Source organism: Erythranthe guttata, chromosome 4 (genome assembly GCF_056151865.1).
Source record: "Erythranthe guttata isolate IM_541 chromosome 4, IM_541, whole genome shotgun sequence".
In the NCBI taxonomy this organism is placed as follows: Eukaryota; Viridiplantae; Streptophyta; class Magnoliopsida; order Lamiales; family Phrymaceae; genus Erythranthe; species Erythranthe guttata.
The window spans coordinates 13901969-13969249 of NC_142536.1; the positions used below are offsets into that span (position 1 = coordinate 13901969).

The 67281-nt window shown below is 34.9% G+C and overlaps 5 protein-coding genes and 2 long non-coding RNA genes across 12 annotated transcripts in view; 4 read left to right on the top strand and 3 right to left on the bottom strand.

The window, feature by feature from the left end:
- The window catches only part of LOC105973315 (putative late blight resistance protein homolog R1A-4), a gene marked incomplete at its 5' end in the record, with an annotated part of 2676 nt that extends 2264 nt beyond the window's left edge, over positions 1 to 412 (top strand). Inside the window, 1 exon segment of the mRNA XM_088817529.1 lies at positions 1 to 412. This exon segment is cut by the window's left edge and continues 1327 nt beyond it. Within this exon segment, the coding sequence (XP_088673655.1) occupies positions 1 to 323 (323 nt within the window).
- A 473-nt stretch (positions 413 to 885) lies between these two features.
- LOC105973314 (pentatricopeptide repeat-containing protein DOT4, chloroplastic) lies at positions 886 to 3216 on the top strand. The gene has a single exon (XM_012998336.2). The coding sequence runs from the start codon at positions 937 to 939 to the stop codon at positions 3115 to 3117; it is 2181 nt and encodes a 726-aa protein (XP_012853790.2). The 5' UTR covers positions 886 to 936; the 3' UTR covers positions 3118 to 3216.
- An 874-nt stretch (positions 3217 to 4090) lies between these two features.
- Positions 4091 to 5728, bottom strand: LOC105973398 (UDP-glycosyltransferase 91C1). Its single transcript, XM_088816938.1, has one exon. It carries the CDS (start codon positions 5705 to 5707, stop codon positions 4307 to 4309), a length of 1401 nt encoding a protein of 466 aa, XP_088673064.1. The 5' UTR covers positions 5708 to 5728; the 3' UTR covers positions 4091 to 4306.
- Positions 5729 to 36071: 30343 nt separating this feature from the next.
- On the top strand, positions 36072 to 37509 carry LOC105973411 (uncharacterized). The gene is made up of 2 exons (XM_012998432.2): positions 36072 to 36465; positions 36584 to 37509. The coding sequence occupies exons 1-2, from the start codon at positions 36288 to 36290 to the stop codon at positions 37507 to 37509; spliced, it is 1104 nt and encodes a 367-aa protein (XP_012853886.2). The 5' UTR covers positions 36072 to 36287.
- An 8239-nt stretch (positions 37510 to 45748) lies between these two features.
- LOC148771195 (uncharacterized) lies at positions 45749 to 47914 on the bottom strand. Of its 2 annotated transcripts, XR_016031046.1 has the most exons (4): positions 47699 to 47914; positions 46875 to 46920; positions 46454 to 46734; positions 45749 to 46330 (listed from the first exon to the last, which is right to left on the bottom strand). It is a non-coding gene; the product is annotated as an uncharacterized LOC148771195 (long non-coding RNA). The 2 variants fall into 2 exon arrangements; XR_016031045.1 differs by having other exon boundaries at positions 45749 to 46734; positions 47699 to 47872.
- A 3002-nt stretch (positions 47915 to 50916) lies between these two features.
- On the bottom strand, positions 50917 to 53066 carry LOC148771196 (uncharacterized). 5 transcript variants are annotated; one of them, XR_016031047.1, is made up of 5 exons: positions 52849 to 53066; positions 51979 to 52021; positions 51806 to 51836; positions 51550 to 51601; positions 50917 to 51414 (listed from the first exon to the last, which is right to left on the bottom strand). It is a non-coding gene; the product is annotated as an uncharacterized LOC148771196 (long non-coding RNA). The 5 variants fall into 5 exon arrangements; XR_016031050.1 differs by having other exon boundaries at positions 50917 to 51428; XR_016031049.1 differs by having other exon boundaries at positions 50917 to 51434.
- Positions 53067 to 58547: 5481 nt separating this feature from the next.
- On the top strand, positions 58548 to 59904 carry LOC105951050 (protein BONZAI 3-like). Its single transcript, XM_088817530.1, has 6 exons — positions 58548 to 58583; positions 58729 to 58875; positions 58978 to 59023; positions 59123 to 59199; positions 59298 to 59435; positions 59712 to 59904. Exons 1-6 carry the CDS (start codon positions 58548 to 58550, stop codon positions 59748 to 59750), a joined length of 483 nt encoding a protein of 160 aa, XP_088673656.1. The 3' UTR covers positions 59751 to 59904.
- Positions 59905 to 67281: the final 7377 nt, after the last annotated feature.

A 67281-nucleotide genomic window follows, 5' to 3' on the forward strand; every position in this document is an offset into this window, starting at 1 on the left:
GATGCTATGCCTTTCTAGGGGCGAAGTGGGAAACTCAAGACAAAGGATTTCCGTACCTTAAAGTTCTCGTAATTGAAGACTCTGATCTGATGCAATGGACGGTCGGGATTAAAGCATTTCCATGTCTTGAGCTCCTGACCGTGAAAAATTGCCATAAACTAGAAGGAATCCCTCGTGATTTTGCCGAATCGGATCGTCTAAGTATTGAGCTCGTTGATTGTAGCCGTTCGGCTTCGGCTTGTGTGAAGAGAATGCAAGAGGAACAACGGAACAAAGGAAGGGATTTCCTTAAAGTTTCTGTCACTTCTTCATGGGATACATGATGGGATATAATATTGGAGATTTAATTTTATTTCTTCAAAAGATGATTGTGAACTTGTTTTGCTTTGGTGTTTGTGTTTTGTGAAGTTATAGCTCTAAGTATTGTTGTGTATTATTACTCCTTTTGGTTTCAATGAGTGTCTCTTGCTTGTTTTCTAGGGGTGTGCTCGGCTCGGTTCGGTTCGGTTCGGTTCGGTTTTTGGATAAAATCGAACACGAACCAAGTATATCGTTATTTGTAAAATCAAAAACCATATATGTCCGTTTTTCATCGGTTCTGTTTCTTTCGATTTTGGTTTGATTTCGGTTTTTTTGGCTTCGGTTTCGGTTATTTTTCGATTCCAATAAATGAATGATAATAAAATTATTAAAACATATCAAAGAGTGATTGGTAATTTATTGAACTTTTAAAGTTGTGTCTGATCTTGGTTTGATAAATAGTTGTTAACAAATCAAGCTCGAACAAGTTTTTATTGAATCGTATTGAATTGAGTATCCAGTAGCTTAATTTGAATTTCATCCATAAGTGAATTTCAAATATTTATATATAAAAAAAATAAAAATTGCAAGTATGAAAATAAACCTCCGAAATTTAAATAATATGCAAAAACTCTCATGCGGCGGTTCATAGGTACAGGCGGCGATTTCCATTCATGGCCGTCGTTGATCGACTCTCTCTCCTCTCTCCTCAAGAAAACTCCGACCAACTCCCATCTACGCGACGCCACAAGATTACACGCTCTCCTCCTCGTCGGAGGTATCCTCAGCCCAAACGCCGCCGTATCTGCCCACGTCGGTTCCCGCCTGGTGGAAGTCTACGCTCATTTAGGCGATTTGAAACAAGCCTTGCTCGTATTCGGCAGAATCCATTGCACCCAAAACATCGCCTGTAATGCAATTCTCCGAGTGTATCTGGACTCATCTCAGTTTTCTCAAGCAATTCATTTCTTCAATCACTTGGTTTCCAAGCTGGGTTTTTTACCCGATAACTACACGTGCCCTCTTGTCTTAAAGGCTTGTTCTGGACTGTGTTCACTCGAAGATGGTAGAAAGGTGCTCGATTTGATCCGTTCCGCCGAGTTTCGTAACGACTTCAAGCCGAATGCCTACACGAAATGCGCTGCTATAGATATGTTTGCGAAATGCGGAAGCTTGAATGATGCCCGGAAGGTGTTCGATGATATGTCTGAGAGGGAAAGGGACTTGGCTTCTTGGACTGCTATAATATGTGGGACGATTCACATGGGGAAAGGGATTGAAGCGCTGTATTTGTTCAATACGATGAGACTTGAAGGCAAGCAGCCGGATTCAGTTGTTATGGCTGCTCTTCTTCCGGCTTGCGGACGATTAGAAGCGAGAAAAACGGGAATGTCTCTTCAAGGCTGTGCTCTGAAGAGTGGCTTCCTTCGCGATTTGTTCGTTTCTAATGCTCTCGTGGATATGTACTGTAAATTTGGGGATACCGATGAAGCTTATAGTGTGTTTTGTGGGATGCTTTGTAAAGATGATGTTTCTTGGAGAACGTTAATAGCTGGTTATTCGCAGAATTCTCAATATAAGAAGAGCTTGGAGCTCTACTTAGAGATGATAAACGTCGGTGTAAAACCTAGTGCGGTTGTTATAGCAAGTGTTCTTCCTGCAATCGGTAAGTTGAACTTGTCGGAACAGGGGAAAGTGATGCACGGCTTTGTCCTAAAACGAGGATTCGACTTTGATGTTGTCGTTGCAAGTGCGCTGATGGACATGTACTCGAATTGTGGCTTGATTTCCGAAACGGGAATTCTTTTAAGCTTATGGTTGGATTGGGACATCATGATTTGGAACTCAGCGATTTCAGGATATGCTATTAGCGAAAATCAAGATTCGGCTCTCGGCGCCTTTCGGCAGATGTGTAAATCTAGATTTAAACCGAATTCCGTCACTTTGTTGAGCATTATCCCGATATGTACAAAAACAGGGGCACTTAAACACGGCATGGAAGTTCATTGCCATGCGATTAGAAACGGGCTCGTAACATATGTTTCGGTCAGCAATTCTCTTATCGACATGTACTGTAAATGTGGATACCTTAGACTCGGACTAAAGCTCTTCGATCACATGAAGGAAAAAGATATCGTTTCTTACAACACACTTATTTCCGCGTATGGCTTCCACGGGTATGGAAACAAAGCATTACTCCTCTTCGACGAAATGAAATCTTTATCGATAACGCCTACTAAGTCAACTTTCATCGGACTTTTGTCTGCTTGTAGTCACGCGGGTCTAGTTAACAACGGTTGGTCCATTTACCGTTCGATGATTAACGATTATGGTATAAACCCTAATATGGAACACTATACATGCATGGTGGACATGCTTGGTAGAGCGGGGCTTATTACCGACGCGTGCAACTTCGTTAGAACGATGCCTGATGAACCGGATTGTAATGTACTAGGTTGTTTGCTTGCTGCTTGTCGGAATCACAACGTGGAGGGCCCGGCGGATCTTCTTGGTGACGAAATTCTACAAGATAAGTTTGGAGATTCGGGATACCATGTACTAATGTCCAATATATATGCGTCGGGTGAGAAATGGAAAGATGCTTCGAGGGCGAGATCGTTGATAAAGGAGAAGGGGTTGAGAAAAAAACCGGGGAATAGTTGGATACAGATAGGTAATTGTACTCATGTATTTGATGCTAGAGATACTTCACATTTAGACTTCTGTAAAATAGAAGAAGTCTTGGAGATGTTGTTTGCAGAGATGAAGGGGTGTTGTGTGGTTGATCCATGTCTCTCTCTCTCCGTTAACTTTTGATCATTTGTTTTTGGGTTAAATTACGAGAAATTCCCTGAACTAATGTCAATTTGCAAAAAAAGACCATCACGTGTTCGTAATTACCAAAAATCGCTTGAAGTTTGTTGTCGTCTTACATTGTCCCCTTAGGGGATTTTGTATAATTTTATGATTCCATGGAATATATTCCTAAAATATAGTATTTAACGGTTGGCGGGCAATTGTAGTAATTCTATTTCATGAGGGGGTAATTGTAATATTTTTTTGGTATAAAACATATTTCGTTTTATACTAGCACTTATGCACGAGTAGTTTTATTCTAATGTTAAATCATTTAAGAGGATGTTAATTGTGATTTTTGAGTACTACGGGTGTTTTTAAATTCTTTAATTATTTTGATTGTTCTACTTCCCCTCCGATATTTATTTCTCTTGTTCATATAGATTCCCGTAGTAGTTCTAAAATTATATTATTATTCGGGACACAGAAACAAAGTGAAATGACTAATATACCCTTACGACTTATAAAATTGGCATTTTGTGTTTCATATATTCTTTATTTTTTGATTGATCATTTTACCATCTTATTCTTACGTGTACACAATTTTTTTTCTTCTTCCGAAAACTCGAAAACCCGAAGGGTAAAATTAGTGATCATTTGACAACACTCAAACGCTTCCAGAAATGGTATCCCTTTACGATTTGAATTAATTTAAGTTAATGAAAGCCGAATAAGTAGTAACAAATAAAAAGAGCTAATACATCATTTTTATTAGGGAAAAAATATTGAACTTTATTAGGCAAAACATGCCAAATTATTCCAAGGAATATAATATCCTTCTACAAACACACACACAAAAAAACTAATCAAAGTTACATAATTTTATTAGCAATTATTATTATGGTGTGGATTCAGGTCCACAGTCTATAACAAGCTACGCAAAATAAAAATCAAACCAACATAGAACACACATATACCACTGTGTTGACTCAACCGGCTCAACATGGAAATCAAATGAAAATCAAACCAAAAAAGAACACACATATAACAATGTGCTGACTCAACCGACTCATGACTCAACCGACTCAACCGAGTGACTGTTCTTTCTTGGTTTGGATTTTCATTTTGCGTGGCGTGTTATTGTTTGTGGACCTGAATCCACAACATATTATAAGCTCGAAATAATTGCTGCAAGTGAAACAAGCTTTTACTAATTAAACACGCGGCTTTCACCTTTCAAAAACCGGACAAATTTGTCAATGTAAGCCCGATGAAGATTGCGATCCCCGAATATTTCGCGGCCGGCTTTTTGGCATCGTGCTCTCAGCTCAGTATCGGTAACCATCCCTTTCTTTAGGGCAGAAGCGACGTCGTTTCCGGTAAACGATCCATCTTCTGCATCCCTCTCGACTTCAACCCCCAAACCCTTCTCCACCATCAGCTTCGTGTTCAACGGCTGGTCGAACACAAACGGCAGAAGTACTAGCGCGTGCCCGTACTGCAGCGTTTCGATAATCGACCCCCACCCGCCGTGGAATAGGGACCCACCGATTGAAGGGTGGCCGAGTATCTCCCTCTGTGGGGCCCACCCCACGTGCACCACCCCTTGCTCAGCCGTACTCTGGAGGAACCCCGCCGGCAGCGCCTCGTCGTCTGGTTTCCTCATTGCCCATAAGAATGGTACGCCGGAAAGTTCGAGCCCGTGTGCAATCTCGAGGATTTGTTGTTTGTTGAGTTTAGTCTCACTCCCAAACCCTACGAACACCGCCGATCTCGGCTTCTGCCGGTCCAGCCAGTTGAAGATAGCGGTCTCCTGATGCGGCGGCGGTCGGTCCGGCGGCGTTTCCGGCGGGAGAAGACCCACCGGAATCACGGGCTTTCCAGTGAGCTTCGAGTATGTTCTCAGGTATTCGGGCTCGAACTCCGTGCACGTGCGTATGGACACGGCGGCGCTGGCTTGGAGTAGCCTCGTCAGCCGGTCGCCGTCGGCGATGCCGGAGGAGTTCACCTCGTACAATACGTGGTGCATAGCTTTAGCTTCGTGCTTGCTCAGAGCCACCTCCGACGGGAAATCGAACCAGTCCGGCGGAGCCGTGAAGTCCTCAGGCGACGGCCTTGCACTCCTCCGCCCCTCCCCGGAGAGAAACTCCGGTGACCAGAAGAAGGCCGCGGCGGCAGCGGCGAACACACAGTGGGAGATGATCGGGATGCTCAAATCCCGGGCAATGTCAACTATCCAGTACGGAAAGAAATCGACCACGATCCAGTTCGGCAACTTTTCCGCCATGAAATCCTTAATCGGTTGTCGGAGGTGGTCACTTGCGATCTTGAGATCATTCATTTTATCCATCGGAATATCGATGGTGGCTTCGGCATATTCCGGGAGGAGGCCGCCGGAATATTCGAGTGGGAGGGGCACGAAGTCTATGAGAGGTTTTAGGTTAGGTGGGATTTGGGGGAGTCGTTGGATGTTTCTTGGGGTAGAGAGAAAGGACACGTGGATGTTGGATTTAGCCAAGGCAATAGATAAATCCAAGAATGGAATCATGTGGCCAAATGCTAACCATGGTAGCATCACTACATGAACCTCCTCCTCTCTTTTCTCACTCATCTTTCCTTCTCTCTATAATTAATCTCTTCTTCCTGTGTTATATATGTAGACTTACATGCATGGTGATGCGTGTGTGTGTATATATATATATATATATATATATATATATATATATATATATGTATGTAGATGATGTGGCAGCGTTTTAGAGTTGCTTGGTGGCGGGGACGGCCTATTTTACTAACATATACTTAATGCTCATTATGATATATATTAATTATTTCATCTATGATACGTTACACCTCGTGTTTTGTATTGGGTAGTTTTGCACGTTGTAACAATTAACCATCTACTAAATACACATATAAATAGGTGTGTGTTATTATGTGTAGTTAATGATGTATAATCAATCACATAGGTGTGTGTTATTATGTGTAGTTAATGATGTATAATCAATCACATGGTGTATTTAGGGGTGAAAGTCGGATGGATCCGATCGAAATTAGCCTTTTCGGAAAATTTTCAAAAAAAATCGGAAGTACAAAATTAATTCCAATTTTCCAAAAATTTTGAAATCTAAAAATTCCTTCCAATTCCAAAAGGCCCGGAAATTTCAGAATTTCGGAAAAAAATTGGAAATCACATAAACTTTAAAATTTCAAAAATTAGCCTAAACTTTCTAAGGGTAAATTACAGCCACACGCCTGAGGTATGCTAAAATAACTTTAAAGTCCCTATCGATAATTACATTCATCCCTGAAACATAGTTAGAACTCTAAGGGCATCTTTGGTTGGGTGGTTTGGAATGATAGTTATGGATGGGATATGGTATACTGGGACTAAATTGTTGATTCACAGTGAGTAATCCATTATTTGGTTGGAGTTATGGGGAAAAAACTAATAATACCTGCACTAACAATATCATGTTTTGTTTGGGTAATAACACTGTTTTATATGGGTTTTTGAGGTAAATTACTGGTTTGCCCTTATAATACAATTTTTTAATTAATCGATTCTCATCTAGAAAAAAAAATTAATCGATTTTATCTCCTACCAAGACTTCTCCCTCTTCTTCCCCTTCTTTTTTAATTATCTCTGACCAAGAAAATTTATAGTCGAGAGAAAAGTTTAAAGAAAAGATGCCATAGTTTAAACAGAAAATCGAATATTTAAACAAGAAAAACTTTAATTCATCGAAAGAAAATAAGAAAAAATAAGAAAAAACTTCGAAAAAAGAAAAAAGAAAAACTTTGACGATGCTTTCAGGTGGCGCTCTGTTACGGTTCTTAAATCAAACACAAGATGTTCGAAGAAATTTCTACCTGTATCACCACTAATTTATGGATTTCACGAAACATAGCGACAGATAGAAATTTCTACTTGTCATTCCAGTAATCTTTATTTCTCGATGGAGGGTTTAATTTCTATGAGCGGCGAACGCCGGTTAAAACAGTATGTGCAATTGTAATAGGGGGTTATTGGGACAAACTTTTGAAACCAAAGTTTGGATCTTTAGTGACGTCATCTGTCACGAACCAAGCATTGTTGGATCTTCTCCATACTCGTTTTCAATTTCATGGTCATCTTCAAATGGGTCGACACGATTCCACAGTACAAGCATTCGTTGCAATCTTATTGGTTGATGATATGCATCCTCACAAAATAGAGGCACCTCAAAACTGCTCAAAATTTGCTCGAAAATATCGCCCGGAGAGATTTCTTATCGTCTCCAACTGTGTTGAACGCCCTCGTTAACAGCGACGGTCACTCGGGTGTGAATTCGCATGTTCTGAGCTGGCTGGTGATAGTTTACGCCAATTCGAAGAAGAATCCAGATGCACTCCAAGTGTTTGATCATATGCGCGTGTGTGGATATGCCCCATTTGCACGCTTGTACCGTGCTTCTTAATTCATTGGTCAAAGAGAGGCTGACTGATACTATGTGGAAAGTCTACAAGAAGATCACGAGAGTTGGGGTTGTTCCGAATTTACATGTCTACAATGTCTTGATGCACGCTTGTTCCAAGTCGGGGGATGTAGAGAAGGCCAATGAATTGTTGTTGAAGATGAAGATTATTCAATATTTATACCTATTAATTTCGTAATTATGGTATTCTGGAAGGATATTTTCGATATTTCACATAGGTTAAAGTATGAGATTGAGTATGTGATAATTAGTCAAGCCAATTTTGGCTGACTAACAATAATTCGATTGAGGGATTAAATCGGTGGGCCCCACTATCAAGGGTGGTAAAATCAACCAAACCAAACGTTGTACAAATCGGTACATCCCATCCCATCCCTTGTAATACCCCCAACCAAAGAGGCCCTAATGGGATAATGCATTGGATACGTTATTACTTTAGGATTCTAACGGACTATTATTTTTAGCTAGTGTTAGAGACAATATAGAGTTAGGGGGTGACATGGCTCCCGCAACATTTCTTCAATCACCCATAACTCTTTGTTGTCTCCACCGTTTCCTGAAACTAATAGTCCGTTAGAACTCTATCGAAATAACTTATCCAATGCATTATCCCATTAGAGTTTCTAACTATGTGTCAGGGGCGTGAGTGTAATTATTGATACCACAGGGACCTCAAAGTTATTTTAGCATATCTCAGAGGTGTGGGTGTAATTTACCCATTTTTAAAATATTCATAATTTTTAAAAAATAAGAACATCCACGTCGATAAAAGTAAAACTATTAACTACTAAATTTCAGTTTAAAAAAATAAACACAACATAATATCCAATAAAACTTCTAGCAACAATTCATTATGTTAAAATCCTAAAACAAAACTTATAAGTGTATTTTTTGGAAATTAAGTATTATATATTATTTATAGGTGTATTTTTCGGAAAAAAATCGAAAATTTTCGGAATTAAATCGGATCAAAAATCGAAAATTCCAAATTTATTTTATATAATTCCAATTCCAATCCAAAAGAATCAGAAAAATTCGGAAATCGGAATTTCGGAAGTCGGAATGAAAAAGTTGTTCCAAAATCGGAACTTTTCAAATCGGAACCGACAGAAGTTGGAAATTCGGTTCCAACTTGCACCCCTATGTGTATTTCATAGTATGTTGCATCTACTAGTACTTTTGACATTTAATGCCAATTGATTACATTTTGGATTAAATATAGTTTGCACCCTTAAAATTTATAGGGTTAATATAACACTTGCCCATAAAATTACAAATATGACACCCTCGGCTTTTGAGAGCCTACACCGGGTGAAATACACTGGGTAGATCTTTACAATTCATATACACACAAACACACACACATCCATATTGGTATGTGGAGATCAACGGTAAAAAATCACCCAGTGTAACTTTCACCGGATGTAAGATAGATAAAACCTGACACCCTCCTCCATTATGAATATATTAGAAAGTCTTTCACTTTGATGATGTGGAATTTTTCCTTCCCAAAATGAATTTTATCAATTAAATAAACAACAAATACTATAATAATTTTCTTTTGCAACAAATTTTCAAAATGTCAATTTTATTATTTCAACATTCTAATTTTACAAATGAATTTTTTGAATTGTAGTTTCATTTTTTACTCTATGTTCATTGTTAGTGAATAAAAACTTTAGTAATTACTTGGATTTGAACTTTAATTAGTTTATCTAGTTACGTTAATTTAGTATATCATATGCTAATACAAATAAAATTCATAGTTTTACTTCTGAGAATCACAAAATGCATTCAAGAGTTTATAAAAAGAATCACAACTTGAACACATAAAAATTTAAATATCTTTATTGTAAAAAATTAAATTGAAGTACCTGAAATAAATTTTCAAAATAAATAATTATTGTTAAAAAAACAAAGTTTGGATGTTTAAGTATTGAAAATTATATATTTTTCTCATGAATGTTTGACATATTTTTATTTTTTTAAATAATTGAAATTTTTATTTATATTAATTAGGATCTAAAATGCAATGGTAACCCATAAATCGATTAATATTTTGGGAAAATTAGCAAGAACCTCCTTATCTAGAAAATGTAGTTAAGGAAACATTCCCTCTAAAAAATAATTAGAAAAATCCCCTTAGCTAATATTTCACCGAAATGATATTTTTATAATTTCGAAACTACCCTTATTTGATTATAACTATTTTAACCATAATTATATATCATCTTTTCCAAACCCGATTTTTTCCTCTGACATTTCTATCGTTTCTCTTCTCAATATTCAAATTTCAGATCTCCCTCTCCCTCTCCGCCACGACCATGACCTAAATTACGAACAACTTCTAGAAATCCATTGTGAAGACTATGGGGATGACGCGATGGAGGATCTTGCGCTCGCGAATATCCCAAGTAGCGTTCCCTTACCCATAGTTTCTCGATTTTGCGTAGATTTCTTCTTCGTCCCCGCAGGTTATGGATTAATAATTTGATTTTGCTGCCTCTTTTTGGATATGGAGGTGGTCATGAAGAAAATTGTGTTTGGGTAGCTTTGTTTGGTGGTGGTTTTGCTTGGGTTGGTGGTGCCGATTGTAATTTACTTTATTTGTCATTAAATACCGTCAGAATATGGAAGTGTGGTGGTGATGGTGTGGTGTAGCGACGGCATGGTGATCGATGATAAGGAGAAAATCTAGGGTTTTTTTGTAGATCATGGAAAGGACAGCGCGAGTAGGGAAATTCGCGCAGGCTGGACCCTTAATCGACTATGTGTTTTTTCGGTAGTCGATTGAGTTAATCGACTATGCTTTGTTAGTCGATTAAAGTGTTAATCGATTGTCTTGGTAGTCGATTAAGATTACCTTATTTCATTTTTTTAATTCATTTTTGGATTTTTATGTATTGATTCCTATTTCTATAAATCAATTACAATTTATGTATATTATTTGATATGTACAAATAGTGTCGATTTTCATTTTTACATAGATGTGTTTTTTTTAGTAGTTAGTTTCTTAATCGACTATGCTTATATCTCATAGTCGATTAATGTACCTTATAAAGAAAAAAAAAGTTAAAAAATGAAAAAAAAAGGCTGATGAAGTGGCACTGACATAATTGGTGATAGTGTTGATGAGGTGGCAGGAGCATAATTGGATAAATGAGGGGCTGATTAGGAATTGAATTTTCTCAAATGGTGCAAAATATTTGGACCTCCTCCCTATTAAAAGAAGTATTAGGAGGATTATATCAAAGAACCCTAATATTAAGAGGTTTATATCAAAGAGCCTCTAATATTTTTAACAGTTATTCTATTTTATAAATTGATTTTTTGAAAGATTACTGAAAACATATACTCCCTCTATGCCAAGATATGTGTCGCTTTGGGTTATTGCGCACATATTAAGAAAATTAATAAATGTGCGTCGATTTTAAAGAAAAGTATATAGAATGACTAAAATATACATGTTATTAATGTTGTTTCCATTAATTTTCTGCCAATTAATGAATAGTAATAAGGGTAAAATTGAGAAAATAGTAATTAATGCATCATTGAAATTCTAAAGTTACAGATAATTTGAAATAAGAAAAATCCCCCAAAGTGACAGTTAATTTGGAACGAAGGGAGTAATTCCATATCCATCTTTATATAATGGCTAAAAAAACATTTTGGGAAGGACATCATAAAAAGTCGAAGTCTACTTATTAAATTCATTAAGTGAGAGGGTAAATATTACATTTATAATATCAAGGGCTAAATCGCTATACTTTAATGTTGCTAACTGTATTTTCACTATCCAATTTACTTGTTTACTTTCTCTAGATTTTTGATTGGGGAAGAAAAAATTAATCACTCAACCATTGAATTCAAAAATTAAATTTGGAACTTTGTGGGAGATGGCTGTTGGGGAGATGGTTGGTGGTGCCCTACATAAATAAGCGGGTAGGTATTGAATTTTTAAAGGGATTATTTGTCAAAATCCCATTATCACATAAGTGTAATTACAATGAACTCAAATTTATTTTTTATTTTTAAGATAAATCCAAAATATCTTTTATTAATAAAAGTTAATTAAGTATCACAATTATACCCTTACCTTATTATAACGTATCTTAGAATTTAATTCCTTGAAATCACGTTCTCAATCACACTCATAAATCCCACTGCACAAATCTTTTTATTTTCCTCTCTAGATTTTTTTTTCTTTTTTTTTTTTTTCTTTTTTCTATTCACCGTTGCATCTCTCCTTCCGTTCAACCCTTCTTTTCTCCCAATAGCCCCAACCCCAGCCTTCACCCGACGACACACCAGCACACCAGCCCCCCATCAGCGTCACCCCAGCCCCTCACCGGCGCCGCCCCAGCCCGCCACCGGCGCCGCCCCAACCCCCCACCTGATGCCGCCCCAGCCACCCCCCCCCCCCTATTTCGTCTCTCTTCACTGTCGTCGAACGATATCTATGCGATTGTAGAAAAAAGGTAAATTTTTTTTCCTGTCAATCATCTTTTCAATGGTTTTGGGGTTTGTGGGGAAGGTTTTTATTTGATAAAGATATTGTGAAAAGACTATTAATTCTTATAAATTAATTTTTTTTCTTATTCAAATTGATACAGTGACCCTTGTTATTGAAATTTGACAACAACTGTTGGTTGGAGCCGAATTTGGCGATTACCGGATTGGATGAGTGTCGTTTCTTTGGATCGGCGATCATGATTTATATTTATATGAACCTGTTTTTTTCATTTTATGTTTAACCACACAATAATTTTTATATATTATTAATGTGTTGGTGTGTGAGTGTGTTTTCTTGAACGTGTGTTAGTGTGTGTTTGCCGGAGGTGGCGGCGGGCGGTGGCGGAGGAGATTTGGAGGTGGTGGACGAAAGAAGTATGGATATCTAATGGACGAAAGAAGTATGAATTTTTTATAGTGGTTTTCAATAATTATGTACAGATTTTTGTAGTGGTTTTCAATATTTTACATGTACCACTATAAAAATATGTACAAAAATTATAGTGGTTTTCAATAATTACTGTACATATTTTTATATAACTGTATATACAGAGTGGTTTTTATGTTGACATAATTGTTATATATAGTGGTTTTCAAGTTTACATAATTGTTATACATAGTGGTTTTCATATTTATATTGTTGTTTATACATAGTGGTTTTCACATAGTGGATTATGTTAATGTAAAGTGGATTACGTTTTTTACAGTAATTTTACAATGGTTTTTGATAAATTTGTAGTAGTTTCCGAGGAGTATATAGTGGATTTAAATTTTTGTAACCCGTGTGGACAAAAAATTAAGTGGATTATTTCACTAATTTAATAGTGGTTTTCGATGAACATGTAGTGAATTACACTAATTTAATAGTGGGTTACACTAATTTAATAGTGGGATTACAATAATATTAAGGTGGATTATACTTATTTTATAGTAATTTTTACTTTATTTTCATAGTGACTTTCGATAAATTTAATGGTTTTCGATTGTTATGTAGTGATTTTTTTTATATAAAATATGAACGATTTAAAAAAACTGAAATAAAATTAAAAAAAATAAAAAAAAAAAATAAAAAAATAACAAAGTTTTGGTTTAAATTTCGAAATAAAAAAAACCTATTAAAAAAAGCAAAAAAAATCTGGAAAAACACTAAAATTAAATTTGGTGCGTGAGATAGGGAGAGAGAATATGGGGTGGGTGAGATAGTGGAGAGAAATAAGGGATTTGCATATTTAATTTTTTTTTAATGATTTTTCATAATAATATAATATGGTAACTTTGACTAATAGTAAATAGGGGCATTTTGGATAATTTGAATCAATTGGATTTATAGCAAATATCAATTAGAAAAAATGATTTATTAAGAAGTCAAAATTGAATGGAGGGATTTTGGCAAATAGCCCCTTTTTTAAAATTGCAATTTATATATAAAAGTTAATTGCACTATGGCCCCTAATGTATAGTCTATATACACTTATCCCTCAAATATTATTTATAATACATACCCCTCAAGCACCATTTAATATATATTTTAAATTTAAAAGAAACACTTATATCCTTCAAGTTTTCTCCTATTTTTATTTGGAAAAAGAAAATCCATTTAATTTATAAAAAAAATAATAAAATATTAAACCATTAAATCATATATATTTTTTTAAATAATATAAAAGTCTAATTATTGGAGCAAACAAAATTAAAAAGTAACAAAACATAAAATGAACTTTGTATCTATCCATAACCATAACTTACTCGAAATGATATCATTTTTCTTGTCTGGAACTATATGAAATATGTGATTCTTATACAAAAGACGTGCACCCTATTGTAAACCATGAACATTTATTTTCACAAAAGGACATATAGATTTGCTCAAATCAATTCAACCTATCCCAATTTTTATTTTTATTTTTATTTTCGGAATTACACACATTTTGTTAAACAAATTGTAATTATTGTGTTCAAACCAGAAAGTTTATGGAATTTTACTATAGAAACTAGTTTGAACTAGGGCTGGGACTGGGTTGGTTTTTATCCACCAACCGACCCATTACCGACCATATTTTTAGGCGGATAATCAAATTTTAACCGACCCATCGAATCGGGTCAAAAATTTCAACCAACCCATTTGTAATGGGTTGGTTGGTGGTTTCTAATATTATCAAAAGTTGGTTGACCGATAATTATCGGTCATCCAGTTATATTATTAAAATCTTACTAAAAATATAAAATAAAGGCCGTGTTTTCTTAAGTGAATATTGAATTATCAAAATAATTAGTATTTTAAATTTTAAAAACAATCAAAGGAAAAAAAATATTGACCTAAATCTTCCACCGGTTTTTTTATGCCGAAGCTTAAACAAAAATGCCATAAAACTCCACTAAAAATTTCTTGTGCATGTTTGAAATTACTTTGAATTTCCTAATTATATTTTTTCGTTAAATTGTTATTAATTATTTTGAACTGATAAATGATGATCGCACCGTAGCATCACGCAGAATATGAATATTTTTACTTAAAATTTGATTTTTTTTAAATGAACTAGGTGACGAATATAAACCATCAACCGACCCATTCCGGAACCAAATATTCGGTTGCCAACCATCAACCGACCCATAAAGGTTGGGTCGGTAACGGTTTTAGAATTTGAGCAAAAATGGTTTGACGAATGGGTCGGTTTTTAAGCTGGTAATCGACCGACCCAATCCAGTCCCAGCCCTAATTTGAACCCACGAATGTTTACTAGAGCATGAAACATGATTTAGGGGTAAACAACATAAACCCTTATGTGTTAAGGAAAATCTATACTAAACCCCCATGTGTTTCGTTTTTGTTTGCGTGAAAACCCTTTTTTTGTTAATAGTTAACGCCATTAATAATAGATTGTTTTTTTTTATGGAGCTATAGTTAACCCCCATGGTACATTTTTCTTACAACACATGGGGTTTAACGCAACACTAATTTAATCATTTAAAAAGCCGAACACTATTCAGTTATAATGTTAAATACAAAATATAATAGTTGGTGCGTTATGTTTTAAAAACTCATTTCTTTCGTTTTTCAAAATTCCAGTTTCTGTTGTAAATAATATGGAAAAGTGGGTCTTCCTATCCTAACACATGAGAGGTTGTAACCTCCATATTTCACTATTGATTCTCAACTTCCCACTACCCCATTATCCCCACACATTGTAGTGATTGTAACTCCTATGTAACTCCTTTGTAACTTCTGGTGGATTACACCTATATAAATGATAATCTCCCCTTCCCTAAATACCCACAATTTTCTCTCTACGGATCTTGTTTACTTGCCATGTATTCTCTCATTCTCTCTCTATTATTGTTATTTACATTCTTATGTATTTCCACAAACACAAACCAAAGAGCTAGATAAATAGGCCATTTTACAACACGTTATCAGCACGAAATGCTCGTCGTGATCGTGGAAAGACAATCGTTCGTGGGACTAGGATACTTGAAGAATTTGTGATTCAGGTGCTCGTGAAAAATGAACCATTTTTGGCACGTGGATGGTTGAAGAACTTGTGATTCGAGTTCGTTCCTGAAATGGTAATCTTGTTCAAAGAATACAATAAATTCTTCAACATTTGGGTTTAAGCGTTTCAAGTAAGCCGTAATCCCTTGCAATTTCGATTTCGTAAGAGATGCACTAGATCTATTTAATGGCATGAAATGCATGAAATACATATTTATCTTCAAGTTATTACTTTATTTATACCGTGGATAATTTCAAAATATGATGTGAATCGTAATTATTGGAATCATGCTTAATATGTTATAGTATGGTATATAAATATCACAATGATTGTTTTTTGGTATGTGGTGTAGCAAATTATTTTATGGTTAGCGACGATAAATGTGTGATTGTATATTGTCAAAGGATTATGATATCTTGCTGGTTTATTCCATGTTTCGAGGATTTGATATGAAATTGTATTATGAATGTTTTATCATAATATTTAGAATACAGTGGCACTAAGAAGTTTATGAATAAATATGCACTGTAGAATGAGGGGTGAATATATTTGATGATAAATGTGAAATTGTTTATGTTTCTTACTGAACGTGATTGTAGCCATATTAATAGAATTTTCTTTCTTGGTTGAATTTGTATTGCATGAATTGTTAGAAAATTTTGCTACAATAACTTGGTCATTTGATTTTAAGATGATCTAATGCACTGCTGATACTTGATAGCATTATGGATCTATTTAGTTAATTCATGAGTATCTACCGGAATAATTTCAGAAGTAGTTCGTGGAATTTATCTGAGATTGTACATGCTATATATATTGTTTATATTATTTAGCATGTTATATTTTATATATTTGACAATTTACAAAGTCTTAATTGCATGAATATTTTGGTCCATCTCTAATGGAGAATTCTATTTAATTGATCCATCTGCCATATGTAATTTTGTGATATGAAAATGGTTAAAAATATTTCGTTCGTCGTTATGGTTTATCGTATGTAATCCATGAATGTGTATGAACATGTGGTGTATGAATTATTAGACCAGAAGTTCTAATATGTGCAAAATATTCATGAGATTGTTTATGGAGGTTACATTCCCATAAAACAATAATACTCCTTATTGTATTTGATTTGAGATAAAACACATGAGCAAACTCAAGTTTATCCAACTTAATTTATTTGATGAAAGTTATATTAGTTGTAGAATGGATGTTAAGATCCATACGCTTAGTGATCAATTGAGAATGGTCGTTTTCGAGGATAATTTATTAAGTAAATCCTAGAAGGCTGAGATTATGTTTCTGATTACGAGATAATTAGATGAAGTCCTTCGTCTGGACTATTCATCAAACGAGGGTCCGCATAAAGAATGGGATACCCTGGCTAGTCGTTTTGATTACCAAAAGACAATACACTTGTCTGAAGCAAGGAACAAGTCAATTCATAAACGATTTATATATGAATTTTAAAATCCCAATAGAGCTCAAAAATCAGAACATACACATATGTTTTATATATGGTGGATCTAAGCATTGGTCGCGCACCTGAAGTGCGAAGAACGTTGGGGCTGGAGATACAAATAATAATACACCAGCATAGACTGAGTTGGTAGAGGTAAATGTTTTCAATGTATAGCGCATCACTCAGCTTCCATACTTGGGCACATCTGACCAAATAACCCATATTGGGATATGATTGAACTGGTGATTTCATGCATTATGTTTATTTTATTACTCGGGTTTATTAGTTTATTGAATTTCAATCATCTTACTTCATATGCTCATGTTATGAACTATATTCGTATTTTGATTATGTTTAGTTTATGCTCTGGATCATATATTTATGTCATTGTATGTTCTAAGTTAATTATTATGTTATTCAGTGGTGTTTGCTTGATGAATTTATTTAGTACCTGAAGTACTGAATATATGTGATTAAATTTATATAACTCTCTAGACATGACATATGGGGGTAAATGTTTGGTAGATAGTGCGGCAACACATACTATCCTGAGAGATAAGTCGTACTTTATTAATTACATGTCTATTTATAGCAAGACCTATTTGATAACTAAATGAGGCACATGTAGTTTTGATAGATGGTTATGGTGATGTCCACATTATGTATCTCATGGCACAATTTTGCCCATTAAAGTAGCTCATTTTTCTCCACGTTCCAGTAGAACGTTGTTAAAACTTTAAAGATATTTGAGCTAATGGTTATTATGTTGAAACCATTGAAGACAAGAAATCGAATAAATGTGCATCATCTCTAACATGTACGGCCAGAAGCGTATATTGGGAAAATTAGAGGAATTGTCGACCCGGTTATGCCAGAAGCATAAGTTGTCGATTGCTCGAAATTAAGTAATTTGATTATATGTCAGCATACGCACATACATATAATGATTCAATTCATTTCTTGGAGGTAATCCAAGGAGATATATGTGGACTATGTATCACCATTTTCAACTAAAATTTACAACCTTAGACATGCGATCTCTTACCCGCTCTAATTGCGGACTATCACTTTGATGAGACTGTCTTCCCGCCATTAGGGGGAGAAAAGAACGTTCACACTACCGTTCCTGAAGAACGGCGTAAAGTCGTGTGAGACGACCCCATGTCTCATCAAGATCCCCTACATCAGAGAATTGATACATAGATTAATAGATCATCCATACTAATGTTCCTGAAGAACGACGTGAAGCCGTGTGGGATGAAAATATAGATTTGCAAGTAATGTGCATCGTAACTTCCCGAAGAACGGCGTCAAGTCGTATGGGACGACTTAGAAATCCGAAAAGAACGTCCATACTAATGTTCCTACAGAAAAATATGAAGTCGTGTAGAACGAATAATGCTAGACCCATTCTCTGATTTGAAAAAGTGACGAGATCTCAAATAAGTCTGCAAGGATAGATGTTCTAGAAGGACAATTACGGGTAGACCATCAATCCATGCTAACTAGTCTTGCCTCCCTTCCTAGGAGAGGGGGAGCGCAATGGGACCAAAGGATTCTCACCCCCGGAAGTGGATGAATGCCCAACAATCGAATCCGGTTAGCACTAGTACAAATGTGATCCCACCTAATCCATCTCATAAAATAATCTCGGACTATGGATTCGTCCTGCAGACGAAGTCGGGGGACGCCTCGACATTAATATCCATTCCCGCGAATTGAAAAAACTCGGTTAGTTATTCATGCATGAATGAGATGTGGTATTGGGATGAAATGATCATCGATGAAAAACTTCTCTACACAGTAGCTACTGAACTTTTTATCGAGTGATGATATAAAACCTCGATCAATTGATAAGCGTAAACAAATGGATGACGGCCGAAATGAAAACAAAAACAATCCAAGATGAATTTGATTCCTTGATAAAATGAAGAGTGTAGAGTGTTAGAGTAGGTGACCAACAAGCCAACTTGTGGCTGTGGTCTTTCGTATTTATTATTGTAATAAACGAACTTTTATTCGTATTAATGATAAAACACATTGGCATTCTATATCTTTGTCCCTTTGTCACAAGCATAGATATAGTCCTTACAGTTATTACAAGTACTAGTAATTGATCGTTAGGATCGTGAGATATTTACTTAAGTATTATAACTGTTAAACGTGTTCCTAGTCGAAGGGTTACGCCACTAATGAGGATATCGGCCTTTCCCATTAAGACTAGCACTTAGTGTATGTGTACTGCATCTCATCAGTAAACGGTATTGTGATATCGGCATGCATAAGTGGGTGCTCGTAAGTTGACGAGTTCACTGAACTCCCTCACCCTAGAAATCTCTAAGTGGTTCCCAATAATCGAGTAGAGATATCTATGGTATAGTTGTACACCATTAGTCCTTATGACCTAGACATCACCGTGACTTCACTAGAGGACCAGCTGTATCGTGACCTGTCCCTGAGTTCCACCGAGGACCATCCCAAGGGCCAGTGTTCGTGCAGTCCGAAATCTAGTGGGAGGTCTGTGCATTGTAGTCGGGGATTCGATCGCTAGAAAAGTCTTGGATGTCCTGTGTGTTCTGAAAGTTTGTAATCATTCTAAGTCTCTGGCCAGAGCTGACTAAGTGATGATTAGAGAATTCGATTCTCTAAGTCATGCACGTAAGGATTACAACACTTAGAACGATCGCACCGTTATCGAACATATAAAGAGGTCTCGATGAACCAATGCCTCTAGTTCGATCGGGACATATGAATCGAAGGGACCGTACTGTACGTTAACTATATCTGAAGGTTCTTGCAGGCACTTCATTTGTATCTAGGGAATCATGACGCGTAGTTGCTAGACGCCAATCTTGATTCGTTGGGTGATTAAGGTGAAACGAGCTTCATCTTAATCGTAACTCGAAGGGGACGAGTTTTGACCACAAAGGGTTGTGGGCCCACGGCTAGCTTACACCTGAACCATCGAGGGTCACACTGCTCGTGCACATGAGATCTTTGAATAAACGGTCATAGATAAAATAGTTTATCTTTGCATGATTGGAAGTCAATATGATTGAGTCCAACATTCATAATTTGGAATTATGAATGAGAATAAGAAAAGGAAAAGAATAGGCGAACGTGTTAGTGAACTTTCTAAATCAGGAAGTTTCCAAATTTAGAAAGTCCACTGAACTAGGGTTTCCACTTTTGGAAAGTTGGAAAACAAGAGATGGCACTCGTAATGACGAGGAAGTTATAATGATTCCGAAAATGTAATCGTTGCAATTTTTCGGTCATTGAATTGAGAGAGACGAGCAAGTAAAGGAACTAACGAGCTTAAGCTGTTGGGCCCAGTCCAACTTAAGCCCGCTAGGGTTTTATGCAAGGGACTATAAATACATGATTTATAGACCTTGCACAAAAACAACCAACCCTAACCCTAGCGGCCGTCCACCTCTCTCTCTCGCCCCCTCTCCCGCGCGGCCACCTCCGCCGTTGGCGCCGCCCCGTCGCCGGAATCGGCCATCCCTTGGCCGATCCATTTCGGTATTCTTTTCTCCTTTCTTTTTCTTCCGTTAATTCTAACTACTTCGTGTCTAGTGCCACGTTTTAGTAGATCGAAGTATACGAGGTGAAATCCGAGAGGAGGAAGATCGTAGATCGAAGAACCAAGGAGCAACGCACGAGCCGAAGCCGCACGCTGCCCCACGCGCCGCCCCGGAAGTCCGCGCGTGAAGCTCACGCGCCGCCGTGGCCGTACACCGCCGCTGCTCCTGCTCAATTGCTGCCCCGATTCTACGGATTGGTTTCCGTAGTAATCACGACGTGCTAATCGCCCCTACCTCACGCTTCAAGAGGTAAACACACGAAACCCTAGTTTCGTTTTTGAGTTTCGTTTAATCTATGATTTCATGTTTTGCTTTGTATGATTTTATGTGATTATGTGTAATCGATTAAATCATTGCAAGCATGTTATTTGGTTTAAACGCGAGCATGTTAACCGTTTTAATTCGGCTGAAATTATTAGCATGTGAATCGTTTTTAATTTCGCTGGAAGCGCAAAGGTACGCAATTAATTGAATTTATTTTATCGGGCATGTTCTTATGTGTTTTGAACTCGTTTGAATCACATAAATTTTTGTTTTCCGCTGCGTATGCGTGCCCGAAACCCAACAGTGGTATCAGAGCTCGTTGCGCAATTAATTGCGTTCGTGTTTATATGCTATGATTTTATGCATGTTCGATTTATTAAAGTAGTGATTGTCGTATTATGTAATTGGGAGTTTTCGTAAGTTTAAAATATTTTTGAAATATTGTTTAGAATTTTTCCAGCTTTAAAATTGTTTAAAATTGGAAAATCGGATCTGAAATTATTTAAAAATGTCGGATTTTTAATTGTTCGGATCGAACCGGTCGAACCGGCCGGTTCGATGGTTGTGTACGATTTAGTTGACCGAATCCGCGTGGATTCGGGTCGGTCAGACCGGTTCCCGGTCCGACTGACCCGGCCCACTGATTTGGGTCAGCTGGACCGGACAGAACCGGACCGCTTCGGTCCGAACCGGTTAGACCGGTTGGGCCGAACCGGTTCACTGAAAATAAAATTTTTTTTTTTTTTCAGATTTCTAAAATTAAACTTAAAACAAATTGATTTTAATTTTTGGAAAATTATTTTCAATTAATCCCAATTAGATAATTGGATCGACAATCATCTATTTCAGTAAATAGGTGTTAGATTAATTAAATTGATTTAAATTGTTAAATTGATTTCAATTAATAGAACACATATATAATATTGATTATATGTTCAATTTAATTAGTAGTACCTCAACATTATTTGAATGATTTATGCTAGTTGAGGTTCTATAATTATTTTGAAAAACCCGATAATTAATTAATGTAATTAATTATGAAATTAGGTCGTATGTTCCTCTTAGGACAATATGCGTTTCCATATACCTTTAGAGAACATAGATGTAGGAATCACATAGACCAATCCAATACTTCTGATGAGATAAAACATTTTAATAAAATCCCTCATTCTTAATTCAATTAAGAATCATTTCAAGCTATAAAGAAAAAACCCAATCTGTTGAGTTATTTCTTTCCTTCTGCCAACGGTTGGATTATGTGTAGCCCTTTACTATAGTGCAGTAAGCCGTGTTAGCGGGGAGTGCTATGGTAGAGTAAGCTGTAATTCAATTGACATAGTGATGAAGGTAGCCATAGAAAAGGGTTATGTTGAATTAACGTGGTCGGCTAGATTAACTAGGGACTGCATTAGTTTGGCATAATCGAGTTCTATGAGCATCTTTGATTGGTAGGTTAGACTTGACACACGACGATTTTGATATTCGCGAGATTAACTTAGGTCATTATCAAGTGTGAGGAAAATTAATTTAGGGTCATATTGTGGATATGATTGATTGTGATCTACCTTTGGGCAAATATAATCGGGCTAGATTAACTACGGGTTATATTTGTCTATTGGACCTAAAGCCCATTAAGAAAAATCAGTTTTCTCGTTTGTCTACTAGAGGGAAGTGGAATTCGATAAAATTAGTGGGAGAACAATTAAATAACACAAGACCAAACATTTAATTGTAACAATCATTTAACGCGAATCTCTAATAATCCTCTTCTCTATATGTCTCAGATAATCATGTCTAAGAATCCCATAATGTCAATCCTCGACAATAAACTCAATGGCCCTAATTACCTAGATTGGTTGCGTAGTCTTAAGCTTGTGCTAACTGTTGAGGGGCGTCTCTATGTTTTGAACGAGAGACTTCCCGCCACTATACCTGCCACAGCGACTGATGCTGAAAAGGAAACTTATGAAGTTTGGAAGAAAGATGACACTCATGCTAGGTGCTATATGATAGCCGCCATGGAGCCCGCGCTTGCGAGGAAATATGAGTCTCACTTGCATGCTTTCGATGTAAAGGCTCATCTCGATAGCATGTATAGTGAGAATATTAGGGCATCGAGGTACGCTGCTACAAAGGAGTTGATCACGGCGAGACTGCGCGAAGGGACTTCGGTCCACGAGCACTGTCTCAAAATGATCACTCTCCTTGAAAAGCTAGTGAATCTCGATGTCACCCTCCCGGCCGAGCTCTCGTTGGATTTGATCCTGTTGTCTCTTCCTAGTTCCTATGAATTGTTCATAGTGAACTTCAACATGAACAAACTAGATCCTCCCTTGGATGAGTTAATGAACATGTTGGTCAGCTTCGAGTCCACCATTAAGAAAGAGAAGTCTGTTCTCATTGCTGCTACTTCTGGAAAGAAGAGTTCTTTCCAAAAGAAGAGAAATGAAAGAGTTCCCTTTCCAAACAGCAAGTTCGAAGTGGGTGAAGGTAGTGGGGGCCCCTAAGGCGAAATTCAGCAAAACGTAAGGAGATAGGTCAAAACCCCGCACAACTTTGGCACGCTAGATTAGGTCATGTCTCTTTAAGAAGGATGAACGATTTTGTTAGTGAAGGACTGTTCTCTTTGGAGGACGTGAAATCACTACAAATTTGTGAATCTTGCCTTAAAAGGGAAAATGACCAAGTCACCCTACAAAGGGAAAATGGAACGAGCCGAGGGTCTTTTGGATTTGATCCATACAGACGTATGTGGTCCACTAAGTGTTAGTGCGAAGGGTGGATATAACTACTTCGCTACCTTTACCGACGATTATTCTAGGTATGGGTATGTGTACTTGATGAAGTACAAGTCTGAAACATTTGAAAGGTTCAAAGATTTTAGACACGAAGTGGAAAAGCAACTCGGACGAAGTATTAAGAAGCTGCGATCCGATCGTGGTGGAGAATACTTGAGCATCGAGTTCATTGACTATCTAAAAGAAAATGGGATACAGTCCCAATGGACTCCACCGGGAACTCCTCAACTTAATGGAGTATCCGAACGTCGGAATCGAACTTTATTGGATATGGTTCGATCAATGATGGGGTTCACAAACTTACCGGCATACTTGTGGGGTCATGCACTTCGTACTGCCGCGTATTTGCTGAATAGAGTTAACACCAAAGCAGTTAAATCCACACCGTATGAACTTTGGCATTCCCGGAAACCCAATTACAAACATATTAGGATATGGGGTTGTCCCGCTTATGTGAAGCGGTTAGTGGGAGATAAGTTGGATAGTAAATCCGACTTGTGCTATTTTGTGGGGTATCCCGAAGACTCGATGGGATACGAGTTCTACTATGTCAAAGAAGCAAAGACGTTTGTTTCGAGAAATGCCACCTTTTTGGAAAGGGAGTTTCTATCCGATAGAAAGGGCAGCATGATAGAACTAGAAGTAGTTCAAGAACCACAAAGTGAAGTTCAAACACAAGAACAAGCAATCGAACCAATACAACAAACCACTAATATACCTCCTGAACCTACGGTACGTAGATCCGAAAGAGTTCGGAAAATGCCGGATAGGTTATTCCTCCTCGAAAATGATGAAGATCATGTTGATCTTGGACGAGATCCAAGAACATACAATGAGGCCGTATCGGATGCGGACATGGGACATTGGCTAACTGCCATGAAATCCGAAATGGACTCCATGTACTCCAACAAGGTGTGGACCTTGGTAGATCCACCTAAGGGAATTGTTCCTATAGGCTGCAAGTGGATCTATAAGAAGAAAATTGGAGTGGATGGAAAGGTATCGACCTATAAAGCTAGATTGGTAGCAAAAGGATACACTCAAAGGCAAGGTGTTGACTATGAGGAAACCTTTTCGCCAGTTGCGATGCTGAAGTCCATTAGGATTTTGCTGGCCATAGCTGCGTGGTACGACTACGAGATATGGCAAATGGATGTGAAGACCGCCTTCCTTAATGGAGATATTGAGGAAGAAATTTACATGGCGCAGCCGGAAGGCTTCATATCTTCTGGAAGTGAGCAAAAGGTTTGCAAGCTCCAGCGATCCATTTATGGATTGAAGCAAGCATCCCGTAGTTGGAACATTAGGTTCGACTCAACTATCAAAGAGTTTGATTTTGAGAAGAATCCGGAGGAACCTTGTGTATACAAGAAGGTTAGTGGGAGGGCAGTGATATTTTTAGTGCTTTACGTTGACGACATTCTACTCATTGGGAATGACGTAGGAATGTTACAACAAACGAAAGCATGGTTGTCCACACGTTTCTCAATGAAGGATTTGGGAGAAGCATCTTATGTATTAGGAATACGCATCTATAGAGATAGAGCGAGAAAGATGCTTGGTTTATCCCAAAGCCTGTACATAGACACCGTTATGAAACGGTTTAGCATGGAAGAATCCAAGAAAGGATTCTTGCCAATGTCCCATGGGGTTCGTCTCTCGAAATCTATGTGTCCCCAAACACCTAGTGAAATCGAGGAGATGAAAAGGACGCCTTATGCTTCTGCCATAGGAAGCATAATGTATGGCATGCTATGTACGAGACCCGATATTGCGTATGCTGTGAGTGTCACGAGCAGATATCAGTCTAACCCCGGCCCGGCTCACTGGAAAGCCGTGAAAGATATCCTCAAGTACTTGCGAAGAACTAAGGATATATTTTTGGTCTATGGGGGTGCCGAGTTGAAATTAGAGGGTTTTACCGACTCTAGTTTTCAATCGGACGTGGACGACTCAAAGTCGAATTCTGGATTTATATTCACGCTTAATGGTGGTGCCGTGTGTTGGAAGAGTTCCAAGCAAAGCACGACGGCTGATTCCACTACCGAAGCGGAATACATTGCAGCATCCGAAGCTGCAAAAGAAGGGACTTGGATAAGGAAATTCATCCAAGAGTTGGGTGTAATTCCTGATGCTAGTGATCCAGTACCGTTGTACTGTGATAACACCGGAGCCGTGGCGCAAGCTAAGGAGCCACGATCTCATCAGAAGTCGAAGCATATTCTGAGGAAGTATCACGTGATCCGAGAGATCATTGATAGAGGTGAAGTTAAGGTAGAACGAGTCACCTCGGAAGAGAACGTTGCAGACCCCTTCACGAAGCCTTTACCAAGATCGGTCCATGAGAAACATCGAGAGTCGATGGGATTGCGGTTTATGGGTAGTTGGCTTTAGGTCAAGTGGGAGATTGTTAGAGTAGGTGACCAACAAGTCAACTTGTGGCTGTGGTCTTTCGTATTTATTATTGTAATAAACGAACTTTTATTCGTATTAATGATAAAACACATTGGCATTCTATATCTTTGTCCCTTTGTCACAAGCATAGATATAGTCCTTACAGTTATTACAAGTACTAGTAATTGATCGTTAGGATCGTGAGATATTTACTTAAGTATTATAACTGTTAAACGTGTTCCTAGTCGAAGGGTTACGCCACTAATGAGGATATCGGCCTTTCCCATTAAGACTAGCACTTAGTGTATGTGTACTGCATCTCATCAGTAAACGGTATTGTGATATCGGCATGCATAAGTGGGTGCTCGTAAGTTGACGAGTTCACTGAACTCCCTCACCCTAGAAATCTCTAAGTGGTTCCCAATAATCGAGTAGAGATATCTATGGTATAGTTGTACACCATTAGTCCTTATGACCTAGACATCACCGTGACTTCACTAGAGGACCAGCTGTATCGTGACCTGTCCCTGAGTTCCACCGAGGACCATCCCAAGGGCCAGTGTTCGTGCAGTCCGAAATCTAGTGGGAGGTCTGTGCATTGTAGTCGGGGATTCGATCGCTAGAAAAGTCTTGGATGTCCTGTGTGTTCTGAAAGTTTGTAATCATTCTAAGTCTCTGGCCAGAGCTGACTAAGTGATGATTAGAGAATTCGATTCTCTAAGTCATGCACGTAAGGATTACAACACTTAGAACGATCGCACCGTTATCGAACATATAAAGAGGTCTCGATGAACCAATGCCTCTAGTTCGATCGGGACATATGAATCGAAGGGACCGTACTGTACGTTAACTATATCTGAAGGTTCTTGCAGGCACTTCATTTGTATCTAGGGAATCATGACGCGTAGTTGCTAGACGCCAATCTTGATTCGTTGGGTGATTAAGGTGAAACGAGCTTCATCTTAATCGTAACTCGAAGGGGACGAGTTTTGACCACAAAGGGTTGTGGGCCCACGGCTAGCTTACACCTGAACCATCGAGGGTCACACTGCTCGTGCACATGAGATCTTTGAATAAACGGTCATAGATAAAATAGTTTATCTTTGCATGATTGGAAGTCAATATGATTGAGTCCAACATTCATAATTTGGAATTATGAATGAGAATAAGAAAAGGAAAAGAATAGGCGAACGTGTTAGTGAACTTTCTAAATCAGGAAGTTTCCAAATTTAGAAAGTCCACTGAACTAGGGTTTCCACTTTTGGAAAGTTGGAAAACAAGAGATGGCACTCGTAATGACGAGGAAGTTATAATGATTCCGAAAATGTAATCGTTGCAATTTTTCGGTCATTGAATTGAGAGAGACGAGCAAGTAAAGGAACTAACGAGCTTAAGCTGTTGGGCCCAGTCCAACTTAAGCCCGCTAGGGTTTTATGCAAGGGACTATAAATACATGATTTATAGACCTTGCACAAAAACAACCAACCCTAACCCTAGCGGCCGTCCACCTCTCTCTCTCGCCCCCTCTCCCGCGCGGCCACCTCCGCCGTTGGCGCCGCCCCGTCGCCGGAATCGGCCATCCCTTGGCCGATCCATTTCGGTATTCTTTTCTCCTTTCTTTTTCTTCCGTTAATTCTAACTACTTCGTGTCTAGTGCCACGTTTTAGTAGATCGAAGTATACGAGGTGAAATCCGAGAGGAGGAAGATCGTAGATCGAAGAACCAAGGAGCAACGCACGAGCCGAAGCCGCACGCTGCCCCACGCGCCGCCCCGGAAGTCCGCGCGTGAAGCTCACGCGCCGCCGTGGCCGTACACCGCCGCTGCTCCTGCTCAATTGCTGCCCCGATTCTACGGATTGGTTTCCGTAGTAATCACGACGTGCTAATCGCCCCTACCTCACGCTTCAAGAGGTAAACACACGAAACCCTAGTTTCGTTTTTGAGTTTCGTTTAATCTATGATTTCATGTTTTGCTTTGTATGATTTTATGTGATTATGTGTAATCGATTAAATCATTGCAAGCATGTTATTTGGTTTAAACGCGAGCATGTTAACTGTTTTAATTCGGCTGAAATTATTAGCATGTGAATCGTTTTTAATTTCGCTGGAAGCGCAAAGGTACGCAATTAATTGAATTTATTTTATCGGGCATGTTCTTATGTGTTTTGAACTCGTTTGAATCACATAAATTTTTGTTTTCCGCTGCGTATGCGTGCCCGAAACCCAACATAGAGACCAGTAGTTCCTACACCTCCTTGAATTTCACCCATGGGAAATAAGTGAGTACTCACAAAGAAAAAAAATGAGATTGGGAACCAGAAGATTCATCTCATAGCTCAAACGAGATTGGGAGCCAGAAGACTCATCTCATAGTTCAAGGAATAAAATGAGATTGGGAACCAGAAGATTCATCTCATAGCTTAAACGAGATTGTGAGCCAGGAGACTCATCTCATAGCTTTAAACGAGACTGGGAGCCAGGAGACTCATCTCATAGCTCAATCAATGAAATGAGATTGGGAACCAGAAGATTCATCTCATAACTTAAACGAGATTGGGAGCCAATAGACTCATCTCATAGCTTAAACAAGATTGGAAGCCAGGAGACTCATCTCATAGCTCAATCAATGAAATGAGATTGGGAACCAAAAGATTCATCTCATTGCTCAAATGAGATTTGGAACCAGAAGATTCATCTCATTGCTTAAACAAGATTAGGACCCAGAACACTCATCTCATAGCTCGAACGAGATTTGGAGCCAGAAGACTCATCTCATAGTACAATGATTTATCGGCAAATGAGATTGGGAGCTCGAAGACTCATCTCATAGTTCAAGGATTTCCTCAGCAACCTGAGATTGATTTTAAACAGGTATACTCTTTCATGGTGAAAGTATCTTACGGGGATCTAGATACAAATATTTATATGAAAGTCCCTAAAGGACTATGTTTCCCCGAAACAATTAGTTCCAGACCACGGAACATAAACTTAGTTGGGCCGAGACATTTACTTAAATTGAGGCTTGAAATATTCCGGAAGAATATGATAATATCCTAAGTGAGTAATTGCTTCGGAAGAGAATATGTGAACAATAATTGATTTTGATTGTTCCCATTACTACACTTTATGAAAAAGGACATGAACTTGATTTGAACTCCTGGAGAAATCAAGTAAGAGAAACTCAATTGTTGAAAATTTGAGTTCAAGATCAAAGATCTAAATGAGACTAATTTGTTGTCTTTGCCAACTTAAAATTATCATGTCAATTATATTTATGTCCATCAATCGAATTACATCGAGAAGATGTTATGGATAAAGAGAAATTATCGAGTAACACCTATGGGAGTTGGAAAGTGGAAAAGGTCCAATGATTCATTCCGTCCCATGGAGCAGGACGAAGAAGTGTTAGCACCAGAAGTGCCATATGTAAATGCATATATGCATTATTATGCTTAACTCCATGTACTCGATATGATTTAGCTTTTTCGGTAAATTTATAAGATAGACTTATCTCACCTTACCGACACGCCCTATGCATCAATGAATGAGGCGAAACTTGTGGTTTATATTGACATTGACTAGAAGTCATATCCACAAAAAGCTCGTTCCCAATCCATGGTTTAGTATTGGGAAAATAGCTATGTCTTGGGGTTCTACGAAATGTACCTCAGTTGTCACTAGATCAAATCATGCATGATGTTTGTTTCACGAGATAGTGAGTGAATGCACATGGCCTGAAGCCATGATTAGGCATGTTTGAGATTCCTGTGAATTGACTAACATAGAAGATCCTACGAGATTGTATTTTACTGTAATACAGTATGCATTGAGCAAATGAAGACGGGCTTCATTAAAGTGACAACTCAATGTACATAGCTTTGAAGTTTTCTTCAATCAGCAACAACAATAGCCTAAACAAATAATGATCCCGCAGATCAAAATTTGAGATAACTGCTCCAACTTTAAGAATAAGTTTTGCCTAAAGTCAACTTTTGAAAACATGTTAAGGCTATTGACTTGAGTAGATTATCCGAGTTCACTCCCTTGTACATATCAGGGGGAGTTAACTTGAGGGGGAGTATCGTGTAGGTACTCAGTATCCAGAAGATACCCGGGTGCCCTGTTGTACTCTTTTTCCTGTGTGCGAGGTTTATTTTTCCTACGGGGTTTTCGTTACTCGCCAAGGTTTTAACGAGGCAACACATGCTGATTGGAAAGATTGTGCGTTGTACTCTTTTTCCTAACCGAGGTTGTTTTTTTTCCCACTGGGTTTTTATTACTCGGAAGGTTTTAACGAGGCAACATGAAAAGCACAGTAGTGTTTTGATAGGAATCCCCAAGGGGGAGTGTTGTAAATAATATGGAAAAGTGGGTCTTCCTATCCTAACACATGAGAGGTTGTAACCTCCATATTCCACTATTGATTCTCAACTTCCCACTACCCCATTATCCCCACACATTGTAGTGGTTGTAACTCCTTTGTAACTTCTGGTGGATTACACCTATATAAATGAGAATCTCCCCTCCCCTAAATACCCACAATTTTCTCTCTACGGATCTTGTTTACTTGCATGTATTCTCTCATTCTCTCTCTATTATTGTTATTTACATTCTTATGTATTTCCACAAACACAAACCAAAGAGCTAGATAAATAGGCCATTTTACAACAGTTTCAAATTTTTTTATACAATTTAATTTATTAATGTATTTATAATTTTTTTTCTTCTTTCTGTCGTCGCTGACCGCCGGCCTACGACGGTGTTGATTTTTTTTTCGGAAAACTCTTTCCTTCTTCAATTTTTTTTGGCCGTTTGAACAGTAATATTGCTGTGGTTGACAGTTATATTAACTATATTACTGTTTAACATAGTAATATTGTTATATTACTCTCTAACACAGTAATATTAAGTTATTAAGCACCCCAATTATGTATGCTGATGTCACAATACCGTTGACTGATGAGACGCAGTACACATACACTAAGTTCTTATCTCAAATGGGAAAGGCCGACATCCTCATTAGTGGCGTAACCCGTTGACTAGGAACTACGTTTAACAGTTACTATACTTAAATAAAAAAATCTCACGATTCTACTTGATCTATTTATAGTAATTAAGTAATTGTAAGTACTATATCTATGCTTATGCAAGGGACAAAGATATAGAATGCCAAAGGGGGATTTATCATTAATATGAAATAGATTATTTACAAGTAGCGTGAGAAAACACAACAATTAGTTGGCTCTTGGATATCACCTACTCTAACACAATTTGCGTCTGTATAGCCTCGGAATTGAATTTATTTTTTTTTGTAGTAGTTTTCTTAGAATTTTCAGTTGGTTTTCGCTGATTTTAATTTTTTTGTAGCAGTTTCTATTCGATTTTGGCAGGCGTTTTGGTTTTTTGTTAAGAACATTGTTTTTTTTTACCAACTGATTTGCATATCTATATTTATAGAGTTCGCTACTAAAATTTTGTAGTGAATTTCGGTAATTTCATAGTGGATATCAATAATTTCGATGTGGATTTCAGGTAATTTTCGTTGTGGATTTTGATAGTTCTAGTGGATTTTCGTTGTGGGTTACATTATTTAGATAGTGGATTTTCGTATTGGAATACATTAATTACATAGGGTTTTTCAATAAGTTTATAGTGAATTTTTGTAATGGAATACTTTAATTACATAGTGGTTTTCGTTAATTAAATAGTGATTTTCGATAAGTTTATAGTGATTTGAATTTGTTAAATTTTTTTATATCGAAATGTGAAAACAAAAGTAAAAACAATTAAAAATTAAAAATCAAAATTAAAAATATTATAAAGAAAAAATATGAATTTTCTTATTTTCTTATAAAAAAACTCAAAAATAAAAATAAAGTTAAAAAAATCCACTATTTAATCGAAATTAAAAAAAATTATTTTTTTCTGAAAAAAAAAATTGGATTTTTGTATACGAGATATTGGATTACGAGATTTGAGGGGAGTTATTTTGGGAGAGACATTAGTAGTGGGACTCTAAATTATGGGATTTGATTATGCAAAAATAGTTTAATTATATTTTTATGAATATAATAGGTGTAAATAGGGTATTATGATCAAATGGAGTATTAAATGATAAAACTTTCATTTTGATTCTCAAAACTCAAAATTTCTTGTTCAACGAAAGCACCAAAGGGGTAGTGTTTTTGATACTTTATCTCACAGAGATGCAAAAATGCACCCAAAAAAACCAAGTATCAAATATTCCTAGAAATTAGGAACTGCAATTTCAAAACGTAAAAATAATAGATTTTCTAACAAATGCCTATGGAATAGGGACCAAATATATCTATTAATTTATGTTTAATACATTTTTTTAAAAAAAAATATTATTTGATTCCTTGGAGCATATAAGTTTTTTTAAAGTACCAAAATATTATTTCAAGCATCAATTAAGGGTTTATATGTCCCATTTTAATACCAGCCGTTGGAGTTGCTCTGAGGGGTTATCTCTAATGGCTAATAGGAGATAAAAAGTGGATTTATGCCTCGAAAAAAATTGTATGAGGGGGTTATCTCATATAACCCCAATAAAAAAACAAAAAGTAATAATATTGATGTGGTTGACAGTAATTGTACTGTCGTGAATATACTGTCAACATTCAGCGGAAGACGTAAAAAAAAGGATAAAAGAAAGGGCGAATGGCAAATAGGCCCATCACATGAGACTTAAATGCACATTTGTGCACAAAAAGAAAAAAAGTCTTTCAAATAAACTCATCCCCATGTCTTTAGTATAAAATACCCTTCATAATATAATTCTTATCAATTCCATCTATTATGCTCTAACTTCCTTAATATTACACATTGACCCCGAATTTAAACAAATATATCACATTAACCTCCAAAATAATAATTTTTTGAAAAAATATTTTTTTTTTTAGAAAATATTTTTTTTTCTGAATTTTTTTTCCGGCCATATTTCGGCATTGACCGCCGGTCTCCGGCGTTCACTTTTTTTTTTAAAACTTTTTTTTTCTGAATTTTTTTCCAGCCAGTCAACCACTGTTGACTTTTTTTATTTTTTTTCGATATTTTAATTAATAATATTGTTTTGGCTACTAAATTACTGCTTCAGACAGTAATATTACTATTTGGGACAGTAATATTATGAATATTATTTTCCCGAATAGTAATATTATCAATATTACTGTCTAAGACAGTTAAATTACTGTTGGAGACAGTAATTTAATAGCCAAGACAATAATATTAATTAAAATAATTTTTTTTAAGAAAAAAAATTCAAAAAAAAAGAAGAAGAGACAATTAACAGTTAAATTACTGTCTCTAACAGTTAAATAATTGCTGGAGACAGTAATAGCAGCCAAGACAGTAATATTAATTAAAAATATTTTTTTTAAGAATAAAAAAGTCAATTAACAGTTAAATTACTGTCTCCGACAGTTAAATAACTGATGGAGACAGTAATTAAGCAACGAATACAATAATATTAATTAAAAAAAAAAAGTCAATTAATAGTTAAATTGCTGTCTTTGACAGTTAAATAATTGATGGAGATAGTAATTGAGTAGCCAAGACATTTTTTTTTTTTGAGTAAGAGTAGCCAAGACATTAATATTAATTAAAATATTTATTATAAGAAAAAATAAAATTATATAAAAAAAATCAACGCCGGAGACCCGGCGGTCAACGGTGGTTGACCTACCGGAAAAAGTTTCAATAAAAAAAAGTTCAAAAAAAAAAAGTCAATGCCGGTCTCTGGCGGTCAAAATTGAGGTCAAAATTAAAATTAGGGTTAAAATTAGTTAATTGATGAAATTGGGCTAAATTGGGGTGTAAATCATGAAATTGGAGTTGGATTGGGTTTCAATGAATTGGCGATAATTTTAGTATATATAAAGGATTTTTCCTCATTTGCAAATAAGTTTGAATAAGCTGGATTTATTTAAAACACAAAAAAATTGGATGTCCCTCTTTTAATTTAAGTGCCCTTATCATTGGGCCTATTTGTCATTTGGCAAAGAGGAAAAATAAAACTTGAATTTTTATGGTTAAAATTAAAAAAAAAAACTCTAATAATAATTTTTTTTAGGGTATATATGGAAACGTGAAATAAACTTGCAGGCAAGGTCTAAAATAAAATCGAGAATCCCCCAATTAAGGTTTGGTTCTGAAAACACTATAAATACGAAATTGTGAAAACATAAATATCAATAGATGCTAAATTCAGTCGTAAATACATGGGGTGAGGCAGCTGCTTCTCCATTCATAAATATTCCATCGATCGATCGATCCAGGAAACAGAGAGCAATTAATCTCCTTCCTCGCACTCGAATGGTACAAGCTGGTGCTTACTCAGCAGGGTTGCTTGTTCATGATGAAACTCTGCTCCATTGTTGTGGCGGGCTGGCGGCGGCTAAGGTTCTACCGATTATCAGGTTTAACATTATTATGGGTAAATTACACTAACATCTATGAGGTATGTTTCAATAACTTTAAGGTTCTTGTGATATCGGTAATTACACTCACCCCTAAAACGTAGTTAGAAACTCTAATGGGATAAAATGCATTGGATACGTGATAGAGTAGTTCAAAGGGACTATCGGTTTCAGGAAGTGGTGGAGACAACAAAAAGCTATGGGTGATTTAAGAAATGTTGGGGGAGTCATGTCACCCCCGTAACTCTATGTTATCTCCACCACTATCTAAAAGTAATAGTCCATTAGAACCCTATCGGAATAATGGATCAAATGCATTATCCCATTAGAGTTTCTAACTACGTTTCAGGGTGGTGAGTGTAATTATCGATACTATAGGGATTTTAAAGTTATTTAAGCATACTTCAGAGGTGTGGTTGTAATTTACCCTATTTATAATAATAATAATAATAATAATAATAATAATAATAATAATAATAATAATAATAATAATAATAATAATAATAATAATAATAATAATAATAATAATAATAATAATAATAATAATAATAATAATAATAATAATAATAATAATAATAATAATAATAATAATAATAATAATAATAATAATAAATAATTACAAATATGCCATTAAGCAAAATATGGAATGACAAAGAAAGTTAGCCTCTACTAGAGTTGAGCTCTAGGGTTCAATCTTGCCGCTCTCCTACTTCTCCAAATTTGTAACAAGATTTGAATTTCTAAAAAATAATAATAATAAATAAATAAATAAGAAAGAAAATTAGTAGAGAAAAAAATAAACATAAAAGAAATAATAATTACAAAGATACTATTAACAAAAAAGATAGAGAAAAATATAAAACAAAAACTAATTATAAAGGGGTGCAAATTTAGACCGGATGGTCTGTTTTAATAGAAAAATCGGATGCCAGTTTTAATAGAAAAATCGGTTTTAATAGAAAAATCGGATGCCATAGGATGATGACAGGTGGATAGTTTAAGTAAAAATAGGGGATAATTTAAATAAAAATATAATTCGGATTCTAATAATTGAAAAAAAAAGGAAAAAAAAAAAAAAAAAAAAACCCAGCATAATCCGTAACCCCTCTAACCCTAATTATAATAGCATGATATGTTAAGAGTTAAGACTTAAGAGTGTCGCATATCAAACCCTAATTATAATAGCGTGATTTATCTAACCCTAATTATAATAGGTGATTTGTTAAAAGTTAAGACTTAAGAGTGCCGCATATCAAACCCAACCCTAATTATAATAGGTGATTTGTTAAGAGTTAAGACTTAAGAGTGCCGCATATCAAACCCTATTAATTATAATAGTCGTGATTTATTAAAAGTTAAAACTTAAGAGTGCCGCGTATCAAAAAAATTAGTGGAATCAGATTTATATTAAATATCGGATTTATATTAAATATCAATTATTAAGAGTTAAATATCCGCTCAGAATTTAATATCAATTATAAATACGTCGTCTACCAAATCATGTGTTCCACGTGCTACAATAGATAATACTAAATATTAAATCAAACACTTAAAAAAAAGGACGTACGAGTAAAACTGGAATTCTGTTATTTGTTCAGAGTGAACTCTTATAATTCTAGCTTCACTAGGATTCAAAATTTGTCTCTCTCTCTCTCTTTATTTATATATACTACGTCGTCTCCAATTTTCACAACACTTGATCGATATACAGCCCATAAGAAAACCAATATTCACAGCATTGATCGATCTACAACCAATAAATAAATGGGATGCGAGTTTCGGTACGTGAATGAGTTGCCCGTGGGCTATCGATTCCGACCGAACGACGACGAACTCATGGAGTATTACTTGGGGAATAAAGTGCTGGATAAACCTGTGCCTGGTAAAGGTGTGAAGACTATTGATGCCGACGAGTTCTACAAAGATCCTCCTCACATTATTGGTATGTCAAAGCTAACCTAACCTAACATCAATTAGTTAGTTTTTTCGATGTGATTTTTTTTTTTTTTTTTTTTTCTTTGCTTTCGGCTAATGAATTAAGCTACTTCCTTTTATTGAAGTAAAAAAGTACAACCCTCTGTCGGAAATAGGCGAAAGAGAATGGTATTTCTTCGTTCGGCATGTAAAGAAAACGGCGAACAAACAACAGGAAGGTAAAAAGGAAGAGATTGTTGACGATGAAAACAAACGCGTTTTGCTTGAGCAGAAGAAAGAAAACCAAGAGAATAATGCAATTACTGTTTTGCTTGAGCAGAATGAAAAAAACCAAGAGAAGGAAGAGATTGTTGACGATGAAAACAAACGCGTTTTACTCGAGCAGAACGAAAAAAACCAAGAGAAGGAAGAGATTGTTGACGATGAAAACAAACGCGTTTTACTCGAGCAGATCAAAAAAAACCAAGAGAATAATGCAACTGTTTTGCTTGAGCAGAACGAAAAAAACCAAGAGAAGGAAGAGATTGTTGACAATGAAAACAAACGAGTTTTACTCGAGCAGAACAAAAAAGACCAAGAGACTAAAGCAACTGTTTTGCTCGAGGGGAGCAAAAAAAACCAAGAGAATAATAAAGCAACTGTTTTGCTTCAGGGGAGCAAAAAAAACCAAGAGAATAAAGCAACTGTTTCGCTCGAGGGGAGCAAAACAAGCCAAGAGAATAAAGCAACTTTTTTGCTCGACGGGAGCAAAAAAAACCAAGAGAATAAAGCAACGATTGACGAAGAAAACAAAAACGTTCGAAGGGTTGGAGATAGGATTGGATATTGGAAATCAACTGGAATAAAAGAGTACATAATAAATGGTGACAATAACAAAGTTTTTGCATTCAAGATTCATTTTACCTTTTACAAAGGTATCGGCAAGATAACTCCTTGGACGATGGACGAATACCATTTCTTGAAGTCACCGAATCAAGAAAATCAAAGGGTAAGCATGTTTAATTTTTCATCATTTAGTCTAATGATTCATTCGTTTGGTTTTAGTTTTTAGTTTCATGATGTTTATAAGCATGGGCGGATTCGCCAAAAAGAAAAAAATCATTTTAAGTTTCATGATGTTTATAAGTTACAATAATGGATTTCTAAACTGAAAGCAAGGCAATTATTTTTGAAATATAGAAAGTAATTGATTTTTGATAAGTGCATGCATGTAGAAAGACAAGGTTCACTTCAACTAATTTACTATTTATTTGTTTGCAGATGGATGAATGGGTGTTGATAAAAATCATGAGAGGAAAAGATTACAACAAATGCTGTTAGATTTTCATAGTTTTCGTTTCTTATTGTGCACTCCCGTGCACCGGATAGTTTATCGATAGTTTATCGGAGTCGATTCGTCACACGTCTTGCATTTGTCATAGGATATCATACGACATGATATTCTTCTAGTTATAAGATGGATTTCATTCTTTATTTTCTTACTTCAGCAGCAATACATTGTGGGATATTCTTTTATTTTTACATATTGTTTTTCATCATTTTCGATTGTGTAGTTGTTTGAGATATGGTCAATGACGAGCAAGGGCGGAACTGGAACCGGGATCAAACATAGGGACGCCGATCTAAACAACAATTAGGTTCACAAGTCATTGCAGAAATAGGTTTACATTGTTGATTTTTAATTAAACTAGTAAGTATCACGTGGTACGCACGTGATATATGATTTTACTAAATAAATGAAACATAAGATCATATGAGATAATTAGTTAAACCACTAAAAAAAAAGCATCTTTTGTGTCTACTTCTTGTGACGAATTGAGAATTCGTCACAATAGTAACAACCTAGTATGAAAAAACATCGACTTTGCTACCCTCCGAGGAAATAATTCGGCTTAATACTACTTTGCACCTTTGAAATATAGTGTTTTGGCACTTTGCACCCTTGAATTTGTTTATGGCACTTTGCATCCTCGATACACAATATATCACGCATAATGCATCTCGAATGAATTTGTACAGCTAATGAAGGTAAGTTAATATTGTTAGTGTCATTTTTTAGGATGTCAAATGTCAAATCAAATTTATTTATTCATCAATCATTTCTAAAATCCAAAGTGAAAAAATGAAAACACATTTAATCAACCTATTAAATTATTATTTTTTTCAAAAATATATATTTTACAAAAAACAAAAAAAAAAACAAAAAATATCCTTCAGCTATTTAGGTATCAAATTATTTGAAAATTATATTTTCTTCCAAATATTGTCACTAATTACAATATAAAAATCCATCAATCGAATAATTTAGTGATTTTTTTTTTGATTTTTTTGCAAGAAAATATAGTTTCTTAAGTAATTCTTTATTATTTTTATTTTTTTCGCATTTCGTGCGCTCGAAATTATGTTGAGCGTGGAAAGAAAATAATAATTTAATTTGTTATTTATATCCTGGAAAAAAACCAATAAAAAATTAAATTACCCTGATGTAATTTGAAATATTCAATTCTGGGTGTATTGTGAATAATTTATTGTGTTTCGAAGGTGCAAAATGCTATTAATTTTTTTCAAGGGTGTGAAGTGCCAAAATGCCATATTTCAATGGTAAAAGTGGGATTAAGCCAAATAATTCATCTTACAACAAATGCTAGAAAAGATAGATACAAACCTGTAAAGACATTATCAATATTCTCTAAAGAAAATATTGATTATATAGTAATATGTATGTGCAAAAAATTATCACAATTCCCACTACTTGCTCACGAAAGACAAATATTATAAACAATGTTTACAATTTCATATTAATGATAATAAAAAAATTATCATTTTTAATATGCTAATTGTAATGTATAAAAAATCTTAAAACTCGAATGTATAAATAGAAGATTGTATTGCTGTGTATGTACGTACCTTGATTTTCTTCTAGTAGTTCTTCCTGAGATGATACAAAGGTTTTGAAACATTGTAACCTCCTTTTTGAGAACTTTATACCAAAATTTCTGTGTTGAAGATGTGGGAACTACAAATGTGAAAAAATTGAATGGCGAGCGGCCTTGCGAGTTTTTCATCCTCTTCTTATCAGTGCATGAGAAACAATATTTTGATCTCTTAATAACTTGTAGACGAATCGAACTAACGAGGAAGTTTTAAGAAAATAGCTCGCATACGAATATTCACGATGGTTCTTCTACTCAAATTGATGATTGAACATATAATGACCTGAAACCAGTGTTCTAAAAATCGGCCGCCTCGGTCGAGGCGGTCCAAAACTTTTACGATTTTAGTGTAAAGGTTTGAAAAATCGGTTTTTTGCTTGTGAGGCGGTTTTAGGCGGTCTGTGTCGGTCCGAGGCGGTCTGAGTCGGTCTGAGGTGGTCTGAGGCGGTCAAACCTTTAAGGCGGGTCAAACTCGGTGGCAAAAAATCGGTCAAAAATCGGTTAAAAATCGGTTTTTTTTTTTTTTAGATTTTATAATTCAATATAGAAGTTGGATTTTAATAAAAGAAAATATGAGTTTATGCCTTATTTTGTTTATGTTAATTGTTATTGTTAAAGAACTAATGATGTATGCCACGAATGTTCAAGAATAAATGTAAATTCAAAAAAAATGTTTTTTTATTTATATTTTATAAGGATATTTATGTATTATGATCTTATGATTATTAAACTTTTATTATGCTATTAGGATATATATACATGATGGAGATATAACTATGTTTAAATATCTTTTTACATATGTTTGGAGTATTTATAAATAATATTTAGAAATATATTATATTAAATTTTAAAAACCGATTTATCACCGATTAATCACCGCCGCACCGATTAATCGTGAGTCGGTGCCTGACCGACTCGGACCCGATTACCGATTTTTACAACCTTGCCTGAAACTACTAAAATCCGTTCAGTTTCTTTATTGTGTGGCTATTTTTCTTAATTGAGTTATCATAATATTTATAAAATTAAATTAGTAAATAATAATAATAATAATAATAATAATAATAATAATAATAATAATAATAATAATAATAATAATAATAATAATAATAATAATAATAATAATAATAATAATAATAATATTTTCTTTTCTATTTTTTTTTTCGCCAACCCGCCTCGCCGCCGTTTTGCTATTTTCCACCAATCATTGGCTTTGGTGTTACAAGTACTACCGTAACATCGTCTTTGCTAGAAACCGTAAGCTTTAAAAAATTCCTGTAAACATTATATTTAGAAACGAGATTACATGTATAAAATATTTTGTGTAATCCATTCGCCAAAATATATTATGCTGAAAAGAGTTCGCATATATATATATATATATTTGCATTTTGTAAGATTTGAATAAGAGCAGTACAAAAGAACATGTATGAATATATTAAAAAAAAAAACATAATTTCTCATGTTTGCGTATTGTTTGTAATTTTCACTTGGAAGTCTATGCCAACAATGAAATAATTAAGATAAACATAACCCTTACAAGCTTCTTTGCTGAAAATGAATAACTCATTATTTGGATCAATCATAACCCAACCATGGACATCAGTTTAAAAACTTGCAGGCTACCTCTCTTCAGCAAATGCATCCCAGCTTACATTGCCCTCAAAATTATGCGTACATACTGGGCAAACTGCACCGCGCTTTGCGGGTGCCATCCCCCTAGTATATATATATATATATATATATATATATATATATATATATGGGAAATGAAGGATACTCCTAGTTTTAAAAATATATAGGGATATTTCTTTCCTAGTCAAAAACCAAATTATAATCTTAATTTGATAGACCCCCTAAACAAATTAAAATACATGTTTTACCCTTTTAATTTCAATTCAAACCCTAACACCCTACCATTTTCTCCCACTCCCACACTCACTCCCACATCTTAGCCGACATTTATCTACTCTCTCTCTCTGCCCACCACCCTCCGCCGGCGCCACTACTCCCCCCCCCCCACCTGCTTGCGCCGCCGCCGTTGCTCCCCACCTCCTTGCGCCGCCGCCGCCCCCCCCCCCCCCCCCCCACATCCTCGCGCCACCGCTGCTCCTCCTCCCACAGCCTTGCGCCGCCGCCTCTTTTCGCGTGCTCGACGCCAATCTTCGCCTTGAATCACCCGTCCAAATCGAATAGACTCGATGATGCCAAAAAATGATGGATGAAGGTTTGTTTGTTTTAAATTTGTTTAAACTCTCTTTCTACTTCCGTTTGATGAAATGGTTTCTACGTTATTGTTTTAGTTTTTTCTCTTTCTTTGGATGATGGAGGGCTCAAATTAGATTTACTATTTTTTATAAAAAAAAAAAATCAGATCTACTATCTTTTTTAAAATCTGTGAACAATTAATATTAAATTCTTTTTCTTTGAATTAATTTGAGTTTTTATTTTGTTTGATTCTTATGTTGTTATATAATTCATTTTTGTTATAAATCATATGTCTTTTATTTTTTGTATTTATTTGAAGATGATCCGAAATACCTCAAGTGCGAGAGCTTTTTTTGTCTGTATTAGAAACTTAACCAGTAGTGGTTACTTAGATGGGTGATTTGGGTCAGGTGAATATACATTTATATGTAGTCATATAGTCATATATGTAGTCATGTATAGTCATGGATACATATAACTGTACATGACTATAGAACTTGTAGTATACTATATAGTCATTTGTAGTCGATTACAATACAGTAAATTTATCAAAAAAAAAATCATGTTTTTTTGTAATTTTCATGTAGTCGATTATGACATGCATGTTGTAATTAAATGAAATTTTGTATGCTTGGTGAATCTTTTAGGTCCATTTTTTTTTATTTACCCTTTGAAAGTTATGATTTATGATTTTTACTATATAGTAACATGTTGTCATGTATGAGTTATGTGGGGAGTATATGCTGGAGATATATATGTATATCAGTAGGTGATAGTATGTGTGTGTGTGTGCGCGCGTAGATTCAAAAGTGTGGCAATTTCTTGAGGAAATATTTTAGGAAACACATGAAATTTATTGCAAAACTTATTATTTTTGGGGAGCACATTCTGAACGGATGCCCCGTTAATTGCAATATAACGGACTCCATTCAATTGATGCCACGTGGACAAAATTACTAAAAACTTTCTCTTTCTTATGGGTCCCGTGTTTTAGAAATGAACTGCAACCCATTGTCCCATTCTCATTCCATAACCTGTGTATTTGAATTATTAAAGTTGTTGTATTAATTTATGGTTTTATAGTTTTTTTTACACAATTAAACAAAATGGAAAAATATTATCTCAAATTCAAGAGAAAAGAACATGGATTATTTGCAAGACAAAATATTCAAATATATATATTAATTTTATGTACTAGAAATAAATTCAAAATGCTTTTCAAGCGATTTTATGATTAATTTTTATATTACTCATAATTATTATACACTAATTTATATAAATTTTAATATTTATTAAAGTTTTTTTTTGAGTAATAATATTTATTAAAGTTAATACATATTTTAATAAAAGGGCATTATTTTGCACTACATTAATTATATTTATTAAAACTAATATCAAAATTTATGAAAAGATCATCAATTATAGGAATGAAATGTTTTATTTTGCAAAAAAAAAAAAAAAGAAAAAAAAAGAGAAGCACTTGTCTTTTACCGGTCCAGATGAAATACATAAATGGGTCCCATTAGAGAGATTCTCATTGCTTTTATCCACGTGTCATCATGTGAGTGGGAGTCCATTTTTGTGCTATTAACGGGAGCGTCCGTTTTGAATGTTTTCTCTTATTTTTGAGCAAAAAAAACTTTGTCGCTAGCCGAAATCCATAGTAACAATAAAGAATGTTTGCTAAATAACAAGCAAACCCTAAGTACAAATATTAATTCTCGCTTAGAGTTTGCCATGCAGATTTTCTCGTAGCGCATGTGAAATTCTGATGAAGCAATTAATTGACGTATTTGACGGTGACCAATCTATGAATTTGGTTCACATAACTCGTATTCTCGCCCACTCTCGATAAATAGCATTTATTTCCTTCTATTACTAGCTCTATATTATCCAAACTTTCAATTACGGCTGCAAATTTGTAGAATAAATTTTTGTTACTTTTTTTCTTTTTCTTCACATTTACGCCTGCAAATTTGTAACTTTGCATCTTAATTACATTGTTTATCATTTCATTTTTTCCACTCTATAATTTGATTTGCATTCACTTTATAAACTTGACTTCTCAAGAATTATTCAAATTAAACTTATTTTTATGCATGCAGCTCGGTGTGGATGGTCAAAGCATGATGATGCATATCTTGCTTTAAACTGCGAGTCAAGATTTCAATTTATTATTTTGAAAACAATTGTGTAATACTTCTCGTGGGTTTGGCGCAACAGGCGGAGTTCGAAAACTTGTTTTTAACTCTTACATGTCCAAACTATTTTATAGGATCGGAGATTTATATTAACATGATGATGCATATCTTGTTTTCGCTTATCTTTGATCAACTAATATTAGTTTCTTGAAGGTGACCGCTCTGTGAATTTAGTTGAAAGATCTCGCATAAAATCGCCCTTAACGAGCGATAATACGAAATATATGAACTACATTCATAGAGAGGTGACCATCAGATAGGTCAATTAATTATTTCATTGGAACTTCACATGGGCTACGACTCGTAGTGGCGAGGCCAGAAAAAATTGTGAGGGGGGCTTAAACATATCGGGGGTTCGGGGGCAGAGCCCCCGAAAAAAAATTTGCTATCAAAGAAATTTAAGATGAAAATTTGATTTGAATTTTTTTTCTCTCTATTTTCGTAAGATAATACCAAAACGAATCGCGAAAGTTAAATTACTATAAAAATCTAAGAAACATGAATATCAAGTCGATTATGAAATTTACACAATTGACTTATAATTAATATTCTTAAGATGAAAGAAAAGACATCAAACGTTAATTGATCGCCAGTGTACGTTCGATCGCCGGTGGGTAGCAATTTAACCGCCATTAATGCGCCTATGCAATAGAACAAAGTTTATTTTTCTTTTTCAAATAACGAGAACTAAGTTGGGAAATAGAAGACGAAACAAGTTAGACATGAAGGGGGCTTTGAGAAGTGAGACGACTTTGAATAAGTGGACTTAACTAGAGTAAAAGTAAGGGCTCGTTCGGTTACCGCTATAAGGTTCTACTGACTAAATAGTAGGGGCTAATAGCATGTCCGGTTGGCAAGATTCACACTTATTCGAAACCGCTACTAAAATCAAAGCCCGCTATTAGATGTTACTATTTCATTAAATTAATAGCACCCCTCCCCTGAGATTAATTTAATAGGGGGTGACTAAAAAGGAAAAAGACAGTTTTATCCTTAAAATCATATTTTATTATTGTAAACTAAGTGGTTTTATAGACAATTCATATATAATAACCGATTTTAACAATTTAATAGAAAATCTAATCTAAGAAATCGAACATGCTACTAACTAATTAATTAATTAGTCAGTAGGGAGTTAATCTAATTTCATGTAATCCAATCTAATCCAATATAGGAAACCGAACGAGCCCTAAGTGGATAAAATAATATAATTGGGTAGGCAAAAAAAAAACAAAAAAAAAGGAATATATATATATATATATATATATATATATATATATATATATATATATATATATATATATATATATATATATATATATATATAGTAGGGAAAAATTTTGAAGTGAGGGGGGGCTTGAGTCCACCCTAGCCCTTGGGTGGACTCGCCCCTGCCTACGAGAAAATTTGCATGGCAAACTCGAAGCGCGAATTAACATTTGTACACCGTGTTTTCTTGTCGTTTAGAAAACATTCTTTATTGTTACAATGGATTTTGGCTCGCGAAAAACAATTTAGAAAATCAAAAATATTTTTTAGAAATTGGAATGATTTTTTTTCTTTTCAAATCGATATCAACATAATTTACATCGCGCTAAAATACCATTAATTCACAAAAATAAAAATGCATACACTCATGTGTTGATATGTGTAAAAGAAGGTAAAAGTCATCTGCCTAGCATAGACTTTTCCCAAATAATTATATTGTTGAAAATTAAAAGCTTAGGGAACTAACAATTGAATAAAATGAGAATGCATAGTTGCATATTTTTTTTAAATTTCATGATTTAATAATTGGGTTTCGTGAAAATAATCCCTCAAGAAAAATCGCGATAGTTTCGCATCATGAAGAGATAATCAGTAATCACACGTTTAGGAAAATAAATTCTTAAGAATATATAACATGCATGCTATGTCCAAGGTTATTACAACATATGAACATAAAATGAAACATAATATGACGTTACACCTAAAAACAAATTCTTATACATTATTCACGAAATACTTACAAATTCTTACTTGTAAGGTACAAAAAAGAGAACAAAAAATAATCTGATTTATATATTACAAAAGTTACATTCATATGATTAAGCTTTGTTTCATTGCTACATTTTGTTTCCCATCATCAACCTTTTTTTCTCCCAATAGTGAATTTAAGGGCGCCAAAAACATTCTCGTACTTTCTTTTTAATTTATAAAAAAAAAGTACCAGAATGTTTGTGGCACATCAAAACGCTATTTGGAAAGAAAAAAGTTGATGAAAGAAAAAAACAAATGTAGCAGTGAAGTTATGGTTTAAGGAACTTTTTCAATCTCTGGATGAGTTAACTGTTGAGCAGATTAAATGAGCCTGAAAGACAATAGCACTGCACAGTTTACTAGGGAGGTCCTGGAGCTATTGATCGGTATCATATTATGTTGTGAAGGCCTAGCTTTCATTGGAATCACAAGAACATCGAGGCATGAGTGAATTGATTTTGGCGTGCGCCCTCTTTCCAAGATTTATCCATATGAGCCCAGACAAAACATTCTGGACAAATCACTTGCTTCTATTTTGGTTAGTATCAATACCAAAATCTAAACCAATTACAACATCTTATCATGAAACATAGGCCTTCAATAATTGATAAAATCTTGTTAAGCCACAACTAACCTCACAGAAATATGAGAAGCTTGCAGACCATATAGAAAGACAACGTGAAGGACTGCAAGATGATACCGAAGATATTGATGAGATCTCAATAAATAATCGTCTTATCGATTATTTAAAAACTCTCATTCATCCCTATCGAAGAGAAGATCACTAGAGATGTGTAGAAGATCATAGTCGAAAAATCGTCCAACAAGGTCATCAAAAGTTTCGGACAATGTCATTAAAAGCTTTGGAAGGACGAGAAATCGACCTATATATGAAATCTTCACATTCTAAGAGATCTGGAATTCAAAAAAAGAAACACGAGTGAGTTCATAAACTTTGTTAATAATGAAACTATTTTTTTTTCTCTATAAAAAATATAATGAAACTATTGATGCAATAAACAATAATAATAAATTTATCAGAGAATTGGTTTTACCCTTATACCGCTGACAAGAATATTGTTCGATATGCTTCTCCTCCATCTATATATGTCAAAAACCAAAAAGAAAGAGTTCGTAAACTTCTTCAATAATATATTTTATATATAGTTGTACAAAAATAGCTAGTGAATTTATAAACAATTTAATTAAAGGGCAAAGTTGAAAATTTGCGGCCGTAAATAAATTTGAAAAAAAACAAACAAAATTATTCTACTTTTAATGATTAAAGAAAATACTCATCTCCCAATTTATTTACATACTTCAACTGCAATTCAAACATGTTCCACAGAATCCTAGTCGAAGAAGGGAGATATATATCAATAGACAAAATCGGGTTTAAAAATTTTAAAAGAAAGAAAAAAGAAGATCTGTTACTAAGATCTTAGTTTCATCGTTTAGTTAATAGTTTCAGAATCATTATTAATCAATAAATTGACTTAATCAATGTGGCCTAGAACAGAAATCCACAAATCAAACGTCTTAATTACATCCATATATATATAATAAAAAAAATTAATCCATGTTGTATGCAAGCAAAACTAAACAAGAAAAAAAAATGATGTGTATACAGATCCAATATATCTTAAATTCGTATTAAATTCATATACATATCAATCAATAAATTGTCTGAGTAATGCGCCACAAGCCAAATCTGAGAACAAAAAATTTCTTAACAGTGATATATATATATATATACATATATATGTACACACTAGAATAAATAAACTCAATCCAATATTTGCATGCAAGAAAAAGAAGACGGATGACGGATCTGAAAGGAAGAACCATATATATATATATCGGAAGTGAAGGGGCAGACCTCTGGCGGCGGAGGTTCAGGTGGCGGCCTTTGGCAGTGGACAGATTCGAACGCTGCCGCGGAGATAGCCATTGTTGTCGGAAACTCGGGCACAGCAGCTGCGCAGGGTACAGACAACAGAGAGAGATATTCGGTCCTTTTTATAGAGAGAGAAAGTGACGTAAAACCCTAGAAATTTAAAAGTGAAAGTACACCTGAAGACAGGCCCACTGGGCTTAGATTGTCTAATTTGTGTCGGTGACCTAGGTTTTTGGTCTTTGCTCTAAAATTTATATTTTAAAGAAGATGCAAACAATATATTATTTTCCATTTGCATCGGAAATTCTATATGAATTTGATCTCTACTTATTATATGCAAACATTTTCTTATACTTATTATATTTGTGTCGGATATACATGGGCAACGAGAAAAACTGCATGGCAAACTCGGAGCGAAAATCAACATATGTAGTTGAAGTTTGCTTGTTGTTTAGCAAACATTTTTTATTGTTACTATATATAGATTTTGGCTCGCGACGAGGTTTTTTTATGCTCAAGAATCTTAATAAATGCATAAAATAGACTTAATTTGATTGAGTCCACGTCGGCTCAGAAAGAAACTAATGTTAATTGATCGGAGATAACCGAAATTAACGCTAATTTGATTGAAATCCACTATAAACTTACCAAAAACCACTATGTGATTATAATATTCCGTTACGAAAATTCATTATAAACTTATCGAAAATCTCTATGTAATTAACAAAAATCACTCTGTAATTAATGAAAACCACTTTGTAAATTAATGAGGATCACTATGTAATTAGCAAATTCCATTACAAAAATTCACTAAAAACTTATCAATAAATAAAAACCACTCTATAATTAATGAAAATCACTATGTAATTAACGAAAATCACTATGTAATTAACAAATTTCATTACAAAAATTTACTAAAAAATTATTAAAACGAAAAACACTCTATAATTAATGAAAATCACTCTGCAATTAACGAAAATCACTATGTAATTAACAAATTCCATTACAAAAATTCACTAAAAATTTATCAATTAACGAAAACCACTCTATAATTAATGAAAACCACTTTGTAATTAATGAAAATCACTATGCAATTAACAAATTCCATTACAAAAATTCACTATAAACTTTTCAATTAACAAAACCCACTCTATAAATAATGAAACCCACTCTATAATTAAGGAAAGGGATGTGATAAATGTCGTTCGAGCTTTAATAATATCGTTTCGACTTCAAACGTGATTTTGAGCATTTTTTATTCCAAATTTTGCAAATCCCGAAAAGTATAATTTGTAGTATTCTGAGTTAGTTTTCTAATCCAACTTTAATCACCAAAATTGGATGTCGGACGAGAAAGATATACATGAATCAATGGATATTGCCCACAACTTTGATGTACCGAGATATCTAAAATTCAAAATGTGACTCATTCATACATAACTTTGTCACACGCCATCCAATTTAGTGGATTTAACTTGGATTAGAATGCTAACCCAAAATGACTACATTTTTCGTGTTTCCAATTTTGCCAAAATCAAAATAGAAATATGTCAAAATCAGGTTCGAAGTAAAAACGGTATTAGTAAAATTGAAACGACATTTCACATTTCAGTTAACGAAAATCACTATGTAATTAACAAATTTCATTACACAAATTATAAATTAATATTAAATAAAAGGTTATGTCAAATAGGAAGAAGGCTATAATGGTGAAACTATATTATTTTCTATTAAGTAAAAAGATTTTGAATTCAACTTAAAAGTAAGATTTCTTTTTTTAAACTCACTGTAATTAGATGATGCTAATGAAGGGTTGTCAAATAGTCATGTGTCTCGATATTTACAGGTCAAGAATATCCTAAATTATCAACTTTATCTAAAAATTACATATAAAGTTTATTCATTCGTGAAATTACTTAATCTTAGAAAAGCTTAGGGAACAACTTATAATTAAAATACTTGAAAATTAACGAAAAAAAGAATTCTGATTCTCATTTAATGTGTTTTAATGTTGAGATCAAGTCAAACATTTCTGATTCTCATCCTTTATTATTTTTGTATATTTCAAAAAATAGTAAATCATAATAAAACAATTATTACAAGATTGGAAATTTTTAAGATCATAACAGGTAGAGATCAAAAAATTGTTTGTACTCTCTAGTCTACTCCTAATTCTAACTCTTACATGTCCAAATTATTTTATAGGAGATTTAAATTAGTGTAATATTACTTATCTTCAATCAACTGATATTAGTTTCTTGATGAGCCGACATGCACTCAATCAAAGTTTATTATTGCATCATTTATTAAGCTTCTCGACACAAAAAAAAAAACCTTCTCGCGACCAAAATCTATATTTAGTAACAATAAAGAATGTTTGCTATACGGCGAGCAAACGCCAAATATATATGTTGATTTTCGCTCCGAGTTTGCCATGCAAGTTTTCTCATTACCCATGTATATCTTGTCTGATGACCCTGTTGGCCGATTTCATGACTATCATCTTGACCGTAAAATCACCCTTAACGAGCGATAATACGAAATCTATGAAGTAAATTCATGGAGAGGTCACCATCAGATAGGTCAATTAATTGTTTCATTGGAACTTCACATGTGCTACGAGAAAATCTGAATGGTAAACTCAAAGCGCGAATTAACCTTTCTACGCCGTATTTTCTTGTCGTTTAACAAACATTCTTTTTTGTTACAATGGATTTTGGCTCGCGAAAAAGAAGTTAGAAAATCAAAAATATTTTTTAGAAATTGGAATGATTTTTTTTTTTTCAAATCGATATCAACATAATTTACATCGCGCTAAAATACCATTAATTCAAAAATATAAAAATACAAACACTCATGTGTTGGTATGTGTAAAAGAAGGTAAAAGTCATCTGCCTGACATAGACTTGACCCAAGTGATATATTGTTGAAAAAACTTAGGAAATAACTAATAATTAAATAAAACGAGAATGCATAGTTGCATATTTTTTTTTTAAATTTCATGATTCAGTAATTGGGTTTCGGGAAAATACTTCATGTAGACATAATCACACGTTTAAGAAAATAAATGCTATGTCCAAGATTATTGCAACATATGAACATAAAATGAAAAATAATATGATGTTACACCTAAAAACAAATTCTTATACATCATTCACGCAACACTTGCAAATTTTTACTTGCAAGGGACAAAAAAAGAAAAGAAGAAGAAACAATCTGATTTATATATTACAAAAACTACATTCATATGATTAAGCTTTGTTTCGTTGCTACATTTTGGTTCCCATCATCAACCTTTTTTTCTCCCAATAGTGAATTTAAGGGCGCCAGAAACATTCTCGTACTTTTTTTTTAATTTATCAAAAAAAAAAGTACCAGAATGTTTGTGGCGCATCAAAACGCTATTTGGAAAGAAAAAAGTTGATGAAAGAATAAAAACAAATGCAGCAATGAAGCTATGGTTTAAGGAACGTTTTTCAATCCCTCGATGAGTTAATTGTTGAGCAGATTAAATGAGCCTGAAAGACAGTGGCACTGCCCAGCTTGCTAGGGAGGTCCTGGAGCTATTGATCGGTATCATATTCTGCTGTGAAGGACTAGCTTTCATTGGAATCACAAGGACATCGAGGCATGAGTGTATTTATTTTGGCATGCGCCATCTCTCCATGATTTATCCATATGAGCCCAAACAAAATATACTGGACAAAATCACCTGCTTCTGTTTTGGTTAGTACCAATACCAAAATCTAAACCAATTATAGACTGATTACAACATCTTATCATGAAACATAAGCCTTCAATAATTGATAAAATCTTGTTAAACCACGACTAACCTCACCGAAATATGAGAAGCTTGCAGACCATATAGATGGACAACGCGAAGGACTGCAAGATAATACCGAAGATATTGATGAGATCTCAATAAATAATCGTCTTATCGATTATTTAAAAGCTCTCATTAATCCCCTACTTAACCAAAGAGAAGATCTCTAGAAATGTGTACAAGATGATAGTCAAAAAATCGTCCAACAAGGTCATCAAAAGCTTCGGACAAAGTCATTAAGAGCTTTGGAAGGACGAGAAATCGACCTATATATGAAATCTTCACATTCTAAGAGATCTGAAATTCAAAAGAAAAAAACACGAGTGAGTTCATAAACTTTGTTATAATGAAACTATTTTTTTCGATAAAAAATATAATGAAACTATTGATGCAATAAAAAATAATAATAATAACGACTTTATCAGAGAATTGGTTTTACCCTTATGCCGCTGACAAGAATATTGTTCGATATGCTTCTCCATCTATATATGTCAAAAACCAAAAAGAAAGAGTTCGTAAACTTCTTCAATAATATATTTTATATATAGTTGTACAAAAATAGCTAGTGAATTTATAAACAATTTAATTAAAGGGCAAAGTTGAAAATTTGCGGCCGTAAATAAATTTGAAAAAAAACAAACAAAATTATTCTACTTTTAATGATTAAAGAAAATACTCATCTCCCAATTTATTTACATACTTCAACTGCAATTCAAACATGTTCCACAGAATCCTAGTCGAAGAAGGGAGATATATATCAATAGACAAAATCGGGTTTAAAAATTTTAAAAGAAAGAAAAAAGAAGATCTGTTACTAAGATCTTAGTTTCATCGTTTAGTTAATAGTTTCAGAATCATTATTAATCAATAAATTGACTTAATCAATGTGGCCTAGAACAGAAATCCACAAATCAAACATCTCAATTATATCCATATATATATAATAAAAAAATTAATCAATGTTGTATGCAAGCAAAACTAATCAAGAAAAAAAAAATGGTGTGTATACAGATCCAATATATCTTAAATTCGTAATTAAATCCATATACATATCAATCAATAAATTGTCTGAGTAAATGCGCCACAAGTCAAATCTGAGAACAAAAAATTTCTTAACAATGATATATATATATATATACACACACACACACTAGAATAAATAAACTCAATCCAATTTTTGCATGCAAGAAAAAGAAGACGGATCTGAAAGGAAGAACCATATATATATATATATATATATATATATATATATATATATATATATATATATATATATATATATATATATAAATGAGAAGTGAAGGCAGACCTCTGGCGGCGGAGGTTCAGGTGGCGGCCTTAGGCGGTGGAGAGATTTGAACGCCCACGCAGACATAGCCATTGTTGTCGGAAACTCGGGCACAGCAGCTGCGCAGGGTACAGACAACAGAGAGAGATATTCGGTCCTTTTTATAGAGAGAGAAAGTGACGTAAAACCCTAGAAATTTAAAGTCAAAGTACACCTGAACACAGGCCCACTGGGCTGAGGTTGTCTAATTTGTGTCGGTGACCTAGGTTTTTGGTCTTCGCTCTAAAATTGATATATTTTTTAATAAGAGATTCTATATTATTTTCCTTTAGTATACATCAGAAATTCTATATGATTTTGATCTCTTCTTATAAAAACCATATGCAAACATTTTCTTATATAGTAAACAGAAAAAAATTATTATGAATATTTTCATTTGTTTTTTCTTAATTTTGAAGTTGCGTGAACAGAAAAATTAGAAAAGACGTAATTAGAGAGAGTTAATTGAAAGTTTAAATAATATAAGGTAAAAATGCTTACTTCGAAAGAAAGAGTGTGATTATACGCGATATCTATCGACTAAATTCACAGAAGGGTCACCATCAGATAACTCATCAAATCGGCCAACAAGGTCATCAGGCGGATATACATGGGCAACGAGAAAAATTGCATGGCAAACTCGGGGTGAAAATTAACATACGTACTTGGGGTTTGTTTGTCGTTTAGCAAACATTTTTAATTGTTACTAAATATAGATTTTTGCTCGCGACGAGGTGTTTTTTGCTCTAGAATCTTAATAAATGCATGCAATAGACTTAATTTGATTGAGTCCACGTCGGCTCAGCAAGAACTAATGTTAATTATTCGGAGATAAGCGAAATTAACGCTAATTTAAATCTCCAATAAACTAGTTTGGACGTGTTAGAGTTAGAATTAGCTAGGGGTGGAGATCAGAAATAAGTTTTCGAATTCTGCATGTACGATCTTAAAATTTCCAACCTTAGCTTGTAATAAAAAAGTTATATATTATGCTTTCTTATTTTTTGAAATATATAAAAAATGGATGAGAATCAGAAATATTCGACTTTTTTTTATAGACTAGGCAGGTGCACGTGTGTTGCACGTGTCGCACATGCTAAATTTTTCCTATATTTATTTTTGTTGCACATTAATTTTGCACAAGTTTATCAATTCAATATTACATTTTGAAATATTAATAGATTTATGATACAATGAAGTGAAATCTCACTTTATTTAGTAATAAAGTACATTTTAAATTTTATTGTTTTTGTCTATGCTTGTTAATAATACTCTTCTATTTTTTTTAAATCTTGGTAGTTTCATCATTTTTTCAAGTTTTCTTCTCCAATTGTTAAAATATATCCTTATCCTTATTAGATACTTAAATGGTATTTGTTTACTGGTTTATGATAATTCTTTGTTCTTTTTTTTGTTTTTGAATCTAATTGGGATTTTTACGAATCTCATTTGTCTAATTTTTCTTTAAATTGGTTGTCTTTTGTTTTCCTTTATTTATCTTAGTGTTTATTCTTTATGTTGTAATATAAATTGTTTAAATATTGTTTATTTATTAAGGAGATGTGTTACATTGGTAATTAAATATGTGCAAATTATAAATTTCTGATTAATATTAGTACAAACAATTTTTCCAAGTATCAGTATTTTGGTTTGTGGAGTTTGTTTACAACGTTGTTGCAAATTTTCTCTGCAGTTGCAATTCCCCTAATAACAATAATAACATTTAAACAAAAAAATGTTTCAAATACTATTTTTTATGTTTGAGATAACATTTTTTTTTTTGATATAAAATTTACGTATCCAAATACTTTGATGTGATATTTGTGATTATGATATGTGGATTTCTATGAATAGTTTTTTTAGGTCGCCTCCTTCATGTTGTGCCATATTTCACAGATCCGCTGTTACGACTCACATTGAACAATGAGTGAAGCAATGACATGAATTAAATAAATAAATAAATCTAGAGAGATACATGTAATTTGTTTATAGTTCATGAACAAATATACATACTTTATACATTTATTATTGAAACGAACCCCAAATACATTGAAAATTCAACTATATTTTCAAAACGATCAAATGTTATGTCAAAAAGTCTACCAAACTCCTACGGAAATGCATTGACAAATTAGATGCAAACAATACGGGTAACGACAAGTAAAAACAATCACAAGAAGTGGCATAAGATTAACGTAATGCACCTGGTTAAGAAGTTTATGTCACGGTCTTGTGTACTATGGCTGCATGGTAAGAATGACGTATTGAAATGCTTGTACATCTATAAAGTAGAATTTTTTGTATTTTTCTTACCTTTGTATATGCATCGCTTGTAATGAAGTTAATATCAAAACCTATTGGGGCAGGGGATGGGGATCGGACCCTGTATGCGATAGATTTCGTCTTTTCATACAAGTTAATACCTGAATGATCGTGTCCCATTTTGAATAAGGGAATGCATTTTTTTTCAAAGTTTTTTTTAGAATGCATAAGCATAAGTTAATCACTCGTTTATAGTTGAGTAATTATATTCCATTTTGTCTTGTGATCCTAATAATTTCTCTCTAGTTCAATAGTCTAACACCTTGCATTGCATGTTCGTTATGGTTAAAGCAGTAGTATCATTTGAGTGGTGATGGTGTTAGTTACTTACATATTTTTACCTAGTTTGTCTACAAATGAGCATGTGTTGTTATTGTTTTCACATATTTGATTTAAGTCGATGGTATTTTATATATTTGGTTATTGATTGATATACTTCCTTTTCATTCTGAAAAGTCGTGGGATGTTTTTTGTTGTGTTTTGTTTAGAAATTTTAACAGTACTAGATCTTTTGTAACATATAAACAAATATTTTTTAATTTCAAATTTGGATTATAAAGAGAGATACATCAGGGCTGAGTAACGAGAGCACATAGCTCAAACTCCAGTTACAAGCCATGGAACAACAATATTGTGTGACGGTTAGTACAATACATAACACCCAAAAAGTGGTCTTATTTTGATTATTTTTATTAATCTTCACTACAAAAAAAGAGCTTTTAAATAACGAAACAATGGTAACAATTGTAATATTTGTCACAATAAGTAGTCTATTGTAACGAATTATAATTTTTGTCACGAAAAAATCACTTTTTTGTAACGCTTCTATAAAATCGTTACCAAAAGAAGAATTTCGTTACCAAAAAACTCAATATTTGGCGACAACCAAATATATTGTTACAAAACCTTTATTTTTGTTACAAAAAATATTTTCTAGTGACAAAGATAAACAATCGTTACAAATGTGATAATATTGTCACAAAAACTTGTTATTCTTTTGTGACAAATTTGAATCTATTACAATAACTTAATGGAATTGCTTTAGATAGTTATTAATTATTCAAATATACGAATACATTTTAGAATGCTGTTAATTTTTAGAATGTTACAACTTACAAATCAATTGACTTAATTTTGTTACAAAATGTTTTTTTTAGAATGTTGTTAATTTTATGATGATCAATTAATTGTTAATAAAAATAATTCTACTAGAAATATTTTTATTTTATTGTGTTATCATATGTACTTAACTATCATCAACACCAAATTATTTGTTATTACAAAATATATGAACGACATAAAAAATATATTTGAAGTATATTTGTTATTATTAATTATTAGTCTACATTATTTTTTTATTTGAATGTTTCGAATTTAAAACATCAATTTTCATTAGGGATGGCAACGGGTCGATTATGGGTCGGGTTTGCCTAAACCCAAGACCCGACCCACGAAAAATATATAAACCCAAGACCCGCCCCAACCCGCTTTAGCTTAGACACAGACCCGCCCAACCCAAACCCTAACTAAACGGTTCCGACCCGCCAGACCCGCTAGACCCATTAACATATACAAAGTTTAATATTTTTTTAACTTTCATAACATTTTGCTTGTATATTTTTACGAAATAATCTCAAATCTCAATACTAAAATACAGTATTTTAAAAAATCTCTACAAGTGACATAACATGAACAATAAAATTACAATTAATTATATTTAACTTCGATAATAAGTAAAATTCAAAATGCAAGACAATTAGCGGTGGTCGACAAGTGATAAATATTACTCACGAGAAATGAGATTCGAATAATAAAACAGTTAAAATAGGTAAATGAGAATAGACAAGATGTAAATTGATAGTTTGATAAATGAAACTCGAAATTATATATATATATATATATATATATATATATATATATATATATATATATATATATATACATATACACGGGTCGGTTCCAATAAGACCCGTAACCCGACCCAAAACCATCCGGTTCTTGAAACTTAAACCCATTACCCGACCCAGAACCATTTAGCTGACCCAAACCCGCCCCAAACGGGTCGGTTCCGGGTCCAAGACCCGCCAAACCCGTACCCATTGCCATCCCTAATTTTCATATCACCTAGCAGAAACTTTAATATCAAATATTGATTTTTAAGATTAGCAAAATTCATTTTATCAATTGATATTGTAATAGAAATAATAGTAGTAGAGACACTTTGAGTTGTAAAACAATTAATATATTCTAAAAGAATATTTTTTTACTAAATATAATTAATCTATTATAGAAATGGGCCAAATTGCCCAAAATTTATTGCGCAAGTAGCGGCCATTGTGTTTTATTTTTTCCTTTTTCTAGAAATGGGCCAAACTACCTATTATCATAATACGTTTTTTGTGTTGAATATTACCAAAATAAAGTGACATTAAGTTGCCATTATTTTTATTTTTTCCTTTTTCTTATTTACCCTATTCTCCCTTGAATATTTCTATTCTCTTTAATTCACTTCTCTCTCTGTCTCTCATATCGATATTATACAATATTATACAGTAATGACGGAGCGATGCTCGATTCCTTTCTCTCGCCTCAACCATTGCCATCGTCGGCCTTCGTTTGTGACCTTTGCCGCCGCCGAACCTTCTATTATCTTAGGTAAGGCCTCTCTCTTGTTTTCCCTATGCCCAATCGCATGTTAGGGCTTTTGCTGTTAACAATGACCAGAGTGATGCTCGATTTCTTTCTCTCGCCGTTGTTGGCCTTCGTTTGTGGCATTCGAAGGAGCCGAGCCTTCTATTATCTTAGGTAAGGTCTCTATCTTGTTTTCCCTTTCCCCCATCTTCAATCTCATTTTAGGGCTTTTGCTGAAAATACCCTAAACTGGATTTGGTTCATAAAATTAAATTGAGAAATTTTAAATTTATTAAGGATTATGAATCAAATGTAATATTTATGTCCTAAGCACATTAGGATTTCTCTATTTCCACAACCTAACAAACGTAGATGGAGTGCTGCAAGTTTGCAAAACTTTTTTGATTATTTGTTTTTCTTTAGTGTTTGTTTTTCTTTGGTGTTTGTTTCTTCTATCGATTACATTTTGTAAGAAATAATTTTTTTTGTTATGAACAAAATCTAGTAAGTAGTATGATCCTTTTTTTTTATTTCATGATGGGATTGGAATTTATTCTCCTGTTATTCTGTATTATGTAAGTGAAGTTGAGTTGGTGAATAAGGTTTTATGTTCATGAGAGATATTGATAGTGTTTTTTTATTGATGAGTTAGACAATTTGTCAAGGATTTTTTTACAAAACACGGGAAAAGTTGTGGAATAAGAAATTCAAGAGCTTGAGCTTACCTGATGGTGGGAAATCAGTACGAAATTTCTAGTGATATGGTTATTTGAAATATCTTGACATTTATGTCTCACTCTTGTATTCACATGATTCCATTTACCATGCTAATGGAATGCTATTAATACTTGTACAGCTGGTCGAGTTGTTGCTTTAAGCATTGGTGAAGATAGTTTTTGGGCGAAGTAGCAACAACAGCGGCGATTGGGCAGAGCTGCAACGACGATTGGCCGAAGCCGCAACGGCGATTGGGCGAAGCCGCAATGGCGATTGGGCGAAGCCGCAACGGCAATTGGACAAAAGCCGGAATGGCAATTGGCAAAGCGAAAATTTAAGGTAGAACTAGTAAAAATTGCTTTTGATACCGCACTATTAGATAACTTATTTTGACAATTTGAGCACGGATGATGTGGATTGCTCATTGTTTATTTCTTGCAGCAGTTTTTACATTCAAAATTGCAACTTACATTGTTATGTCTTATAGGTAATTAACCCCGCCTTCCACATAATCTTGAATTTTTCCACTTTCTAGATGGTTCTAGAAGTTTCCTAATAGTGTTCATCCTTCCAATATTTTTTCCAGCTTCAAATGGAAATCCGAGAAATGCAAATTCTTTGCATTACATTGATCCTTCAGGTCAAAGAAACGTCTATCAGCAGGTAACACATCTGAGCAATCATGACATTTTTGGTGCAAATATATTTTTCAATCTTTATTTGGGGTATATATGTTAAATAATGCAAAAACTCGTTTGTAGGCAATAATGGAGATTGGAGAGGTGATACAATTCTACGATTCAGACATACGTTTTCCTGCTTGGGGATTCGGTGGAAGAATACCCAATGCTTCAGTATCTCACGGTTTCAACTTGAATGGAAGTTTATCCGATTTTGAGGTAATTAGTATATATTAATATATTATTTTAGTTAAGGACCGAGAACCTAAACTTTAGATGCTAAGATGAATGTTATCTAGGCTAGCTAGCTATTGCTTGAAATTCTTATTGCTTCTTTAGTGGTTGCTTAAATATCATCTTCTGAATTCTTATCAGTGCTTTTAAAAATATTTGTTCTATTCTCATGATATTAGTTCTTAATTTCCATGTATGTCATTATGTAATGTGTATCATTAAAATTATTCTGATACAGTCGAATTGTACTTGTGTCTGCAGGTTTTTGGAATAAATACAATGGTGGATATTGCAACATGATGTTGGAGAAAATTACTTTTGTTTTGACCAATCAATTGTCCTTTTTTTAAAAAAAAAAAACAATAAAACATGATGTATCTTATATTTTAAGCTTGTATAAGGATGTAATTATAAATTTATCGTGTTTTATATTTATATTTTAAGCTTGTATAAAGATTTATATAGTATTTGTGAGAATTATATAGGTAGCAAAAATATATATTTTTTTAATAAATTATGAGTATTTGTGAGGATAAAAATTGTCACATAAGGTATTTGTAACGAATATTGTTATTACAAATATATATAAAATATTACTCCAAATTTGACTATTGGTGACGAATGTATTTCTTGTAACGATACGAAATAGTTTTAGTGAGGATCAAGTTGTTACCATAAATAGAGATATTGTAACAAACCTTATGTCGTTACCAATACATTTGTAACGAATGTAGAAAACTTGTCACCTAAACTTCTAGCGTCGAGCTTTAAAGGACAAACAAAAGATAACAAATCTGTTGTTACAATAAGTTTTAGCGACAAATTTGGCACATATTGTGACAACTTTTTTCCTTGCGAAAAGTGTCTTTTCTTGTAGTGCTTCTTTAAACAATACATTTATTATTCGAGCGTAAATATATAATTTGCAAATAGCAGGTTCAATTGATAAAAAGAAGCAGGGAAGAGAAAGAAATGCTATCGATTGTATTGTTGCTGCATTTTACGGAGTTCTTGTCTGATTATAGTTAGGTTTACTACTGACCAGACTAGCTAGTTTACCATGTATGTACTTTTTTTCTACAAATCATATTGTAAGGAAAAAATCTTTGGTAAATTTTATATATTTTTTATTTGTTGTTATATGTCTTGATTTGTAGAGGAAATTTTGATTCAAATAGTGTCTCTATATTTATAATATTTGATTTCTTTTATTGTTTCGTGTTCAGGGCAAACATAAATGGGTACATATATGCTTCACAAATTGTAGTGAATGAGTGACAATATTCAAGTTGTCACTCTAGGTTCATTTAACTAGTGATAACATTCAAGTTGTCACTCTAGATTCATTTTATTAGTGACAATATTTCAGTTGTCACTTTAGGTTCATTTTATTAGTGACAACAATCAAGTTGTCACTCTTCTTGCTTAAGTGACAACATGAATGTTGTCACTTTAACTAAAATCTATAGTGACAATATTTTGTAAGTTATCACCAATGAGCATTAGCGACACAGAATCAGTGACAACGTAGTGACAACATTATATTGACACTGAATCTCATTTGTGACAATTTTATGATCTAATGTGACAACTTGTGTTGTCACTAAAATTCATTTTTCTTGTAGTGCTTTGAGATGCTAGACCTAGTGAAATACATCGGATAATTATTAACCGTTGATGTGGTGAAATAACTTCCCACTAAGTACACATACACTTGGGTGTGTGTCTGATTATATGCAAATCAACGATTAATAATCACCCGATGTATTTCATCGGGTGTAGCATCAAACAAACAGAGATGTCAGTTGGGAAAGATGTGAAATATCTTATTTTGCTTCTCTATAAACTTTTATTATATTACCCTTAAAAGTACACTTGCAATGAGATTTTTTAGACATGCAAAAAAGGGAACAAACCCTTTGCATGTGTTGCAAGATTAACTAATGCTTTTATTTTCTCCTTGTATTTGGTATATGTTTTATATTAACATAATATTGTATAATCTAAATGTATACATTTTTAGAGAGATTGATATTTTTTACCAATACAAGAATATTTTTTATTTAATACTGTGTATATTAATTTACAAAAGATTTAGTATTTTATTTTTACTTATGGTTTGAACAATTTCAGTTTTATTTTTGTCCTGTAATTATTGTCTCGATATCTATCTTTTAGTTATTATCATGAACTAACTGTTTAAATTATTTCCTGATCACAGACATGTTAAGTTGTTATTCGATATGCTAAAAAAAACTCTGTAAATAGATCATAGAAAACATAAAATCTTAATTATGAAAAGTTAGTATATTAGGGACAAAGCGAGAGATTACGGAGTTCTCTCGGATCACATCCTGGCTTTGGCTGTTAATAGTAAATTTGTCAAAAAGGCTATTTTTGGAGATTAAAGCCTTCCGACATTGATGAATTGCAGCAAGAATGATAATTTATAGTGAAGTCTAAAACTTAAAATAAAACCAAATAAAACTACTCATAAATAAAAGAATACATAGAATGAAAAAAAAATGACACTCACCTTTTATTGGAGATACCAACAGTCTAGTATGTGTGATATCGATGTCCACGCACACAAATGTTTAGAGTATTGAGAAAACTTTCTAGCCTTGTAATCCTTCTTCTTGTTGATGAACCAATCAGGGATCTTGAATTGCCGAGGATTCTCCCATGTTCATGTTGAAGTCGGCTTTCTACGTTCTGTTCTTCGAGGGTTCGTTGCGCAATTATAACTTAGAATGAGAGTTACTCGACAACATTAGTTATGTGTGTGTGTTTCTACCATATAAGGAATTGAACACATTCTGGATTCTCGGTCTTCCCTAGGACTCGTTAGGTCTTTGAGAGGATTTAATCATATTTGATCGATCAATAGAAAATATCAACACAACCATTTACCATAAACCTTTGAGCATGGCAATGAAGTGCAACTTTACTAAAAAAATTATTTCATTCTCACATACTAACCTTTTTGAGAAGATACATTTTCTTGTCTAGAAATTTCTCAGTTGATGTTTCAAGAGAATTATGTCTTAACTTGAGAATCGGGTTTTTCACAATTGGTTACGGACAGTGGCGAATCCAGGATTTTTGCCAAGGGGGTTCGAAATTGTAGAAAAAAAAAAAATTTAATAGCACTTTATAAAAATAGTTGACCAAAAATTTTTTTTTTTTGGAGTAATTCAAGTCATTACAAGGGGAAGTATGGGAGGGGGGACTCGAACCCTAGACCTTTTACCCTATTGGTAAGGCTAGGTACCAACTCTCCTAATGAGGGTTGATGTTGACCAAAAATTTACAATTTACAAATTTTAGGCAAATTTTAGGTGAATTGTGGAATTATTTAAAGAGAAAAAATGTGAAAATGTTAAGATTTGAAAAAATAGTGGACAAAAAATTTAGAATTTATAAATTTTAGGTGAATTGTGGAATTATTTAAAGATTTTAGGTGAATTGTGGAATTATTTAAAGTGAAAAAATGTGAAAATGTTGAGATTTGAAAAATAAATCAGAGTTTGAGAGGGGGGGAGATCGAACCCGCGACCTATTTATGGAAGGAGAATATCTTTACCACCTCAACCAATAGCCTTTTTGGTAATTTTATGTATAACAGTACTATTTGTTTAAAATCAAGGGGGTGCAACTGCACCCCCTAGACCATAGCTAGATCCGCCACTGGTTACGGAGATGAAATAGAGATGAAAGTCAGTGACCCCTGAGGCTGGGGAGCTCAGATGATTATCCATAATAAGGTTGGTTGAGCCTTCTTCTCCATTGGCTAGACAGAGGTGTTGGATTGAATATTGTAGTGAATAGCCTCTGTCTCTCAAAAAACTGCAAACCAACCACACATCAACTAATTAATATATATAGAGACCCCCAACATAACTCACTAATCTCAATTCTCAACAAACTTCCCTCCTTATTTCATTGCTCAAATTCGTAGATTACAAGTAATAGGGCATAAACAATTTAACATGAGAGAGAGATCCTAGAAAATTACATACATTAGGTGGGATGTATTTTGATATCTAATGATGCTAATATGTAGCTCACCTAGGGTGGTGTAGAAAACGGACTGGGAGAGCAAAGCAAATCAGTAGCTTGACAACTTGATGATCCTGAGGTACCTGCGATCATAGAACACATGAACTAAGCCGGGGGTTGATCCGGCGGAAACCCCTCCGACGCTCAAGTCAGACGTGCTGATCATAGAAATAGTCCAGAGAATACATATTATAGTATTGCTCAGTTAATAAGACCTACCTTAAGGAATGAATTCAAACATTTATTTATAGTTTAGTTGAGATTGTCGGGCCCAAACCTTACTTGAAGGTGATTGGGCCTCGGTGATAGTGGTCTTCGATATTGGGTTCGTGACCCAATAGGTAAGTAATTTGTAGGCCCATTGGGTTGGCCCAATTATGCATATCATTAAGCCCCCCACTCTCGATTCGATGTGGGGGCCATGTTGAAATGGGTGTCAGATCGTGTCGAGAGTAAAATTTGTAGAAGTCGATCGTTGGCGTATGGCCTAATGGTGTGCGAAAACGCATCGGAGCGTGTGTCGGAGGGGCGTGAAGGCGCGTTGGCGCGTAGCGCAATCAAGTTGTCGCGATGTAAGTTACTTGAGTCGTCGGTGTTGTCCCGCGACGATGTAATAGCTCGGATCAAGTTATCTCCTCATGGGAGTTGTCTCGTCGCGGGGTAATAGAGTTGATCGAGTTATCTCAGGAGTTGTCTCGCGATAATGCAGTAGCACAGAGCGAGTATTCTCCTCGTGAGAGTTGTTATTTATCGACATTGTCAATGTTGTGACGCGTTGCTTGTATGTGTTTACATATAGCCTTGTGCGTGATGTACTTGAGGAGGGGATCAGTCTCTCAAGATTTTTATATGGGGATCGTGCCCTTTGTTAGACCTCGTGGGTCGTAAGTATGTTTGGACCGTGTCCACGTTTTAATGAAGGACCCATCGAAAACAAGTAGATAAATTTGAGTAATCAAGCTGGCCAGGCTATATAGATTCCCATAATATTTCTAAGTGTTCCTAGGGTTGTAATCGTGCTTACTTGAGCTTGCGATTATATAGTGAGTTTCAGGCGAGTTGTCTCCTCATGGGAGTGGTCTCGCAGCGAAGTTGTAGAATCATTGAATGACGCGCGACTGACGAGTGTGCGGATTGATGTCGCTCTGACCGATTTCTCTCCTCATGGGAGTTGTCTCGCAGCGAGTCTTATTATCGAGCGAGGTGGCTGCACGTGGGAGTTGCCTTGCAACGGATTTGTAGTGTCGAGCGAGTTGGCTCCTCGTGGGAGTTATCTCGCTGAGGGTTCGTAGTACCGAGCGAGTTGGCTCCTCGTGGGAGTTGTCTCGCTGCGGGTTGTAGGACGGAGCGAGTGGTCTCCTCGTGGGATTTTCCTCGCAAGGGGTTGTAGGTCCGAGCGAGTTTGCTCCTCGTGGGATTTTCCTCGCAAGGGGTTGTAGGTCCGAGCGAGTTTGCTCCTCGTGGGAGTTGTCTCATTGCGGGATGTAGGACAGAGCGAGTTTGCTCCTCATGGGAGTTGTCTCACTGCGGGATGTAGGACAGAGCGAGTTTGCTCCTCGTGGGAGTTGTCTCGCTGCTGGTTGTAGGACCGGGCGAGTTTGCTCCTCATGGGAGTTATCTCGCTGTGGTTATGAGACCCGAGGGAGTTGGCTCCTCGTGGGAGTTCCCTCGCAACGGGTTATAGGATGGAGCGAGTGGTCTCCTCGTGGGAGTTATCTCGCTATGGTTTCGTAGACCCGAGGGAGTTGGCTCCTCGTGGGAGTTGTCTCGCTGCGGGTTGTAGGACGGAGCGAGTGGTCTCCTAGTGGGAGTTGTCTCGCAAGCCCCCCACTCTCGAAAAGGGTACCGGATCGTGTCGAGAGTAGATCGGTGTTGTAGTGTTTCTTTAATTGCTGGCGTGGTGTGGAGAAATAATAATTTGTATTTATCCGTTTGAACGCGTGCGCGATATGATGAGGCGCGCTGGAGAGTTCGCGCAATTTGGTGGAGCGCGTTGAAATTCTTGCGCGATTTGGTGAAGCGAGGTGAAATCTACGCGCAATTCGGTGGAGAGTAGCAAAAGTTGTGCCCAATTAGGTGAGCGCGCGCTCCAAGTGGCTTTGGGAGGCGCGCGCGCGTGCATGGGAAGGCGCGCGCGTATTTCCCTTTTTTTTGTTTTTTTTTTACTGCTGGCGCGCGTGCAGTGCACGCGCGCGTGTACGCCACGCGCGCCTCCCTGTCTTTTTTTTTTTTTTTTTTTAATGGAGCCGCGCGCGTGCGGCTTGGCTCGGCTCGCGCGCGCGGCTCGGCTGCATCTCCTTCCTTTTTATTTTTTATTCTCTTTTTTCTTCTTCTTCTTCTTTCTTCTTTCTTTCTTCTTCTTTTACTCTCTTTTTTCTTCTTCTTGTTCTTGTATTTTTTCATCTTCTTTTTTCTTCTTCTCTTTTTTCATCTTTTTTTTTTTTTCTATTTTTTCATCTTCTTCTTTTTTCTTTTTCTTTCTTCTTCTGTTTTTTCATCTTCTTCTTTTTTCTTCTTCTTTCTTCTTCTGTTTTTTCATCTTCTTATTTTTTCTTTTTCTTTCTTCTTCTTTTTTTTTTTTTCTTCATCTTCTTCTGGGGTCTCGCGTGCGCGATTTTACCCCCCCCCCCCCCCCTTTTTTTTTGGTTGATATTCACCCCTTTAGGGATGTTCTATTTTTTGAGTTGGGAGATTATCCTCATTCCTTGAGATGGGATGTGCACCCCCTTGGGGATGTTCTATTTTTTGAGTAGGGAGATTATACTCGTTCCTTGAGATGGGATGTGCACCCCCTTAGGGATGTTCTATTTTTTGAGTAGGGAGATTATCCTCGTTCCTTGAGATGGGATGTGCACCCCCTTGGGGATGTTCTATTTTTTGAGTAGGGAGATTATACTCGTCTCTTGAGATGTGATGTGAACCCACTTGGGGTTGAAAGGTAAGGGTGATACCCAACCTTAGGATGGGGATAACTGCCCACTGTAGGATGAGGCGCTCGAGACCTATGGTCTGAGGTAGATGCGCACGGTTGTGCCATTGGTTCGCGCGTGCGCGTCAGACCCTTTTTTTTTCTGTTTTTGAAGTAGGGACGTGAAACACTTGATGGGATGTGAAACCCCTTGGGGTTGAAAGGTAAGTGGATGTACCACCCTTGAGATGAGATGCCCAACTTTAGGGTGGGATAGCCCCCCATTTAGGATGAGGCGATCACGAACCACTGGGGTGAGATGCCCAAACTTGGCGATATATGGTGCCACTGATTCAGTGGCAGCACGAGTTGAATCTTCTGTGATCATACGCTGAAGGTCTTCTTCGGTTATCTGAACCGTTCGGAAAGTAAGTAGAAATTGATCATGTTGAGGACCCAGTGGGGCCTCACGAGGAGGAGCGTTGGCTCCTGCTATGATGATGTATCGTGCCACTGCTTCAGTGGTAGCACAAGTTGAAGCCTCCGCGATTATACGCTGAAGGTCCTTATCGGTAATCTGAACCGTTAGAGCAGCAAGTAGAAGTTGATCTTGTTGAAGGTTCGGCGATCATATGTTGAATGTCCTCTTCGGTTATTTGAACCGTTCGAGGGGGGCGGAAGTAGACCCCCAGAGAGTCGATGACCCATGGCGAATGAAATGTTTTGGGGCACTGTAAACCCCCAGGGAGTCGATAACCCTTGGCGAACGAAATATTTTGGGGGCAGATGTAAGCCCCCAGGGAGTCGATAACCCTTGGCGAGCGAAATATTTTGGGGGCGATGTAAGCCTCCAGGGAGTCG

What these genes read in the sequence shown, in the direction of transcription:
- LOC105951050 (XM_088817530.1), top strand. Translation starts at nt 58,548, where the DNA reads ATGGTGGGAAATCAGTACGAAATTTCTAGTGATATG. An exon ending in TGGCAAAGCGAAAATTTAAG is followed by an intron (nt 58,876 to 58,977) that starts GTAGAACTAGTA and finishes TATTTCTTGCAG; the next exon opens with CAGTTTTTACATTCAAAATT. An exon ending in GAAGTTTATCCGATTTTGAG is followed by an intron (nt 59,436 to 59,711) that starts GTAATTAGTATA and finishes TTGTGTCTGCAG; the next exon opens with GTTTTTGGAATAAATACAAT.
- LOC105973398 (XM_088816938.1), bottom strand. Translation starts at nt 5,707, where the DNA reads ATGAGTGAGAAAAGAGAGGAGGAGGTTCATGTAGTGATGCTACCATGG.
- LOC105973314 (XM_012998336.2), top strand. Translation starts at nt 937, where the DNA reads ATGCGGCGGTTCATAGGTACAGGCGGCGATTTCCATTCATGGCCGTCG.
- LOC105973411 (XM_012998432.2), top strand. Translation starts at nt 36,288, where the DNA reads ATGGGATGCGAGTTTCGGTACGTGAATGAGTTGCCCGTGGGCTATCGA. An exon ending in AGATCCTCCTCACATTATTG is followed by an intron (nt 36,466 to 36,583) that starts GTATGTCAAAGC and finishes CTTTTATTGAAG; the next exon opens with TAAAAAAGTACAACCCTCTG.